This window comes from Amblyomma mixtum, unplaced genomic scaffold (genome assembly GCF_055824585.1).
Source record: "Amblyomma mixtum isolate Tamu unplaced genomic scaffold, ASM5582458v1 scaffold_13, whole genome shotgun sequence".
Taxonomy (NCBI): Eukaryota; Metazoa; Arthropoda; class Arachnida; order Ixodida; family Ixodidae; genus Amblyomma; species Amblyomma mixtum.
Genome location: NW_028317662.1, coordinates 633,085 through 696,927, shown reverse-complemented (window position 1 = coordinate 696,927; position 63,843 = coordinate 633,085). Strand labels below are relative to the sequence as shown.

The following is a 63,843-nucleotide window of genomic DNA, read 5'->3' as shown; positions in this document are numbered from 1 at the left end:
AACACTAATGCTACTCCGTATAGTTGGTGGGTTAATTCCGATACATGCGGAATTGGTCATTTTCTACTTAACATTCATAGCTCCCTGGGAATCCTTGTACAGTGGTGCAGCGGTGAAGCGAACTACCAATGCCATGCCATGGCAGGTGCTGCCACTGGTGGGCTTTGTGCGACCCAGCTTGCTCTTGTTGAACAATCTCTCGCGACCAGCCATTTAAATGGCAGCTGCCACGATGGAGAGTTCGCTGACAATCCGGTAGGCACGGCGGGAGACGGCACAAGGTCACGTGACTTCGATGGCCAAGCAAAGGTGCTTTTTTGTGGATACTTTGCACAAGATTAACGGTGCCGACACCGACTACGATGCCGGCTTTCCTGCGACACGGGGCGCTTACTGCTATCACGTTCAAACACGGAAGAACAATCATAAGGCTGTTGGCTGGCAAGAGGGGATCTCTGTCGTGACACTGGCACATAGCAGAGATGAAGAAGAAAAAAATGAAGAGGAGAGAAAATTATTGTGTCTTTTAAAACCTTGACAACGGTTGCTGCTGTTGTAGTGTCATTTCAATAATGGAAGAATGTCAGGTTTTATTTCGAATTTCTTCAAACGTGGCGAATTTGTCTGTTTTAGCTATGCGGTGTGTACACAGAGGGCACCAACAAAGATAATCCCTGAAGGTGATATGTATGTCGCCGTCACTCTCTGCAACTTGTAATTTACGTAGACCATTATTACCGGGAAACAGAACTGTATCATTGCGAATGGTATATATACCAGGAACAGGAAAGAAATCGAGTGAAAACACAGTCAAAAGTGGTAATGAGAATGAGAAAACAGGAACTTGAGAACAATAAAAAAAAAACATTGCAACAACAACCTTGCATCTCCGCATACTGACTGCAAACTGTTCACCATCGATGCATATGTTGTTTGTACAGCAGTCCCGCTCTCTACATACGAAAATTTTGAGAACACCATGCTTAAGAGAACACTGTAAAGGAACGACTACCCGGCTTATTTCAGAAGAGATTTAGTGTTCCGTTTTTTGGCACGGCGTCAACTAACATAAATTATAAATCCATAGCTTTGGAATATATCGGTACTCAGACCTTTCCCAACATTCAGCTGTTGGCTCTACTTCACTCCCGCTATCCCGAGGAGGTTATGCCTTGCGATTGCTTCTTCAGTGGCGGTATGGATCATCGCTTCGCAGTATTTTATTTTTCTTTTCCAGCGTTTCATGCTGCGCTATGACTTGTGCGAATGTTGTAGCTTGCGCAGTGCCCTTTATCCATTCGCTACAATTCTTTAGTAAAGTTGCTAACTGGCTTAATCAGTCAGTCCTAACATCCCGGCATCTAAGCTAGTGTCACGTAGCTGCTGATTGCTCAAACACCCCAATGAACTTCCTTCAGTTGGACATTCGCTCATGAACGGCCTATGCACGAAAGGCTGAAGGGAGTGAGAAGAGAAAGATGAGTGTAGAAGGAAGGACACTGCGAAGGACATATAAATTGAAGGTATGCAAAGCGTTAAGAAAGAGATTCACACAGCGTTACGGAACGAGGACAAGAAGGAACAAGAACAAGAATAAACGTTCCGTAGCGCTTTCTAAATCTGTTTCTTAAAACATGAACCAACTAGCCCACACCAGAATCCTCTTATGAAAAGCGGGAGAGATACAACTTCAGGTTGTGCGCCGCAGCATTGTGCGGCAAGATCTATACTTATATAGAAAACTTTCAAGGAGCAGCGCAGCGGCTGAGGGCCTGCGCTACTGCAGCTGTTCGCAGATAGAGTCAGTACATTTCCCCTCTAAGGGTTTCAGATTAACCCGATTGTTTCAAGTATGGCTGTATTATGTACGCAAGTTCTGCAGAAAAGCCGCCGCTACGGAAATGGTTGGTTGGTTTATGGGGTTTAACGTCCCAAAGCAACTGAGGCTATGAGAGACGCCGTAGTGGAGGGCTCCGGAAATTTCGACCACCTGGGGTTCCTTAACGTGCACTGACATCGCACAGTACACGGGCCTCGAATTTCTCCTCCAAAGAAATTCAACCGCCGCGGTCGGGATCGAACCCGCGTCTTTCGGGCCAGCAGCCGAGCACCATAGCCACTGAGCCACTGCAGCGGTTCGGAAATAAAAGTTCTTAGTTGACACAGCGCTTAAAACGTTTCATCGCTCAATTCGCTCATTTACTACTTCTGCACTCAGTATATTTTGAAAATGTATAATTAAAGTCGGGAAAACACTCTTCCAAACACTGCCGTTCAATCAGCACAAAACTATAACAACATGCTTCTAAAGTTACTTATCTTTTCGTTTGATGGGTGGAGATATTTAATTTAAACGCAGAACTCCCGAACACTGTCTTTTGGAGGATTAGAAGAAACAATCATAGTAGTGATTGTTTTGCAGACAAGAACTTTATAACTTAAAATGCATTTTGGGCCAATCAAATACATTTTGGGCCAATCAATACAACACGTGCACTACAAGGTTTCGGTCCTACGCGAAGGCCCAAGCTCGGCCCATTTGGCTAGCCGTAATGGCACAGAAACATGACCTTTCGCTGGGCATGGGTCTGGTTTCGAACACAACCTTACTGTCTTTGCAATTTCAAATTATTTCAAGTTTAGATTGACAGTATGCTGCCATGTTGCATTTTTGATAGCTTGAATGCACAGCGGAGTGCATGTCAACATTTTATGTACAGCTTGTCGAGCCGGATTGCATTGCGGGTACTATATCTGCATCCTTCAGTTGTCAAGTTTGTGAGCCGTCTGTTTGCGAAGTATTGTTGAACAATATTCTTCAAAGGAAAAGCAGTGCAAATTGGCGTACATTTAGAAAGCCGGCACCAAGGAAGAATAACCGCTCCACGCATGTCATCGTGCGCACAGCTTCGTCAAATCCCAGTTTGAAGACGCCAGAGGTGTTAGTGCGTTCTTCTAATAGGTTGTTCGTTCGACACGGTCAGGCATCGAAGCATAGTGGCACAGGCGTGGAGGCATCTATAGATGGTGCTTCTCGTGACATGTCACTTCGCTTTGATGCACATATGGAACGGACACATTGCCACTCTGAAGAGCGTGGCCAGGCTACTCGCTTTTTCTAACTGTAAGTGATCAACCCTGTATGACAGTGGCGAAAAAAAATTCCTGGGACGTACAGGTGCCGCCAGGATAATACGGAGCGCAGGAACGGTCGCATAACTACGGAGAACTACTTATGAGCATGACATGTTTACGCAAAAGGCGTACTGGCGCTAAAAAACGGAGACAACACACACAACAAGACAGGCAATCACATTCCGGTATGCGGTATGGAATAATACAGGTCGGTAACATCGATCGAAAAAGCAGACTGTGCTCCAGGCAACCCAATCCTAAGTTCTTGAACAACCTCATCGGAGCTGCGGATAAGAAAGGGGTCGTCTAGCGGAAGGCACTTTAAGTGTCGCTGAAGAAAACGGCCGACGCACAGCTGCCAGGACCCTTTCTTTCAAACAATCGTGCGTAGGGGGCACTCAGGCTTGTGAGATTTGCCCGTAAAGAAAAGATCCAGGAACTCCCTGTCAGCACCCTTCACCAGTTCCTTCAGCGGATCCAAATTCATGTCATTTGACAGCTTTACTGCGGTGTTCTTAGCATTGGCGGGATTGAACTTCACTGCGACGAAGTGCTTCCGCAGAGCTTCAGCTGCTTTCTCTGGCGCCAGTCCTGTCTTTTTGTGTGTGTTGTATCCGTTTTTTATCGCCAGTACGCCTTTTGCGTAAACATGTCATGCTACAACCAACTAGCTCAAATCAAAGTATTGCTTATGAGCGCTACCTAGCTTTGCCGTCTTGAACTATCTGTGGTTGGACACGCAGAGAAGGCGCCGGTGGCACGGACCCACATTTTGGCTCAGGCCTACCAGCCTCCTTGCTTAACTGACATTCGGCTGACAGCACTGGCCATTCTTCGCGTCCATCTAGGAGCGGCTCGCGCTCGGCACTGGCGAAAGACAGCCGTCTGGCACTGCGAGTTATCTAACCCGCTCACGGCCGTGCGGCCGTTCCTTCGACGACGTTAACCTCACCCGACGCTAAACTCCATCCTCTTGGAAGAAGGCAACTACTGGTCGTGTTGTCCGAAACAGCTCAGCATCTTTCGAACATCGATAACGCCAGAGTTGGAGCAAAGAGGGCGGCACAGCGGCGGGCACTCTCCCTGCGCGCGGAGAGCCAGACGCCTTACTCTGGCGTTTAAGGGTAGCGCTTATACGCAGTTTCTCCTCGTTCCGCCGTCTTCCGCGTGCACCCTATTATTCTGGCCGAACCTGTAGTTGGGAGATTGCATAGCTTTGGGTGCACAAGTAGTGGGGCGCTACGGCTCCTTGTTAGCCATTTAAACTACGCGCGCTTTCTTCCAATCATCTTGGTGCCGATCAGTGGAGCGCAAATGAGCGTGACCGAACTGTTGCTCGCGAGATGGGGCATGCGATTCCTGCTGGAGATGACTAGATAAAGAAGCGAAAGCAGCACGCGGGGCAGATTGCGACAGCAGCACAGCGGTGATGAAGTGGCGCTTTCGGCTGCGAGCACGAGCCGTCGGGATGTACAGTCGCGATGAAAAAAAGATTAGCTCTTGTGACGTGCCACCAGAGCGGCAGATAGCAACGCTCGGCACTGCGGTTATGAGCAAGCCGATAACAAAAGTGCCACGCATTTTCGCAAAGGACGGCGCTGCGCCAGCCGTGCCGTGAAATTTTTGCCGCTCTGATGACATCCTTGTGGTAATGTATTTTTCGTTTCAATTAAACGTATACATGGACGGCGGGTCTGCACACCAGTATTAAGGCAGAAGACGGAAGTGGCATCTCCGAAAATGGAATAGCTGTTTGGGGTGAGTAGCTGCGTGCTACGCGAGCAACCAGGTTTCATGTACTGCTTCGAGCTCTTACCTGTGCCGCTTTGTGCCATTTGCGTCTCGGAATGGCCGCCGCGGTGGCTCAGTGGCTATGGTGCTCGGCTGCTGTCCCGAAAGACGCGGGTTCGATCCCGGCCGCGGCGGCTGAATTTCTTTGGAGGAGAAATTCGAGGCCCGTGTACTGTGCGATGTCAGTGCACGTTAAAGAACCCCAGGTGGTCGAAATTTCCGGAGCCCTCCACTACGGCGTCTCTCATAGCCTTAGTCGCCTTGGGACGTTAAACCCCATAAACCAACCAACCGGCTCGGAATGTTTTTGCCTGCCGCGCTCGGGTGGTTGCGCCTGTTTTGCTGTAGCTATTCCATTCTGCTGGCGAGGGCCCTTATGCATGCTCTGCTCCGCCGCTACATTCTGTTCGTGTCCAATGGGGATCGTTGGTTTGGTTAGAGATAAAACGATATCTTTTATGCTGACTGTGGGTGCGCCACCGGTCAGGCGAGACCAAGGCTCATGAATCCCGTTCCCTAGAAGGCGAGCGCTTCAAAGTGATGTTCATTCTGCTCAGCTTTGAAGCGGCCGCGTTCAGCAGGGAAAAAAAATAGCTGGCGCCTTATTTCTTCCTCCTCCTCTGCCCTGGCGGAAGACTGACAGGACGTTTGAAATGTGGAAATTAGTTTGTGCGTGTGCCGCGCCTTTGCGCAAATACAACATTAGAGGTGGTGCGCTGATAAAAGGAAGCCGCTTAGCATTACCGGGTAGTCGTTGTTGTAGCCGCCGTTATTGAAAGAATGCGGTTAAGCAGGACTCCTGCTCCTCTCAACGTCAATTACGCACAGTCCGGGCACCGGTGAAGGAACGACGGCCGTCGTCAAATAGGCACCGCAATGATCAACTGGGCGTTGGTCTGACGCAATGCCCGTGAACGTTTTTATTTTTATTGTGTGTAGCTCACGTGTATTAGTAAGTTTGTGTTTCAAGATCTCTCTATGTAAAAGTCGAGAGAGAAGAATGGATAATTTGGAGGGTTTCTGGCGAGCAGAATATATTTGACGATAGAAAGGAACACATAATCCCAAGAGGAAGGTCGCAGAGCGCACTATAGATTCGTTAGTCGTTTTTTCGAAGCGGTTCCAGTGGTTTTTATGCAAAGTAAATTTGCATTGAGAAGGAACTTGTCAGCAAAGTAATGGTTTTAGTAGAGAACTGGGTACGCAATACGGTTTTGCAGCAACCTTACAACCAGTGCTCAGCATTGGGGAAATTTTTGCGCTAAGCGTGGAGTCGGCTAGGTGCCTTCAGATTCTTTTCAGCCAAGTTATGGCCTCTAGTAAGGCTCCTTGGTAGTTGCACTGCTTTAAAGTACGGCAGAAAATGTGCCACTAATGGACACCCTTTCCCAATCTTGTCGCGAGGAGACAGGAGCGTATTTACCGGAATTTATTTTAGCGTGATGCAACTGCACCTCTGCGCCTGGACTGACTAGGAAATTTTACGTTGCAGCAATTTGGCTCGCTACAAAGATGGGGCGCAAACTTCTGAAGACAACTTTTACTCCGCTAGACTCCTGCAGGCTCTGCGGAGCGTTCACATATTGCGATATCTCAGTGGATCGTGGGATATTGCGGTCGGAGCACTTACACTCGTAGTCGTGACGCTGAAAAAGAGGCAGTATGTAATACGCTATGCTAGTGCCAAATGTAAAAGCCGTACCACAGATATGTTCTGCATATTGAGGAACATTGCTTGTATATGGCACGCCATCATTCTGATCGAAAGGCAGAGAAACTATAGAAATGCTGATGTCTGCTAACAATAAATTGGGCGGATACGCGTGTATCTCTTATTGCCAGCAACCGTTCAATATCACTGTATGTGATAAGTCGGCCGGTCGGAGAAATTTGCAATTCGGCCTCTATTCCACAATATAGCCAAAAAGCATTTCAGAATTTTATGCTTGAAATCTACAGGCGACATGACAGAACGCAATGATCTATTTCATTGAAATGCTTACCACTGGAAGGGTTTGTCCTTTACTGATTTATGTGGGTACCATGCCGGCGCATCCGCACTATTCGCAACTTTAAGGGCAGGCTACAGCACTGAAGCAAGCATCCAGCATAGGCCACACGTAAATATTCGATGTTTGCCTTATTTTGGTTTTAGTGAAACAGCACTAATCCTGAGGTTGGGCCTATCAGAATGCCGCCTTTGCGATTGCATGTATTCGAGAAGTGCGAGCGCTCCGTCCTGCGGCACTGCACTCTCCTCTTCGTCTTCAACGTGGCACTAATTCGGAGGCTCTCATCCGAGCAAAATCATCCCTTGCCGACTGTAGTCCAAGAAGCGCGAGAACAGCGTTCCGCGGCACTGCCCATTCTTCGTCTCCTACGTCACACAAAAGTCGTCACACAAATGAGTTTTACAACAAAACTCGGGCGCAGTTCTGTGCTCTCGACAGTCACGATAGCGGCCTTCTAGAGAGGGTGAGAACTTGATACTGTGGCGGCAGTAATCACCAGCACTGAAAACGTGCAAGAAACTGTTTATATTGCCGGAACTGTCATATTTGTGCAGCGAATGATGCTTGTGCAACGCACGCCTTTATTTATTTATTTATTTGACCCTTCAAGATGTGTGTGCCGCCGCGGTGGCTCAGTGCTTTGGTGCTCGGCTGCTGACCCAAAAGACGCGGGTTCGATCCTGGCCGCAGCGGTTGAATTTCTATGAAGGAGAAATTCTAGAGGCCCGTGTACTGTGCGATGTCAGTGCACGTTAAAGAACCCCAGGTGGTCGAAATTTCCGGAGCCCTTCATTACGGCGTCTCTCGTAGCCTCAGTCGCTTTGGGACGTCAAACCCCATAAACCAAACCATCAAGATGTGAGACCTTTCAGATGAGTGGTATAAAAGGCAAACAAAAATGCAAGCCTCGTGTTTCTCCTCAAACATCTCGATCTGAAGTATCAAGCATACAATTGTAAGCCAAAGGGAAAAGAACAGAGAAAGTTAAGAACAATACAGACATTTGTTATGAGCTTGAGTTCCGAATGTTAGCTGAATAAAATTTTGTTGTTGGTGAATTTTGTACTTTGTATGAATATTATGCTGGCTTGAGCTGTAGGGGCGCAGCGGTTGTGCCAAGCATCTTGCCTTTACCTCTGCCCCTGCACGGAGAGAATCCGTGATACAATAAACAAGTGGTACGAAAGCTAAGGTTGTCTTGAATACAGGCTGCCGATCCGGGCAGATGGTTCCTACCTTCTGATGTACGAGCAATGAACGACTGTAAGCCAATTTTTTTATTTTTTTTTTTTTTTGGGGGGGGGGGCACTCAATGCCTACTTTGTGAGCATGATCAATCCGGGGTGAAATGAAAAGCGGAAAAGGTATAATTTCATCATTTCGCAGAATGGGGCAATGCAAAATAATTGTGAAATAACATAACCATGACTATTTTCGAGAGGCGGCTAAAGGTGGTTTTTTTGCGTTTTTCATAGAGGTGACACTTACCATACGATTGAAGATAAGGATGAAATGGGCTGAGTTGTTATGCATGATCTCGAGCATATTAAACACTTTTAGTTGGGCATACGCAGTAAGCTTGCGCACGCGTCGCTTATCACGTTGCGTACGTGGTAAATAGTGTAAAAACGAAACCTTTAGTTGGCCGTGCCGTAGCGTCCCTCAGGGGCACGCGTAAACGGTAGCGCCATCTAGTGAAAAGATGCCAAAACACATCAACGCTCCTTTGAAGAATTTCTCATCCATAATTACTGATAACTACGGTGGGTGTATTGCGAGCATTTTTTTTCGTTCCAAGAAGAAAAACTATGCAAATAGAAGAAACTGTAGCAAGTGACTAAAAGCTAGAACACTGCTTCGCCAAGTGCAGTTCTTGCGTGGTAAACACGTTGCATTTAGTTAGGCCTAAGAGCTTGAAAATCACCAAGTTATTTGAAAAATAGGGGCTAGTTATCGCTTATACCTCTACGCGGAGGCGAGAGGGTGCGAAATAACAGCGAACCGCTACCATTTGAGCGAGCTACCGTGATGCCTCCAGGCGTCATTTAGGTGACTTCGAAAGCGGAAGCGACCGCTCACAGTAGCTGGAGGTGAATGTTGATGGGTTCATCTAGACGAGCGCTTATAGCTGTTTGTTCGGTAGATATCATAGTTAGAAAGGTGTTAATTGAAAGGCAGTGAGTCGCTTGCTTATGCCAAATCAATCAGCAAAAAGTGCCTTCAGCTCGATGATCTCACTCTTCTGATTACATTTTCCGGTTTTTCCATGCTTTTTTAAATGGCTCAAATGCGGAAACTCATGTTGTATATATTTTAGTAAGTTTAGACAGTTTAAAGCTTATATCCAGCTATCCCCAATAAGCCTCTGACATATCAATTATTAAACGCCAATTGCTCAAACAGCAATTCGAGGCTAGCCTTATTAGCAAAGGTACTACTGGAGTTAAACGTGGCGGGGACTAATTTTTAATGGCTGCCGGTCCAGAGCCAGAGAGTCTAATTAGCATCATCCGCTTCGTCACAGGTCTTAGCGTTGTTCTGGTCGGTTGCTCCGCGCTGCTGGAGACTCATTTGTTCATATAGGAGGATTCTGCCGTGCTGTCATGTGCTCTACTAGGCAGAAACGTCTGTGACACGAATGAATCAAAAGCTGGATAACTTCACTGATCCCTGTTATTTCTCCCGTTATACATATTAAGACGAACTAATACTGTTTTATATGAGAGAGAAGAGCTGTCTTCCATAAAACATAGCCTTGCGCATCTTGGTAAGGCCTGAATTTGAGGGTCTACGTCATCCTGAAGCTCACGTTCATGGCGGACCCACCATGTCCAGTTGAGCTTGGCGGATACCTTTGGGCTGTTCTGTACTGCGCCTTAAATCTTGAGTTGTATGAGTCGGAAATGGCTCTCTCTTTCTCCCTCTTATCCAGTGCCTGCCACGTCTCATTCGCATGGACGACTGTTTAGCTCACTACAGCTTGCGTTTTGAGCCAAAGCGGTGGCTAGAACTCTAACTTGCTTCTTATTTCTGAACAAAACAACTGACAGGAAAGGCCCAGACGCGGAGGCTCAGTGGTTGCGGCGCTCGGCTGCTGATCCGAAAAACGCGGGTTCGATCCTGGCCGCGGCGGCCGAATTTCGATGAAGGAGAAACTCTAGAGGTCCGTGTGCTGTGCGATGTCACTGGACGTTAAAGAACCCCAGGTGGTCGAAATTTCCGGAGCCCTTCACTACGGCGTCCCTCATAGCCTGAATCGCTTTGGGACGTTAAACCCCAATAAACCAACCAATAAACCAACCAGATCACAAGAAAGCGTTAATGTATCATGGGGTTATATTTAGAATTTTTATGTATATCACTGGTGTCGGCGTGTTTTAGGCCGCGCTTTATTCAAAAATTCACACAGTTTCAACATAAGCATTTTGCTTTCCAGAGAGTAATTTCTCATTTAAACAGACGTAGTGTAAACGAAAAACTATTTTCTGGTTATGATGATTATGGCGAACTGTCATGCAAAAAGGCCTCTCTTTGCAAAGAAAGCGGTCCCACAGTGGTGCTTTCGTGCTCTCAAGGAGGAGCAAAAACCAATTTCCCAAGCATTTCCCCTCTCATGAAGCTAATCGCATGGCCAGTGGAACACTTGCACCCATTGTATCACCAGTGGGTCGACGGGGGCACTAGCTATGGAGCCCGGCACATCCTATATTTCAGATCTTTGCTCAAACCGTTAGGGCACCGCTGCGATGCCGAGGTATCGATATGACGTCGCTGCCTCCAGGCGTTATTTAGGTGACGTTGAAAGCGGAAGCGACGACTCACATTAGCTAGAAGTGAATGTTCATGTGATTGTCTTGGCGAGCGCTTCTAGCTGTTTGTTCGGTAGATATCATAGTTAGAAAGGTGTTAACTTAAGGGTTGTGAGTCACTTGCTCATACCAAATCAGTATGCGAAAAGTGTCGTCAGCTCGGTGATCTGACTGTGTTGTTTTAATTTGTAGGATTTTCCACGCGGAAACTTATATTGTATATCTTTAGGAAGTTTATATAGTTTTATATGAATATGTTGTGAAAATTATGATAGCAGACATACAAAAAATGTGGTATTTTTACGAGAAAGGGTTTATTCAGACCATGACGGGCGACTGAAGCCAGCTGGGTCCACTTGCCGAGCACGAGACGCATCTGTCTTGTTCTCGCCATGTTATGCGGTGGCGGCGATACCGACCGCGCAAAATAGGCATCACCTCTTCATGGGCGCGCCATACTTCCCCCCACGCAGCCGCAGTCCACAGGGTGAATTAAAAAACGCTGCGTGAATAGTAGGGCTTCACATGGGTAATATGAGTCATTTCAGTTCGTGCACATGAGCTGCGCGCTAGTTGAACTTGCGCAATGATGGCATAAGGTCCATAGTAGTGGTACAGCAGCTTCTGGAGGAATCTTCATTTTACGCCAGGCCCCCAAAAGACCAAATCATGAGGGCTGCATGTGACTGAGCGCGGTGGGCATCATAGAGCGCTTTAGATCGATTTTGGGACGGGAGAGAGAGGGAGAAAGGAATTTTAATGAGAGGAAAAGAGGACAGTTTTGAAGAGAGAACTCGAAGGGCAAGGCTCCTGTCTTCTTCGGAGAGCCAGAGTGCCTTGGCCACGAAGGGATCGTCATGATGCTCGGCAGAAAATCAGTGTGGCGTCTAGGGTATAAAGTAGGCAACGAACAAAAAGTAAGCCTGTAGTCTTGTGGCTATCAGTATTGAACGTGTAAATGATGAAAGGCAGGACGCTGTTCCAGTTCTGGTGGATTCAATCAACGTACATTGAGAGCATGTCAGTTATCGTTCGGTCCGTGCGCCCAGTTAGCCCATTCGGTTCGGAATGGTAAGGAGATGAATGGCGAAAATGCAAAGTACAGGAACGGAGAAGCTGTTCCACCACTTCGGTAGTGAACCGCTAACCACGGTCACTGATGATAGCTTTCGGAGGTCCAAGGCTGCGAAGTATGAATCCCAGTATAAAAGACGACACATCATACGCTGCAGCCGAGAATAAGGATGCCGTTTCGCAATACGGAGTAAGGTAATCAACTCAAACTTCTATCCAGCGGTTCCTATTATACAATCTCGGAAATGGGGCGAGGAGATCTACGTCCACTTGCCCGAATGGTGCTGCAAGTGTTGTCGCAGAGTGAAGCCGGCCGGATGCAACGCTTGTTCATCGCTTGTACCATTGACATTGAGTGCAGGTGGCAAGTACCGATAAGTCGTGGACCTCATTTTTGGCCAATAGAAGCACGCTGTGTACGGTGGAGCGTTCGCGCAGAACCCAGATGTCTATATGTAAGGTCATCTTGCATAGACTGTAATACGGAGATGTCATGCTCTTTGGAACTACCAGAGGAAGAGGCGACCCATAGAGGAACAGTTTTTCTTCCATAGCAGATCATCTCTCACGCAAAAATGGTTTGCACCTGAGGGATCTTCAACCGCCATAAGGAGAGACCGAAAGGTTTAATCTTTCCGCTGTTCCTCTTTGAACGTGATGATATCAGAAAAAGCGGATTGCGTCGTGACGCGACGCAGTGGTTGAAATTATAGAGATCAGACGCCATCTCAGGAAGGGGCATGCACGAAAACGAGTCCGCGTGAGCGTGTCGGCAACCACTCTTGTAGGCGACTATGTAGTCGTACTCTTGTAGCCGGAGAGCCCACCGTGCAATTCGACGGAACGGGACACGAAGGTTAACGAGCCAGCAGAGGGCATGGTAGTAGGTTACAACTGTGAGGCATTCCTGCCCTGTGGTCGCATAATTGCGCTCAGACTTACAGAGGGGCGACTCACAAACCCAACGACTTGCTGTTTGTTTTCGCAGCGCTGGACGAGAGCAGCTCCAACTCCAGCATCGCTTGCGTCGGTATTAATATCTGTGGAGGCCGATGGATCGATGTTGCAAAGTACAGTGTGTGACGTGTGAAGGAATTTTATTTGGAGGAATAGGGAGTCTCAAACAGGGGTCCACTTGAAAGCCACTTCGTTGTGAAGGAGACCTGTCAGGGGGGCTGGCGGAGGAGTACGCGTCGAATACTCGGGAGGGAGCGCTGAGGAGTTCCAAGAGAGTCCCAGCAACCTGGCCAATTCTTCGTGAGCGATCTGACAATCATGGATTTCAGATGACATTACATTGTTGTTTCTACACTTGCCACTGTCTTCACCCCGGCCTAACGTCTGAATTTCGCTGTGATGCGACGCATTGCCAATATCTCAAACGTGCGGCTGTGCTAGATGACGTCAGCCAACAACTCGGTACTTTCATCGCCGATAAAAAAATTGCTTGTCTTCGGCACCTGCCATATTCTTAATGCAAGATAACTCTAACCCTTTTTTTGTTTGGTGTCTTTTATTATAAGACTGATCTGTAGTAAACCTTTAGCCTAATAGTGTCTTCAAGTCATGCTTTTACCCGGGTTGCGACGACGATCCTTCTTCCTGATCAACATGATGCTTGGAGTTTACAAAATCTTTCTTTGTTTCATTACTGAGTGATGGCTTGTGATAGAAATGTCGTAAAAAGTCACGTATATCTTTTTGCATTGAATGCAGACTTAAGTGACAAAATTTCAAGGAATAAAATCAGAATTATGCATACATTTCTTAGCGATTTATTTTAACAGCGAGTGCACAAATCAATTTCGGTGCTTGCTGGGTCTCTGAAAAGAAACCACAACATTGTGGGTCAAAAAATGGCAGAAAAATAGTTCATGATAATTTTTTAAAATTTGTACTTCTGCTGTGCTTGCTTTGCGAGGGCTTCGGTTTTGGTGCCCACCATTGCGAAAGGCATTACGAAAATAAAAGTCATGAAATTTCATTATTTAATTTTTTTTGTGAAATCAGTCGGCAGAATATATAACTCCCACACTACCAATGGCTGTTCTGTCCATTCAATCGGTGAGATGCTTCCGTTCTATGCGGGACGAAAAGAATTCCGGAAGATTGAGCTCCACTTCATGAGCAAAGAATATTTGCGCTTGTCCTTTTTCTCAAAACATTTAACGAAATACTCACATTTGCCCCTGTATTAAGTATTCCGCGAGCTCATACAGAGTGTTTCACGTAACATGGATCAAGGATTCAAAAAAAGTGGCTCACTGGATTTGGGCGAAACCAAGGACATATTGTTTCCCTTCGTGCGGCGCTGCACAAGCATTTTTTTAAATTTTGTGTAATTAGCTAGCTAAATTAATTGCGAAAATTTTTCTATTACTCACTTTCGGGTCACGTGCGTTCCTTTGAAGTTGTAGAGGGCATTAATAACGAACCGATCCAATTTTTCGTAGCAACGTACCTCCTATGTGGTCCTTTTTTTTCAGTGAAGAACGCCAGTGAAATGTGAGAAAAGAAAACCATGTCACTGCGCTCATGCGCTACCGTATTCCAGCTTTTCTAGCCGTGTTTTGAACGAAAAAAATGTGCGCGCTGGCTATGCCCGAGTGAGATGTCGCTGCTCAGTTCAACGGACTAGAAAATGACAAAAAAAAAAAAACTTAGTCTACCTTGAAATACGCGACTTCCCTGCTTTCCCTTCCGTTTTGTTTTGTTTATGTGATAGCTCAGTAGATGTTCCGTCCGAATTGGCTATCGATGACCTGCTTATCACTTATCGGAGACCACGGCTCTTTCCACGTTCAGGACGAATAGGCTAACTCACTTTCAGGTCTATGTTGAGACCGGCTTCGGTGCTCACTTCCGAGGCGGGGAGCGCGGTCGTTCAGTTCACTTAGCACGCGCTTGCCAGCGCTACAATACGGTAGCGCAAGAGTGTAATCAGGTGATTTTTTTTGCTTAATTCGTGGACTTTCTTTAAGTGTTGGAGAAAAGAATCATGTGCAAGATACGTGGATACAAAAAGTGGATCGGTTCTTTCGTAAACCCCCATATCCATATCCATGACAACATAACCATAACCGTACCCATAACAACATAAGCACGTGACTTTAAAGTGTATAGAAAAATGTGAGCATAATTAACCTAAGATACTTATCTCATTAAGCGAAATTTCAAACATACTCTGAGGAGCTCCACGTGACGAGAAACATTATGCCTTTTGTTTCACCCAGCTACGATGGGCCATATTTTTAATCATTGATTCAAGTTTCGTGAAAAACACTCTGCATATACTTTTATTGGGCTTGACCTATGCCAATTCTTGATGTTATTTTATCTAACGAAAGAGGATTTAGAGGCTCTTGAAGGAAGTGAACATCGGATCAACATCTTCCTGCTACCGAAAAGTACCCTTGTTACCCCTCGCTTAGCGAATATCCCTGACACCGACCTATATTACTCCAAGATACATTTTTTTTGGTTCAGGACGTTGTGCTCAGTGTGATTTTTTTCTTTTTTCGAGCGTAACTTCATTCAGCTGTAAAGACAACGGGTTTCCAAGAGAGCATTTCTTTCAGGAGCCTGACTTGTTCAAACATCATTTGACAGATCTGCTGCCCTAAATGTTGCATGACACATCACCGTCACTTGACCATATTCTGTGATAAAACGCTCTTCAAACATTGTTAAAGCAATACGTTTTGAGCTGTTTCCGAATCAAGATTTAAAATGATAATGACACCGCATACCGCGTTTCAATTTCAGACTAGTATTATGGATATCACCTAAAATAAACGGTCCAAAAACATAATAGCCACTGCATTGCAATGGAGCAATTTACCTTTGTCCGATTATTACTAGGTTTTATCGGTTTGATGAGTTGTCTGCAGGTGGTAACACATTCGTTTTTGTCTGGAAAATTGTTGCAGTCGTCACTTTCACCGCCAAGAAATTTTTGGCACCTGTTTTTAGTCGTGCTGAAGTAGTAACGGCCTTCTCGAATGGATGCATTCATAGGCGGTGGCGGGCAGAGGCAATCTGCAAGAGTATCAGGAAGTCGAAACTGCCCTTTTGTAGTAGTCATGGGAACGTAGAGGACCATGTTCGGGTTCATTTTGAAAATTACATTTGTAAGTGCTAGTGTTCGGATATCGGAGCCGCTGGCATGAGCACGCCAATCACTATTGCATAAAAGCGAAACACTTTAACTTATGAGAGCACTCTATGAGCATAGAAATATTTCACACAGGAGGCATTTCCCACATCTGCCACTTTGAAGCAATGCAAGAAGACGCTGCTGGCGAACTGAGAGCTTCTTTTTGAACAACTTATGCGCAATCGGGAACAACTGCGCCCAACTGTTTTCACTAAAAACGGCGGTAACAAATAATTGCATTAATCAGGGTAGACGAAAACTTCGAAAAAACTGATATTGTTTTTTTAATATTTTGAATTCCCAATCTTTTCTCCACGCGTCCCAATGAGTCACTTGTCTGTGCACAAATTATTTACCCTGAACCTTCGCCTTTTCTGAAACCTGGATGGTGACCAACCACGCCTCCTTTCACACCTATGCGAGATCAGTACGTCTCCTACATTGAAAAAAAAAAATGGCAAAGAACGCCTGTTTTTTTTTTGTTTGCCAGAATAGTTATTGCTCGTCTTGCGATAGCAATAAATACCTAGCGTTCTGTTTTTAGCCAGAACAATCCTCAGACACTGCCGGTATCTCTCGCGACGCGCAGTTTTGGTTCTCTTTCGGCTTGCTTTCACGGCTAAAATCAATTTTTTATTGCTTTGAGGCTACATTCTAATCGTTCATGATATGGCGAAGACGAAGAAGGTATTTCAAAAGCGTCCCTGAGGACATCATCATCATCGTCGTTGCTTTCACGGGAATCAGCATCAGTTCGTTCTTCACGGCACCAAGTCCTCGCAACGCATTCCGACGCTGGATGAAGCGGCCGCCACGTGCGCGTCTTCATCAAAGCTGCCGCACTTGGCAGCACGGATGGAGGACCTAAACGCCAGTTTTTGTGACCATGGCTATGCTGTGACCGGCATTGACATGCTGTGGTGTGCCATCGCTGAAAGCTGTACAGGCGCGGCCATAAGTAAACGGAGCACGTTATTGCGTTCGAAGTGCAAGCACGCTTTCTCCATCGGCAATGAAGAAGCGTTGTTTGTCTACAAGAAAGCCCACCAACCTCCGCTACCAGCATGTGCGCACCACTGCTGGAAATTTCAATTAGGTGATGCGTGAGAAATATTCGAAGACAGTTGCGTGCTTCGTTTACTTTTGTCCGCGCCTGTACAGTGGTGAGCAGCCTTGTCTAGAGCGCTTGAGCAGTGCGCACTTGGTAACAAAAACCGAAATTAGAGAGCAGCCCCTCATTACAGGGCAAAGTTTTCGTGCCTGCTTTGTTTACGAGGCTATCTGGCGCTACTTGCGTGCAAGCGTTGCAGCTGGACCCTAGAGGCTGCCACAAAATCTGGATTTGTTTGCAAGGAAGTGCACCGCCCGAGCGCTCTAGACAAGGCTGCTCACCACTGTACGTGCAAAGTGTGCGGTGAGGACTTGCAGCTGCTCGAAAACGCAGCACGAAGAGCTGGCGTTGCTTGCCCCTACTCTCTAAACTGCGGAAGGTGCTCTTCACATCAATTCCAGACGTCAAAAAAGACATCGTCGGGCCTCCATGAAGTAAACGTGAGGATTGTGTATGCTTCACGATGCATAGGAAAAGGTGCAGCTGCTGGGAGCGACGACTCTACTTTGCATACAGGGCTGCACAGTTGGGTACAAAAGAGGCCCGAAAAACAAGGCAGGAAACAAAAAAGAGAAAGATTGACCCAGGAGGTGACTACGAGGCTGGTGGTTATTGATCTGATACATCCGCATGCATTTATAGCATGCGTGCAGGGTTGGAATAAAGTGCTTTTGTTTACTTCAAAGCTACTTATCTCTAAATGTCTATTTTCGCAACGTTTGCGCCATTTTCTCTAGAACTGCAGCAGCTAGAAACATAATTTTTTGCCAAAATTATTGCAGCGTAAGGGACAGTCTACTGAACCAGAATTATAAAATCAATGCAAGGGATTTTGTTTCACAATCTATTTATTTGCCAGTGTGGCCTGAAAAATTAGTAGGCATACTAAAAAACAAGAACAAAAAAGCCTGTCCTTATTACATAAAACTTCTGGTTTAGTAAAGGAACTCGGAGAGCTATTTTCAAGGATACCAGTATGATTGTTCTAACGTTAACAGATTCTGAGGAAACGGGTCACAAACATGGGCTAAAATACATGAGAGGTATACGACCTACCCTGTCCCCTTAAACAACAAGTAGTATGTTTACCGGTTAAAAAAAAGACTAAAGATACACTACACGTTCACTGGTGAAGCTGGAAGCAATGACAGCGCGTAGATGAGAAAAACGTTATTTTAGAAACTTACATTTGCATCCATAGCCTATTAGAAACTTTGATTTGCACAAACATTATTCTAGCGATCGGCACTGAGTAGTGACGGAATATATCTGCGCTTGCTAGCGGCCACAGACTAATGGCGGCAGCCAGAGAAAGAGAACCCTCTGATGCATGAGGGTCATGTAGAGGACTCCTTCAGAGAGCACAAGCACAAGGGTCATGTTTTATTTACGGAGATTGAAATATGTTTTCTTTCTACAGTCAATCCAGCTTAAGGCTGAGTTGAAATAAGTATAACAGGATACAAAATAGACAGCGCGCACATGTTTTCTGAGTATAATCTAGGAAGTGTCAAGCTTTGCTCTCTAGATAAAAAATTTCATTCTTATTTCTACTAGACGTCAACGTATTTGTGCAACGTTCACAAGCCAAAAGAATGCCGAAAGTGTTTAGTCTGTAGTCAACTTTGTTGAAACATGAAATCATAATAAGCGCATTGACGACATTCTGTGCAGTGATTTAAAAGTTAATTCCAGGGCGTAGGGCGATGGCCCTGATTTCTATGACAGCCAGTCGTGTTACCGCTGGAACGGCTCTCATATTCAATCTAAACCAGGTGTCTTTTAGTTGCAAGGTTTGTATGTTAGGATGGTAATATAGCTATGAAAAAAAAACATACCAAGTTTTTGCCTGTCCGTAATGTAACTAAATGAGAGCAGTACTCATTACGTCCCGTTCCTAAAATGTAACCTTTCCCATAACAACATGAACGAATGCCTCCTGGCGGTGAAGGTACAGAGGGTGACATACCTTCTGTGGGTGAAGTAACAAGCTCTTTCTCTGAAGCCTTCTAAAGCGAATCGACTGGTGGGGTAGTTGGCTCACGATTAGCTGAAAACAAGGCTAACGAGAGGGACATACGACGAAGAAAGAAATGTACCCAGATAAACCGCTACTGCGACTATGAGCTTCATTAGTCGAGGTTGTACAAAAAAAACCACAAGTTTCAGTAGCGCCATGTCCGTGTACGCCTCTTTTTTCGTCTGGTGTGTCTCTCGTGTGCTGTGTTTTCAAGTAGAACTTCTTGGATAGTTTAACTGTAATTTTTAAGCGTACATGTTGAAATGTTTCTATAGTGACGCCGACGGCTGCTGCGGCTGTAATTCAAACGCTAACTACGTTCATTACAAGGCAACTTCTAGGATGTTCCGTAATTTACATGAAGTCTAAGCATTAACAATCCCCTCTCCTAATTCATCGGGGGACAATGCGTCGGACAGTTTGCACACATCTTGGCTAAATCCAGTTACGCGTAAGCAGAACTTTGTAGGAAGTGTGCTTTTGTTACAGCAAAAATGGTGCTCGAAGAAATGAGATGTTTCGTGGCCTTGCATTGTGGTAAATGTCAAAATTTTCTGTTTTGCTAATATCAACGGGGAAAGAAAGAAACGAAGTCAGCTAAGCAAGCATCTGAAAGGTTCTCGGCTTAACAATATTATTTTGCCGGAGAAAGGTTGGCAACCCTACACTGCATTTGGCACGATCCTTGAGGTGGGTATGCATGTAGGCATGCCCTCCACTACTGCGTCCGTCATAGCCTGAGTCGCTTTGGGACGTTAAATCCCATAAACCAACCAGCCATGTCATCTAAGCACGACTTCCTTGATCAGCACTTCAGCTCCTACTACCTTAAGAGGCAATTTATTCCACATCATTGGCGTTCTGATGCTGTCACTCCAGCTGTGATTTCTGCGCATAATTTGTGATCTAAGATGGCGTCATGATATATTGCAAGATATTGCTGTCCGGAAAAATTGAAAGTAATTCATGTCTAATGCAAAATTCCTTGCCTCAGTTTGTCTTTCTTAAAAACTAATAAATTTGATAATATACATTAGAACAATATTTCAAGTTGATTTCTCGAATTTTTCACGCTTAGTAACAATATTTATATCTAAACATATTAGGAAATAGAGTTGGGAACAAAACAGAAGGGAAATAATGTTATTACATTTGGCATTTCACTGACATCAAAAGTGCTTCAGTCGCGATGTGTAGTCGCGACTGATATATCCGATATCAGTCGCGATGTATTTTAACTCTGCCCCCCCCCCCCCCTTTTTCACATCCTCTGTCTGTCCACTAGTTCGAATTGTTCGCTTGTTGCGATCTTCCTTATCAAGAAAAATGAGAACTTTGGTGTTCAGAGAGAGAAACGACGCTACTGCTGTTTCCGTTCTTTTCCGCTTGTATTTTCTTTAGGACTGAATACATCCTGCTACATTCGGCTAGTTCAGATTGGTTATGCTACTGAACCTTTTAGATGCGGAAGAAAAATGCCCAGTACTCACTTTTAGGGAAGGTGCACATATCTACAGTTTCGTTTCCACACTCTGTAAAGGATGAAACAAGGAAGAAGAACTGTTTATGCATTTCTAAGAGCGCAGGTTATCTAAAAAGAGTAGAAGTGCAGAACAACGAGAATATTCTTTTCTCAAGTTATCTGCGAGCTTTTTGCCTTTCGTATATAGACTGCAAATTTTAGTGATTAGAAAAAATAACAGGACGATAGTGGAGTTGAAAAATTGCTCTAGTAGGTTTTGCTATCAATGCAATAATTAGGATATCTTTGGTTTATCATCTTCAATCACTTTGCACTTATAGGAACGTCTTTCAGTTGTAGATAAGCTTTCGCCTAATTGCCAGTCGTCAAGTTTAACGCTCATATCTTTTGACAGGGTCCATTATTGTGTTATCGAGTGTGGAGAGCGGTAGAGTTATGTGCCCCTTACTCTAGATCAAAGCCAAAGCCCGACTTTAACTGCCAAGCAAGCGAAACATGGCCCGGTAATGCTTTTTACTGCTTTTCTGAAAACCTGGGAGACTCGCGCCTGTCGTTTTAGCAACACAGGTGAGGCCATTTGTAAATGAAAACGTACGTGTATGTGAAGATCAGCTTATACCGGGTGTTTTTTTAGAAGGTCCAAAATTTTTAAAGAAAGGTAAATTCCTTTAGATTTATTTTAACCCTGGGGCTATACTGATGGCTACGGCGGACGCCAGGTAAGAGGAAAACTACTTTAATTAGTTCGCTGATTAACTGAATAAGTTAATTAACTCTTATCATTTATATTTTAGGGTATATGTTGTATTAGCAGGATTGGAGATCGTCTTCCAAACAGACCAGGCAAGAAAAAAAAATTTCATGAAAAAATTTTTCCGCGCGTTACGAAGCGATAAAAAGTCACCCTGCTAGGCAGCTTCACACTGTAACACAGCGTCTGTGAGCGCCTGTGACGTAGTTCGCTCCGCCCTGCGCTTCGTGCCAGTGCGTTTTTGTTCCAACGCGGCATTCTGTGAGGCCGCGGAGCGAAGCGAGATAAGCAGCGATAGCGCAGGCCGCCAGTCCGGGACGCCTGACGCAAAGCGCAGGGCGGAGTGAACTACGCCAGAGGAGCTTCTGCCGCTGAGTTAAGTGTGAAGATGCCTACCAGGATGACTTTTTCGCGCCTCGTAATGTGCGTGAAAAATTTTTAATTGAAATTGTTTTTTCTCGGTTGGACTGTTTAGAGGACGATCTCCAATTCTGCGAATACAACATGCCCCCTAAAACAAAAATTAGAAAAGTTTATTAACATATTTAGTTAATCAGCCAACTAATTAAAGCAGTTTTCCTCTTTCCTGGCGCCCACCGTAGCCTCCAGTATAGCCCCAGTGCTAAAATAAATCTAAAGCAATTTACCTTTTTTTTTAATTTTGGACCTTCTAAAAAAAACACCCGGTATAATTATGGGAGGAATGCAACCCGGAATAAAATAGCAGTAATACTCAGCAGACAATGGTCTCTGAATGAAGGCTTAACTATGGCATACACGCAATGAAGGAAGCAAGTAAAGGACTTGTTTTGGTGTTTAAATTAGTAATTTTTCTAGTGGCAAACTAGTACTGTAATAACTTTTTGGCTGAAAGATTATTGCTTAAAACGCAAAATAACAATCAGCAACAACATACAGCCTTGATCCGAACCCAATGAGCAATGGCGGAGGCTGACAAACTTTTAATTCTCAAAGATTTTTATCTTTGTATGAGCTATTCTGCACAGCCTACATCAGAGAGGCACACGTCCATAATGTCGGACGCAAAACGAACTTTATTACCGCAAGTACTGCGGGAAACGTCCCAAGCAGCACATGACATCGGTCCAATGTAGGATCTGAGTTGGCAAACGACAGCCCTGTGAAGGCCCCGCGTTGCCTCTGTTCTCCCAGCCTTGGCTAAGCCATTTTTAGAAGTTGGTAGTATTGGACCAATTTCTCGGACGTTTTCCCCGCCTTGGCTCAGCCATTTTTAGAAGTTGGTAGTATTGGACCAATTTCTCGGACGTTTTCCCCGCCTTGGCTCAGCCATTTTTAGAAGTTGGTAGTATTGGACCAATTTCTCGGACGTTTCACCCGCCTTGGCTGAGCCATTTTTAGAAGTTGGCAGTATTGGACCACTTTCTCGAATGTTTCCCCTGCATTGACTTTGCCATATTTAGAAGCTGGCCAATTCCTGCAATAGGCAACGCAACTTTGAAGTGCCGACTGCTATGGAGCATCATGCAGTTGCTATTGTGACTTCTTAGTTTTCTCAATTGCGGCGATAGGCGCGATATATATATATATATATATATATAATAGCTCGCACATTGTTAATTATTTATTAGCATATATAGTCCGGGGCGTAGATAATGATATCTTCGTAAAAACCCGCATAACCTCCTGTGAGATTTTTTAAATCTCAGTTTTTTAAACTAAAATATGCAAAGTTGCATGCATGCATGCGATTATTTCCCCCACCGATTTTCAGGCCTGAATTTCAAAAACTATAAATAGCATTTTATAAAAATAACTTCTCGACTCTAACGTTAAATACGCTGTACCTTCATGTGCTTGGGCGTCGCAGTTAATGCGGTATACCTGCAGAACAGCACCAAAACATATATGCATGGCGCAACGTGTCGAGCACTCCATTAAAGCAGGAATGGGTAAACAGTAACGTGCGTTTGCTCCATGATAGGACAGCGCTGACCATGCGCTTATATAAGAGATACATATAGCTTAAGAAAAAAACGTTACATCGTCTGCGGGAACTCGAATTGGAAGAATGCGAAGGCATTGCACCTCCACGGTACTCGTTCTCTCCCTTTGCCTCGTATGCAGCCCATATGAGTTATATGTGTCAGTATATGTGCCTCATATGAACACATATAGGCTTCATACGAGTTCATATGTGCCTCGTTTGACTCATATGGGCACCATATGAGCCATGTGTCGACAAATGCGCCTCGTATCAGCACATATACTTCATACGAGTTCATGTGTGTCACAAATTAATGTGTCTCGTATGAACGCGTATAGGCTGCTTACGAGCTCATACGCGTCACAAATGTCACAGATGAACACATCTGCTGCATATATAGTAGTTCACGCGCTACGGAAAGGTGACTTGTATGGATTACATATGTGGCATACCTTAACTGACACGCGACACTCGTGCGTACACAAGAGCTCCGATATGCACCGTATCAGCTTACATCAATCTCGTGCGAAACACATAGCCGCTGATGAGTGCCTCTCATAGAGTGGGCCTTGCTGTTTGAAACACGCGGAAAAGAAGGGATGAACAAGCGATTAACAAGTGCCCAACCAATGCATAAAAAAAACTCTTGGCCTGTTTCAAATATTTTTCTCCTTGATTCTCTGCTTGTGCCCTCCTGTTGTAAACCGCGCCTATCCAAACAGTATGACGTTAGGCGTTTCCAATGTGCTTGGACAAACGTTCAGCCAGAAGGCAAATGTTGCCTTCTGGGCTTAGTTGAGCTAATAACGCCAGGTATTTTCATGCAAGGGCTCCGACTGTAGTTAACAATATGTGCGCAATGAGAGTACTACGATCAATGGTGCAGGCGCTGTGAAAATTAAAATACATACAAATATCAGATCTTTCAGTGCTTATTACAGAGCACATCAAGATCCACAAAATCAGTGGAAGTGCAATCGGCTGTAGTTCAGCTCCTTATACCTTAAAAATAAACATTTGTCCTCGCACCTAACCGTCGAATTCTAGTGGGAAGCATAGCATAAGTCTTGTCATCGAAATGTAAAGCAGTTTTTGCCATGCCAGCAGTGGTGTAGTGGGTAGTGTAGTGAGCTGTAGATCTCTAGGTCGGTGGTTCGAATCCGGAACGGCGCGTAGTTTTTTTTTTCGCGTCCGAATTTTTTTTTTACTTTCTTTAGTTTACTAACTTCAATGGAAGCTATTTTAATGTTAATTGCCTTATAATTCCACCCCAGCCCTTCCCTTTCCTTTCCCAAAAATTGCAAACCAGACACATATGACACATTATGTGTCATATGTGTCATATGACACATACGAGATATTCCATAATCTCGTATGAACCAGACACATATGACACATATATACGAGATTTTTCGATAGGGACGTATTAATCGCTATCGGTTAATCGTCTTCATATTGATTACGGTCATAGATTTCAATCACGCGTCTTCAGCGCGCACTTCGTTTCTGCGTCGCGTGGTTGCTTCGGACGGTAGCAAGAGTTGGGGGGTGCGTACGTCGACTGATGTTTCGGAGTGCGATCGTTTCCTGCCGCCTTGATCCAAGCTTGAAGACGTAGATGCGACCGGCCGTTGTGAAATACCGAGATCTTGCAAGATCTCACGGTATTCTTTTTCAACGATACGGTACTTGCGTTGCTTTGCATTCATGGCGAAATGCAGAAGCTTTGCGGTGAAAGACGAGGACCGCAACAGCCGCACAAAGGGACAGCAGACAGGCAGTACGACCAACACCTCCACACCACAAAAGAAAAACAAGCGCGAGCACTCGCGGCATGACTCGCGGGCAGGGTTGCCGTTGGGAACATTTTAAAAGGAGCCAAAACTTGAGCTGAAAGTAGTCAAAAGTAGCCATGCCATTCCATCTTAGCTGTCGCGTAAAATAAGATGTTTTGCTCATTAATAAATTGAAGTATAAAAAAATTGATAAAAATTATTCTTGGCGGTGTTGTCAACACTAAGCTTCAAAGAAATTTTTCGAAACTAAACACCGCTTTACGCATAAACGTAGGCATCCGCTCTCGCTCCCACGTACGTTCCAAGCCAATCCCAATCCATAGCTTGTGGTCATTTCGTTTGGACGTTTGGCAGCAAAACGCGCGCTTGTGAATTTTTATTTCTTCAAGCTTTTTGAAGTTTGGTGGCGGCACGCGTGAGTCACCGAGGGGAACCAGGAGGCACTGCTTGCGTAAGTATACATTCTGTCCTTTTTTCCCTTTCATGTTAGTTGTCAGCTAATATTTACTTGTGAACTTGTCAAGAGTGAGGACAATGAGCACGCCTCGTGTGTCGCCCCTTTATCTAACTTGTCTGTAGGCATCTGTCAGCAGTTGTCTTTTGATTAACTCAGCGGCGCATTGCAAGGTGTAACTGCGTGTAAGGGTTGGGGTAATATGAAGTAACACACACGTACACGAAGGGAAGCGCTTCTAAATGTCGTGTGTGTTTGTGTGTTCCTTCATCAGGGTGAACGCACTATCCCGGCAAATCTTGTTGGCGCATTGCTTCTGAGAGGGTTTGTTTCTCACGGCACATCGTACATTTATGTACGTGTATAGATATTATGATCATGATCGCAATGACAGTCGTCACGTGGTTACGGCGCTCGGCTGCTGACTCGAAATACGCGGGTTCGATCCCGGCTGCGGCGGTCGAATTTCGATGGAGGCGAAATTCTAGAGGCCCGTGTACTGTGCGCGATATCGGTGCACTCTAAAGAACCCCAGGTGGTCGAAATTTCCGGAGCCGTTCTCTGCGGCGCCCCCCATGACCAACCAGTTGCCACGTGCGATGCAATTGAGTGTTTTTCATCGCCAATTTTTGCTTTTGTGAGGCTAATCGCTTGGTTCAGGCATGCATGTCAGACGTCATAGAGTCGCAGCCTGCATGCCTTGTGCTTGATTGACAAATGCTTCCATGGCAGTGTTGACATTGTTGCGTTGCGAGTCTCCGTGCGATGAGAGAAATGTGACAAGAACAGGATGAAAGAACACAATTCTTCTGTACTGCCAGAAGTAATGCTGCTCCTGCCAGTGATCGGTTACAGAAAAAAAATTGAGAGTACTTTTTATTTATGTGTGTCCCTTCCCGCTACTCAGAGCCTTGTATTACAAAGTCTAGATCAGTGTGACTCTACATATAGCGAGTGCTAGTTTCGAGCTCGCTAATTGAACGCGCTTGTTTTCTCTCTTCCTCATTTGGTCAATCTTGCGGTTTACTGGTTTCTTTTTTCATCACTATGCTCCTGGTAGACTGCACTCAGTTTGATGTTCAATGCAGTGAAGTTGCACGCCACTATTGCTGGCTGTTATTTGGTTCACATGACAGCAGGCACAGAAATATTGTTTAAATTAGTCCCAAATTGCAGGCGCTCGTGACACTTGTAACTCTCAACTCATGAAAGTTCAGAAGTGCGTTGCGAAGTAGAACGAGATGGTTGTAAGAGTACCTGTCAGTTGTCATGGTAGTGTGAAGTTTTCGGCACCCAAACAGGCAAGTGCCAGTAGAGTATGGCACAGACAGTGTCTGGTAAAAATCCTTGTTTTCCCATTAATCTTTTGTTGTGTTTCCTCTGTGCAGCATGTCAAAACCATTCGCTGTGGTGAAGTTTCCTCTTGAGGACGACTGCCTTGCATTCATTCCTGTCGGATGGCTCACAGAGACAAAAGAAGAGTGCTACTGGCCTGTGGCCAGGAGCTCGGAGGTGACGCGGCTCGCAAAAGCTGAGGCCGAGCCAGCTCTCGGAGGGGAGTGGATGCGTTGCCCAGTGGTCGTCGTTACCACTTGCCATAAGTAGTCTTATTGCAGACATATTGATGGTAGCTTCATCAGCGATTGTAAAGGCCTCTTTGCTAGATTCTGTGAGTCTGCACCTCTGCATGGCTAAATTACGACTAAGAAGTCATGTTGATAGCCACCGCTTAGCCAGCTGTCAAAAAGAGGAGCAGAATGAACTGTTAGCTATTGCACTTGTAAGCTGATGAACTACATCTGAAACTCATTAGTGCCTTGTTTTTGAAGACCTGTAGTTCCCAGAATTAGTGCTGCACTCAGTATGCTTAATAATATTTAGTACAGAAAGGTTTAGTATGGTAATTTTTTTTTTTGCATTATGAAACATTTTTTGGCACACAAAAAGCACAGACAAGGAAAGAGCACACAATACAAATGCCAGACATCAATTGATGCTTTGCGTTGTGTGCTCTTTCCTCATCCATGTTTGTTGTGCACTGAGACAGTGTTTCATAATGCAAATTCAGAACCAACTCATCCAGCTGTTTACATTTAGTTCAGTTTGAATTGTTAGCCTGTCGCAGTAGCTGAGTGGTCCATGCTGCTGAGCCGAGGGCCCAGGTTACATCCTGTCTGTGGTGAAATGGAGCAGTGCAGAATGCGCTTGTGCTCTGTAATATCAGTGCATGTTAAACAACCCCATGTGGTCTAAATTAATCTGGAGTCTTCTGCTACGTCATTCTTCATAGCTTAAAGCTGTTAAATCCTAGAAACCAGAATCACACTTTTAATTGTAAATAAAACAATGCCTCTGCCACATGAGTGTTTCACAGGCTTTCAAACTGATAGTCTGTTGGCCTGAGTGTTGCTATACAGGCAGCTGAACGGGCATCAAGTCAGCAAAGCAGCCCTCGGACATATTTTGTAGCGACAATTCTGTTAAGTATGGATACGTGTTTAATTATGAGGAATTATGTGAGTTAGTTTTTGGAACCCATAGTTTGTACGAGATTTTGGTGCATGGTATTGAGGGTGCCTAAGACTGTATGCTGTTTGGACAATTAAATATGTGCTCTCGAAAGTCTGCCAGTTTCCTTTCATAAGGTTTCTGATATAAACAGCAAGCTTCTTGTGGTAAGCGGCCGTGATGGTTAGCAGTCTATGGTTGAGGAAGGAAGGACCCGTGCTCTCACTGTAATGTAAGTTATCAATCGCTCGTACAGCTCTTTTTTGTAAAGTAAGTACTTTCACAAAATTGGTTGAGGTAGTCGTTCCCCAGATCAACAAACAATATTGTACATGCGAAAAGACTAGAGAGAAATAAATTTGTAGTTTGAATTTTCGAGGCAGTATTGTGCGAAATTTATTTAGGATACCAACAGAGCGAGCCATTTTAGTGCAAACGTAGTTTACACGATCTGTCCAGAGTAAATGTTCTTCAAAAATGACTCCAAGGAACATTGTAGAGCTGACACGAGTTATAGGAGCTTGCTCGAAGTGAATTTGGAAGTTGTTCGGAACTTCCTTATTTTTGGCTCTAAACAGTATGTACTTTGTTTTCCTGACATTAAGTTCTAACCTATTTGATTTTAACCAAACAGACAATTGGGATAACCAACTATTGGAGGCTGCTTGCAAAATATTACTATCTTGCCCTGAAAAAAATATGTTAGTATCGTCTGCATAGATTATAATGTTGTCTGCTGGATGAAGGTTGACGATATCATTAATATATAATAAGAACAACGTTGGTCCTAGAACGGAGCCCTGTGGCGCACCAGACACAATCTGACCGATCCCAGATGAAATACCGTTAATGATAGTTGTTTGAGATCGGTTGTCAAGGTAGCTAGCAAATAAGGTTAAAGGAATGCCGCATCTTCCATAACACTGCATTTTTTCAAGCAATATCTTATGGTTAACCGAGTCAAACGCTTTCCTCATATCAAGGAATATGCCAACTGTTAGCAGTTTATTTTCTATGTTTTCAATTAGCTTTTCTTTGATTTCCAGTAAGGCGGCCTCAGTTGTTTTGTTTTTTTGAAATCCGTACTGTTGCTTGGAGATGACATGGTTTTTGTCGAGATATTGAGAATGTTTGCAGGATCCTACAAGAGCGCCGAAAAAAAGGTGCGGCGCTACGAGTTCACTTCAGCCCTAGAAAGCTCGGCAGTTTCTGGTAATTGAAATTCTCATATTTCTTTATTGATAAGAAATTATTTTGCATACTCAACAAGACGTTCATGTGCAATTCTTTTTTAGGAAATGAGGGCCACAACGATGTTGTACAGCTGCCGTCACCACGTAAGACATGAATTCTCATTTGTTAAGCCGCCGCGGTGGCTCAGTGGTTACGGCGCTCGGCTGCTGACCCGAAAGACGCGGGTACGATCCCGGCCAAGGCGGTCGAATTTTGATGGAGGCGAAATTCTAGAGGCCCGTGTGCTGTGCGATGTCAGTGCACGTTGAAGAACCCCAGGTGGTCGAAATTTCCGGAGCCCTTCACTACGGCGTCCCTCATAGCCTGAGTCGCCTTTGGATGTTAACCGCCTTAAAACTAAAACACCATTTCTCATTTCTATTTAATGTAAGGTCGACATTGTGTTAGTTTTGATTGGGGATTTATGGTAGTATGCTTGCAAAATCTGGGAAAAAAACTCCACCGTAGCTAATTGCACTTGCAGAGAAATGGAACGTGCTCAGACTTGGCATCAGCTTTTTACATTTGCCATGCTCTCAGATCAGCAGTGATTCTGCCAGTAACCATTTCGTGGCAAACTCTCTTACCCACGTTAACAGTACTGCGAACAGGTTTCTATTCACATGACATATATTCCGCTCTCTGTGTTTGGTTTCGCCATGACAGTTTCTTTTGTGTCCTTAAATGTACCGTATTTTCCAGTGTATAAGACGCACCCGCCATATATGCAGGCTGTAATTGAAAAAGTTGCTATATAAGACGCACCCCAGTTTTCCCAGTTGGGCTAGTGAGGATCAATTAAACACGCTTGCGCGACCATCACGAAATTCACCGTACTTGTGAGAAATTCTTAAGCAACGCTAAGTGGTCGAAAAAGGCAACACTCACGCCATTCCTGCCCATGTTTTGGAAAAAAAGAAAGAAAAACGAAAAAACTCTCCCACATGTCCATAAGAACATTTTATTTCTACTTAAAACCTTGGAAGTCTTCACCTTCGGATGCGCTATCAAAAAGTTCGCCCATTTCTGGTGGCAACGCGACTGAAATATTCTCTTCGCACTACGTACATGGAGCAAACAAAGTGGCAAAGGGTGGCTGAAAAAAGAACGCCGGCTTGTCCTGGCTTGTCTTGACAATGGCGAGAAGCGTGATTGTCGTCATCTTTTGGCATTTCACATTACTTTTGCTTGGGGCCTCCGAAACGGTGGTGTGTTTGTGATCCCGGAAGTAGTCATCCCCGTCGTTTCATGATAAAGTTCACCTAAAAAAAGTTGCGCACGGTGGTCCCCGTATTGAAGTATTAACCGTGTTACAACCGCTTCATTGCTAGTGATATTTTTTCGGTAAAAAAGGCTTGAACATGAACCTGAGTAATTTCTGAACTCTCTAAAAAAAAACGAAAAATTCGCATATAAGACGCACCCTTGTATAGGACGCACCAGCAAGATTTTTGAAAAAAGTCGCGTCTTATACACCGGAAAATACGGTACCAATGCACCATGCTGGTGCATGAGAAATGTAATTATTGAAGTACTATAGACACATATTTAAAAAATTGAAAACTGATTTTTCAGGAAAGAAAGTGGTGCAGTAATTCTCTCGCATTTCAGTGGACATTCATAAGAGAAGGGATAAAGGAGGGAGTGTGAGAAGAAAGGAAGAAGGAGGTGCCGTAGCGCCCTGGGATAATTTCAGCCGACTGGGGATCTTTAACGTGCACTGACATCGCACAGCACACGGGTACCTCTTGCGTTTCGCCTCCATCGAAACGCGCCGCCGCAGTCGGATCACAACGTTCTTTTATGTGTCATAGGTATCTGCATGATGTGACATTGTTTGTCACGTCAACTACTTGTCATGGAGGTGTCGGTTTTGATGGGTTTTGAATTATGAAGTCTTTGTACAGCCTGTGATTGAAACCAAATTAAAATATCTTTTCGGCCAAAGGAAGTGTTACTATTGCCTGGGGGGCATCTCTATATAACCAGGAATTTGTTTCTGAACTTCGTAATTTTGTGTCTATTGTGTTTTAAAAAGATCACCTGTATGAAAAACAGCCTGGCCATGCAACTGTTCTGTCCCTTCTCCAAAAATATCCTGAAGTAGCATTTCTGCTTTTCAATTAGGATAGAAATGTGACATTGTGGTTGTACACAGTAGTGTGTTCTGTACTTCCTGGATTGCCATCAATGACGCATGTTCATCTCCAGCCCCACTGAATCACGCTGGGGAGAGCGTGAACGAAAACAGTGCGCCACCCAGCAAGCTGGAGGGGTCGACAGCTGGGACTGTTGATGGTGAGATTTTCACTTTGTTTACTTTTGTGCAAAAAGAGAAATGCAAGCCAAACATGGGGACACAGTGAGAGGACAGAACAAATGCTGCTTGTCCCGTCTTTTCACTGTGTTCCTTTCTTTTAATTACACTCCTATTTTGTCTAGTATCAAGTGACACAACAAAATATAGAAGCTAGATCTGCTTTGCCTTAAAGAAAAACAGAGCAAATTTTAAATTTCTCATTGTACCTGCTGCTGCCGAGCAGCAGTCAACAGGCCCATCAAAGACCTAGAGAATATACTTATTCAGGAAGATATTTGCACGGAGTTCTCCTCAGTGGCTCTTGAAACGGTGCTAGGAGCACATTTCTAGTTTCAAACTATGTGCTTTGAAAGGGGTCACTCTGAAAATCATCACATGTATTTCTCAAAAACCATTGTATTGAACTGAAGTGGTACTGGAATTTACAACCTAGTACTTCCATTGCTTTCTCCTCTTGTGATTCATAGTGGAGTGGTTGTTGTGTGCCCTTCCCAAGAGCTGTATGTTGTGCTTTTGTTGGGTTCTTTTGGATCCTGGCATTTCTGTTGCCTCTCTCGGCCTACATCACCACCAGGAAGCCACTCCTACGAATTGCACTCTACACAGTAGTCCCATGTTTTGTGCATTTGTTTCCTTACCAGCATAATTTGGTCGCTTGGTCGCGGTTGGTCAGCAAGGCCCATATTGTAATTTTTCATTGTCTTTCAAAGTATTTTAAAAGTTTACTGGTTGGAAGTCAATGCAGTGCCTTGGATGCAGCGAAATGTGCTGAAAAAAAATTAATTGCGCTATCACAAAGCTCCCATAAAGGGTGCTGAAGGAGATAAGCAGCCAATAATAGTGGCATGCTCTGAAGGAGGACCTCTTGCTTAGGAAAGAACTGAACAGCCTAACTGCCTTGTGAGCACATCAGCTGGCTCCTAGTCTTGTCTTGCCTGCAGAAAATGGATGCGTGGTAAGAGATAAATGTGACCTTGTTTTATTTCTCAACGGTTTGGGACCTCCTGTGCCTAGCAAGAAACATTTGGTCCACCTCTTTGTTGCATTTCGCTTGTCAGCTAAGGGCTATAATTCCATAAGGGCTATCTTTGTTGCAGTTTTAATGCATTGATCCCTGCCAGCACTTGCAGTTAAAACAGATGCCTACCTCCAGCATTTTGGCCAATGTGGGTTTTGCCGTGAGCAATACTTTCCAAATGGTGCAATGCTATATTAAGGGCACAGGCCTGCTCTGCTTTCTCGCTTCTATTAGCACATGCTTCTCATGACACTGGAAGAATCCATTTGCGACTAACTGCTGCCATCTCTGCCATGGTGCAATAGCAGTGGAAATGCCCATGAAGCAATGTAAAAATTGGCGAAGCTCATAGACTGAGAAGTCCTTTACACAACAAGGCTGCAGGTTCTGTGCTAGCTATCACACATAGAGCAGCTCCATTTCACCTAGGTGTTTGTCAGTGCATGGTGACATTTATGGCATTTAAATTAGGCTAGCAAGGAATAGAACATGAATTAGAAGTGTCCTGGAGGATAAAAACTGGGGGAAGTTTAGGAGCATAGTACAGAGTGTGTTGCTGCCTACTGTTAGCCTCATACTGTTCTTTATTGTACCTCAATGCGCAAATGATATTATTGCGCCCAGGTTAACCCTGCTCTCACTGAAATTGTTGATTGCTTCAGTTTCAGCTACCCTGCTGAAGCTGATGTGCCTGGTGCTGGAGGTCCGACAGCAGCAGCGCGACTTAATGCAGCGGTTACAAAGGCTGGAGGATCATGTGCTGCTGCGGTCGGACCGGCAGCTGGAGCAGAGGACTCGGCCAGTGTCCCCCTCGCCACCGCCTCCCACCCTTGCACTGCCCGCATTCTCCCCCGAGGAGTTGGACACTGTGGAAGCTGCCGTCCAGGACGACAGCGTGGCTGCTGGACTGGTGATTTAATGTTTCTGATAATTCGTGTCTGGAAAAAATGAATGCCTACTAACGAATTGCATGCATAATGTAATTCCGAGGTTTGTGAAGAAATCTTGAGCTCCAAGAGTATTTGCATGCCGTGCTCTGTGAATAACATGCTCTTCATAGATATAATTCCTACTGTTGTGCTGGAGTGTGCTGTCGCAGTGTGTTTTGTTAATGTAAATGTCTTGTTCATGAAAGTTGCTTGCTGATATACACACTGGCTGTTTCAGTGAACATTTTCAGGAATTCCTAAGAATAGGGAGTTCAAAATAGAAGAAATATTTGCAGGTACACACGCACAGTTATGCAGTAAATTATGTCCACCACTGCTGAGAGATCGTTCCTCCAAAAAAAAAATTGTTTTCCCATATCGAACTTGCGCTTCTTTAGGAATTTTTGAGAGTGTTCACTGGAACGCCCTGTCGATTCCTTGTGTGGTGAGATTTACTGTTGGAAGCAAAAGTGGTACGCAATGCCCAGCCGGTAGCAGAGCTTGCAAAAACTGCATCACGTGTCGGGACAGCTGTTAGGGGACTCTCTTTATCTGCTCTTTGGCTCCTATCAATTTGTTGGGCTCAGTAGCAGTGCTGAACATGTGGCGCTCGCAATATTGCTTACGGCAAGTGCCAGTTGTCACATCATGTTTCAGCCACGCAATGCAAAGAAAATGCCACCTGCGAGACTGCTGTCGCATCAGAGCGTTTAGGCGAGAAGGAGCGCTAAACAGCAAACCAAGCTACTGATGCTGGTTCTGTGCGAAGCATTGCACCTATCACATCTTGTAGTAGCTTGGTATTTGGCGGTGCAGTCACAGGCTTTTTTGGGGCAGTTGCTCTCAGATGGTGTCACTCAATGTCATTCGATGTAGTTTTCCAGAGCTCTGCCGGTGGCCGGTCGTTGCATAACAGACTTGGTTCCAACAAATTTTTTTTCTCAGTCAAATATTTCTGTGATTACATTATTGTTTTACATCGATCAACAGCAAAAAAAATCCCCTATGCTTTTGTTGCCTGTGGCTGCCTTTCTTCGTATGTGTCTCATAACGAGCCCCTCATTTTCCTTACATTTGTCATTTATTGTTGTGCTGTTTTAATTTAGTTCAGCAGTGGACTTTGTAGCTAACATTAAGGATGTTGTAAGGTCTGTTTTACAGGAAGCTGAGCTTTCGGTTAATATACTGTTGCATGAACTGCTGTGAACACAGCTGGAAGTTGGTCCTCTCTCAGCGCGTCTTTAATTTCGGCTAGGTTTCCCAAATAATGGGGCAGCTTTAACCCACCTCTTCCCTGTCTTTTGCTCACATTATGCACATTTCATTACTTAATCTGCTGCCAAAAACAAGCAACATCGTTTAATTAAATGTGGTTGCTAAGCACGCAGCTTTACTCAGGTGCTTGGGGATTTAAATAAGCGCCCTTTGTATAGCATTAATTAGACTGCTCAATTTCAGGGTAGTGAGCCCCGCCATGGTGGCTCAGTGGTTAGGGCACTCGACTGCTGAACCCAAAGACTCAGGTTCAAACCGAGCCGTGATGGCCAGTTTTCCATGGAGGCGAAAAGCAAGGCGCCCGTGTGCAGTGTGATGTCAGTGGCGCATGTTAAAGACCCCACGTGGTCGAAACTTCCGGAGCCCTCCACTATGGTGTCCCTCATCATAGCCTGAGTCACTTTGGAACTTTAAGTTCTACAAACCAAATCAATTTTAGCGTAACGGCTGTGCAGAGAAAACACATCCAGCACATAGATATCTGCAAAAAGCATTATAGTTATAATATAATAATGTCCAAGATGCAAAGCATAATGGGTAGGAGTTGGCCACCTTTGCTTAATCGCTAAAGTTTCCCTGCTCTTAGTAAACTGAGAAAAAAAAGAATGTCCATATTGGTGGTGGTGCTTTCTGCTGGTAGCAACTAGTCAAGCTATTGTATCATACAGAAATTATGCATTATGATTGTAGGTACTCGCATGGGCTGTTGACAGGTAGTCACACAATTGTCTTAGCTATTCGATTCTGCTAAACTAAATGAAATTATAATTGATGTTTGTGCCTAATAGCTTGTGCACCTGTGGTGTTTCTTTTCAGCGAAAGCAGCTGGTCCGCCTGGGGGGCAAGGGCCTGAGGGAGGTGGGCTCCAGCATAATGACCGCCATCATGGGGGTGGCTGTACAGAGGATGTACAGCCTCCATGGCCGCAAGGGCAAGTGGTCATTTATTGCCCTGAAGTTATGCAAGGTGGCAACAGGTATGTTGTTGCAGTAGCTTTTAACTGAATTTTAGAAGATGAGTGGAAGAACATGCACCAGGTTCTGCTGCGCTTTGTTTTCTTTTCTTCTTTTCAGTTGATACTTTACCAGTTTTCTTTTTCATTACAGGTGAATATTTTGTTACTGTTTTTATGGGGGTAGTCATCTGCAGTTTTCTTCCATGTGCATCTGAAGATATATGAGTCAGCAGATGCCTTTCAAAGAAAGCCCTCTCATCAGTCACATCCATCTCTTGTCATGGATCGTAGTCGTGCCTTGTATCTGCCAGCCATTTGTGCTCCCATATGTTAGTAGTGCAAAGTGGTCGACCGTGATGTCGCAGCAGCTTTATACAGTTGGTTAGAAGAGCTTTCAGGTGGATTTTCTCCTCAAGTTGTATTTGGATACTGTAGTCCTTTCATTTTGGCACGCACTTTGAGTTAACATGTACTTGTGGCCTTTTCTGTTTTCTCTGTTGCTGAAATAATCTTGATTTCTGTTAACGAGCAAACTTTTTCTGCTGGCCTAAAATGAACGCTTATCTTATGCAGATGCCATCTGTGAGAAGACGGGGGCGGATGTGGTGGAAGCGCAGGGGTTTATTAGGAAGTGGTTGCCAGGTTCGGTGGACCGTGGCGGCGGACGCAAAAGGCGTTTTGCCGAAGCGTTTCTGCCAAGTACCGCTGCCGGCCTGGCAACCACTGCGAGCCCCTGTGCTTCAGCCCCCAGCACAGTGCCCTCCCTTCCCCAAGCGGCCCCCACCTCCCAGAAATCCTCCTCCCGCGCGGCCCTGGCTCCTTCCCAAGGTCCCGCCTCCTGCGCGGCCCTCGCTGCCTCGCAGGACTCGCGCAACCGCGCGTCCCCAGCCACGGTGCCTAATTATTTAATAAATAGTTTCTCAGTTGGATTCTTTCGTTGCCTCATTTTGTTGTGCATGTGTATAGAAGAGATGATTGCAGCTTTGCAATGCCAAAACCCATGGCTTTCCCAATGCGAACATTAACTGGAATATGAATATTCGCTGAACTGGAAATGCAATGGCATAAACTTCGGGCAAGCGTTAGCAGAAAGGCTGAACAGTGGCCTAATTGTGGTATGTCAAGCCGGTGTTGGTAGAGCAGCTGAAAGTGGGTACAATAGCGGCATGAATGTCGGTTCAGTGTTGGTAGAGCGGCTGAACAGTGGTCTGATAGTGGCATGAATGTCGGTTCAGTGTTGGTAGAGCGGCTGAACAGTGGTCTGAGAGTGGCATGAATGTCGGTTCAGTGTTGGTAGAGCGGCTGAACAGTGGTCTGAGAGTGGCATGAATGTCGGTTCAGTGTTGGTAGAGCGGCTGAACAGTGGTCTGATAGTGGCATGAATGTCGGTTCAGTGTTGGTCCGAACATCAGGCCAAGGTTGGAAAAAGTAACTTTTTGCCCCAATGCCGACGTCGGTACGACTTTCGAGCCGGTTTTGACCAGCATTATGCCAGCGTCGGTCCATTGTTGGTGTGCTGCTTGGGGTGGTGTAATGTTTAGGGAACAGCAGTGAGAAAACGCTCTTACGCTATCTATGGCAACAAGACAGCGAGAACTGAGGTTCTCCTTAAGCTCTTATCAGACCAGGCGAGCGAAATTAAGGGCTCCGACGTTCACTTAGCGTGAAGGTGAGCTCTCGGTTATGCTGTGAAATCTCTTCGTTTCGATCAACGAAGCGAAAATGTGTACGAAATTTTTTGCTACAAAACGAACCGAACGGACAGATAACGTACGCGTTCCTGAAAGTTTCTGCTCACGGACTCCCAGTCAACGCCTCACAGCTGGAGAGAAGTGCCTCACGATGCCAGAAGATCTTATGCGTGTTGTTTCTGCAGAATACGCTGAACTATGTGTGTGTCTCCAAAGTTCATAGTTCTTACGGGAAACAAATTTAATTTTCTTCGAAATATTTTTATCATGGAGAAATTTATACTAGATTCAGAAAACCCTATGAGAGATATCTCGGTTATAGTAACCATATTTACCCTCCCTGCTGTTAAATCAACATGACCCTTCTAAGAAAACAGATATCGAGGTATGCATCCTGAGCGGCTGCATTGCCGGCATCCCAACAGGTGAAAAGTTGGTAACAAAAATTACAAAAAGCGCTGCAAGTAATCCCTTTACAGCTACCCGCCATCTAGCTTTTCAGGATATACTGAGAATAAATAAAAGGATGTAACTGCATTTTTTTACTTTCCATTTTGGAGTGTTTTGAAACTAAATTGCTCATATTGAAAAGAACGTATCATGATGCCTCAGAGAAACTTTTTCGAACTCCAAATCAAGTGCCTAGGAAAATGCAACGTCACTTCCTGAAGTGAAATGTTTAACAGTGCATGAAAGAGCAATTACTTACTCCATTGAAAGTCTTCTTCACTGTAGTCGTCAGCTTTCAAGAGAGAAAAAAAGACAAATTCACAGTCGGCGTCATAACAGTTGAGCGTGACATGATCTGTGGTGCGGCGCACCACAAAATGTGGAGCACTTTTTACATATCGCTCAACACCGAAAGATTGCAAGCAGAAAATAACACAATGATATTTATCGTTTGTTCTGCAATGGTCACAGCGGAACTTCGTTACTAAAACTGTTTCTTTACACCTGAGCATTCAGAAGCAACTTCGTACCGGCGTTTCGCATCGGCATTTCATGCTTAAACGCTGGGAAATTGAGATATTTATTTGCCTGCTTTGCTGGGTGGGTAACATCGGCGGCGTAACGAGCTAGCCTTCTTTCATGGCAAAAATCTCAATACTCTTTTCTTAACACTGACGACAACAAAATATCACTGGAAAATTCTTTGAGTGGGGGCTGGGCACTGGGCCTTTCGTGAGGGTAATAACAGCTGTTTAATGTTTGGAGGAAAGGCAAAGACGTCACAAGATTTCTTTGCATTATACAAATGAAACGATTATCCGGCTCTTATTTTTAGCTTACACAATGCTTGTTAGCCCGAGCATTTAGATATAGATACACACGGCGTCAGTTGAGAACAGCCAAAAAAACACAGAAGGGGTGAGCAGATACGTTAAGCTAGGAATGCCTGGTTGCTTGCTGCAGAAGTGGAGAGGGTGATAATGTTTTAGGAATGAAAGTTCAGTTCGGTTTGTTGTGTGAAAGCCGCATGTCGATGCGTTCCTCCTTCGTGGTATAAACCAGCAGACGCCCACAATACAGCACGACCCTAAACCCTGTGACCTTTGTCTCTGAAAGCACCACTGCTCCATTTGCACTCACGTGTCTTTGAACGAAGCTAAAGTTCTGTGATCATGGCCTCAGCTTTCACTAGCTCAGGACACTCTCATTGAACGTTTTCGATTATACGACACATTAAGTAGACATACGCTTGTTAAAAACCCTCACTGGCTGGCAGTACGCAGCAACTATGATGTTTATTTTTTTCATATTTTGAAGAAAAATAAATATTATATATTATAGTATTGGTATTCTCAACCAGATATAACTAGTAACGTCTTCAAAAGCGGTGCATTCTCGAAAAAGGTTAACGCTTTCAGACAAACAAACGTGATCTCCTGAAGTTTCGTGTAGCCTTTCAAGAAGCTGCACAAAGTGTTCAAAGAAAACTAGAAGTGGTTGAAATAAAATGCCCCCCCCCCCCCCCAGCTTTTTTCCTCCCCAATATCTTGCTATGAAAAGCCCCCGTATTAAGATGATTTCGCTCTGAAAATCGCAACAAAAACCATCCTTTAGCAGATGCCGCCCTCGATTATTTTTAGATCGGTCACGAAATACTATTGACACCAGCAGTCAGGTGAAGTACTACCCCGTGGTTCAGTTTTTAAGTGCAAGCAATTTTCAGGTTTTGTACTCAATGTCTCCATTCTCTCAATTCCTTTTTTACGTAGGTTGCATTCGAGAAACAATAGTAACTCTAATTTAGGAAAGTCACAGAAATGAAGTTCCAATAGTCAGAATAAAAATACCACACGAAAAGTCGCAATATATTCTAAGCACTGAAAATACTTTCCAGAAACGCATACCTTGTTGAGTGCCCTCAGAGCGCATCAGCTCGCCCGAAAGGAGAAGAAAAGCAGCGCAGCTAAACAGAATGCGTATCATTTTGTTGGAATGAGTCCCAGGCGCCTACTAACGCTCGCATGGTTGTTTATATACCAGAGAATATTCCATTATTCCAAGGAAAATCTAAATAAACAGCCTCATTTGGGAGGCTTGGGTAATGGCCGCGAAAATTTTTTACGGTTTCTTTGACGTAAATCACTTTTTTCTTTTTTTCTGAGGCACCATTTTATGCATTTTAATTGTTGAAACATGAACGTTCTTGAAGTGCCCAAGAGGTTAGAGACTCGACTGCGAAAGATATGCGGGTAAATATGTGCTGTTGTCACAAGGAGGAATTTTAAATACAGAGAGAATTCTTGTCCTCACCATGAAAATGTCGCAGCAAAACAGAATTCATGTTCAAGGAGTTGGTTTTTAGAGGTCAAATACAGGGAATGTTTTCGAATTCGAAATATTAGGCAGGTCAAGGTTCGTCGCACTTTGTTCTAGGAACATGTACTTGTTTTCGACTAATAAGCCTCCAATAAAGCCGGGTTGTTGAACTGCCACATAATTTCGATCCTTCGGAAAGCATTGACCACAGTCAAGCCACGGAGTTAGACTAAACTCGGAAATTCTTAGTAAATTTTCGTAGCGGCCGCATCGATTCCGGTAAAATGAAATGGGAGCGAAGGTGGCCGCGTTCTTAATACACCTTTGGAGGTTCGCGTATATATTTCCCGAGTACTGCAGGGCAAGGGTCCGCTATAAAAAAATGACGAACATTTCGCACATAGCCCCAATCAAGCAGACACGACACAACGCGGAGGATCTTGTGCGGCTATCGCAAGATGAAGATAATTCGGATCCTATACGATGCAAGGGCTACCTTCCTTTCGTGTTAAACCTCGGGACCACACCGCAGAGGGAAATAAAGCTGAAGCATCGAAAATTTGGTCTACCACATACGTATGTAAAAAAAGGTTTTTTTGGGACTGCAAATAATACATTTCCATCCTATAATCTTTTCTGTTGTGGAATACTTCCTTTCACATGTGACTGCTCAACACAAACTGAGTGTTTCAAAACTGTTCTTATATAGCGCGGGATACTATTTCTGCACGAGACTAGCCAGGACCAAGCACAGCTGTGAGGACTCTGTGAGATTGCAGGTCTTATTTTTAAATAAACACAAAAGTATAAACAATAAACGAGGCGGCTTTTAACGGAAAGGAAACCAATTACAATACGAGCGAGAAGAAAGGAAAGGAACAAGAGAACAACGCAACAATACACGGGAAAAACACACGGGGGAACAGAACAAAGTGCTTATGATAAATGCAGGAAAAAGAGTCAAAGAGGAAAGTTCACACTACTTGTCTTATTTGAGCAACGAGCGGCGAGGACTGGCTGCGTGTCGGGTAGTCAAGGAGTCTCTTGGCGTTCCAAAGTTGATGCGACGCTACCGCAGCGTCAGCGTTCGTGGGCTCCCGGCACGGTTCCCAGGTCTGGTATCCCGGAAAAAGGTCACGTAGGCGCCCGAAGCGGCCTATGTAGAGCAGCTGACGGATGGACGGAGAAGAGTGGCGCCTGGGCCTGGTGGTTGAGGCTCTCGACGATGGATGTCCAGGTCTGGTGGCCCGGACGTCTGCGGCTAAGGCCCAAGCCCGGAACTCGGGGAGCCAGCAGAACTCGTCCACGTCCGTCGCCCACCGCGCTCTTCTCTTCTCTGCCACGTAATCCTGTTCGACTTGCCCCGCGTTCCCCTCCGCACGCGCTCCTCGTGCTTTTTCTTCTTTTTTTCACGAACGCCGCTGGGTGGCGCTATCTCCTTACAGAAGGCCCCCTCTTCGGAAGTTTTTTCCAAGGGAAAGAACTCGACTTCAGGAGAGCGACACCAGACGCGTTCGACGATCGCAACACAGAACACCGCACCACAGCGCGCACACTACACACCACACACAATACGACGGGCGTCAATGTTCGAAGCGTTCACAGACCTTCGCACACACAGCACAGAGAGCACATGGAAAGACAACGTAAAGCGTCCATAGAGGGCGAAGAAACACGGAAAGCATAAAAAGTAGATAGCCGACATTCAAAAACAAGCATGAACAAACAAAAACAATTCCAACCATAGGTATGGGCTACATTCTTCCGTATTCCATTGTTCACATCAAATCACATCACCGTCGCGAGAACTTTTTCGGCTAGTACTTCCGTTTTCCTTTGTGAAACCGTTTTCTCCAAACCGACCTCGGTTTCCACCATGATTTTACATGTTCCCGTCCTACGATGTTATACACTCTGTTCTCCCTTGCCTTCGACACAGTCTGCTGACACATATCACACGATCTGACATAACTCTTAATGTCAGCCTGTACACCGGGCCAGTAAAACTCACTGAGCACCCTAGCTATTGTTTGCCGTATTCCATGATGGCCGGATAATGCACTCTTATGTGCCAACTTAAGAACTTGCGTGCGTAAGCCCTTCGGTACCACCGCTTGCTCAACGACCTGGCCGGGACACACTTGGTACGACCGGAAAAGAACACCGTCATCTGTATCAAAGGAGTGGGCGGTCTGTCCCTTGCCATGAAATATTTGCCTCAACTTCCTGCGACACACCTCTAAGGTCGGGTCTTCTTCCTGTTTGAGGCGAAACTCCGGCCGTGACAAGTGGAGTGTGTTCAGAGTGGGGCTTTTACTACTCTCTGAAACCTTTGCTGTCACCATAAGGGAAGGAACATCGACCGCACCCGTCATGGCAAGGGAAACTGCCTGATCAGTGAGAACTGGCGGGTCAACCGGGAATGGAGGTTTAGCCCCGGGGACATTGCCTATTATAATGTCGTATAAGGGTGTAGACAAGCAGCGCGCGATGGCCTTACCCGAGAAGTATGGAGAAGAAATCACCACCTCCGCTTCCGGAACTTCTACACGGGTCCCATTGGCCAAGAATAATGTAGCCTTTTTCCCTGTTAGTGCCGCTGGCGGTACAAGAGACTCACGTACAACAATACCGGTGCTGCCCGTATCCCGTAATACCGAACCATGCTGGCCGAACACCTCACCGTGCGCCACTGGCATAGCCGTTTCCACCGGGTTGGAAGGACAGACCATCTCCCCCAACTGGCCCTCTACGCGCGTTACCTCTGCAGGGTTATCGGGATGTGAGTATCGAGGTGTCATGCAACAGGAGGACTCCTCACGGTCTCCTGGCCTCTTAGCTTTGCACGACTGGGCATCATGTCCTACCTCGCGGCACCAGGTGCAATACGATTGCTTCGGCTTCGTCCGACAATCCGACGCCTTGTGCCCAGTCTTGTCACAAAGAAAACACCGAAGGCGAGACTGTGGACCTGAAACCTCGTCCTTGGCTTTATTCACCGTATGCTCCCCCTGTTCTTTGAAGAACAACAAGTTATTTTGCCGCTGTGCTTCAAGAAAATGATCGGCAGCCTCCGCCAGCTTGGCAACTGTCTTGCCCTCCCGCTCACGTAAGAAAAGGGCTAAACGAGAATGACAGTTGTTCAGAAATTGTTCGCTCACAACCATCTCGCGAACCACCTCAAAAGTGCGGCCTTCACCTCGCATCTCGACCCAACGGTCAAAGAAGCTAAACAACCTGGCAGCATATTGCGAGGCCGTTTCTCCATCCTGGGGCTTGCTCTGGCGAAACTTCTCTCGGTAACCTTCCGCGGTGAACCTAAACCTCTGAAGCAAGGCAAGCTTCGCTTTGTCATAATCCACGGAATCCTCAGGCGAGAGCCGACCGAAGACCCTAAGTGCTTCGCCGCCAAGGCACAAGCTCAACGCCGTTGCCCACTTTTCTTTTGGCCAACCCTGCCCCGTGGCCACATGCTCAAACCTCTTTAAGTAGGCATCGAGGTCATCCCGCGCTTCATTGAACTGTGGTATGAGGCTGTGCGGGTTAATGGAGCTGGTCGATGAGACGCTACGCTCTCCACGGTCACTCGGAGGATTTGCGCCACCCTCCATGAGCCTTATTTGTAGCTGCAAGTTCCGCGCCTCTAACTCCAAGCGTTCCTTCGCAGCCTCTCGCTCAGCCTCTACATTCCGTGCCTCTAATTCCAATTTCTGCTTCGTAACTTCTCGCTCTAACTCCAATTTCTGCTTCGCAGCTTCACGCTCAGCGGCTCTCTCTTCCCGTGCCTTACGAAGCTCGTCCTCCACCCACGCTCGTAACTCCGCGCCGCACAAGCCCATGCGCTCGCCTAAGGCAACCAAATCTGAAGCGCTCATATTGTTCCTAAATTAACACAACAGGCAAATAAATAAAAACCGACCTCGTCCTGTCGTAGTGGACGCCAAATTTGTGAGGACTCTGTGAGATTGCAGGTCTTATTTTTAAATAAACACAAAAGTATAAACAATAAACGAGGCGGCTTTTAACGGAAAGGAAACCAATTACAATACGAGCGAGAAGAAAGGAAAGGAACAAGAGAACAACGCAACAATACACGGGAAAAACACACGGGGGAACAGAACAAAGTGCTTATGATAAATGCAGGAAAAAGAGTCAAAGAGGAAAGTTCACACTACTTGTCTTATTTGAGCAACGAGCGGCGAGGACTGGCTGCGTGTCGGGTAGTCAAGGAGTCTCTTGGCGTTCCAAAGTTGATGCGACGCTACCGCAGCGTCAGCGTTCGTGGGCTCCCGGCACGGTTCCCAGGTCTGGTATCCCGGAAAAAGGTCACGTAGGCGCCCGAAGCGGCCTATGTAGAGCAGCTGACGGATGGACGGAGAAGAGTGGCGCCTGGGCCTGGTGGTTGAGGCTCTCGACGATGGATGTCCAGGTCTGGTGGCCCGGACGTCTGCGGCTAAGGCCCAAGCCCGGAACTCGGGGAGCCAGCAGAACTCGTCCACGTCCGTCGCCCACCGCGCTCTTCTCTTCTCTGCCACGTAATCCTGTTCGACTTGTCCCGGCGTACCCCTCATCACGCGCTCCTCGTGCTTTTTCTTCTTTTTTTCACGAACGCCGCTGGGTGGCGCTATCTCCTTACAACAGCAAAAGAAAGTGCTCTAAAGAACATACACAGAAAAGAAGCCAACGGTGTAGAAACAACGATAAGCACAAGGACAAATTTGTGCAGTGTTGATCTCATTTCGTTGTTGAATAATTTATGATAGGAGATAACAGTAGAGAGCTCTTATGAAAACGACAGACAGGGTGGTAAGGTTTAAAGCCAAGATTGTGGAATCCTAGGAGGCTAATTGCAGACTACATACCAGTCCGTACGCCACTTGCGGAGCGCGTGTGTTCGAATATAGCAGAAGGTATGTGGTAGTGATTTCTAAATTCTTTGTAGCATCCTAAATAACCACGTAAGAGTTTACCTATAATCAAAACATTCCTGCAAGCTTCTCTTGATTTCAGTGGCTCTTGGTCTCGGACAACAAATAGGCTCCTGGTAGTTCACTATTTTTGAAATGCCTAAAGGAAATTTCCAGTTGTGAATGTGGAGCGAGTATATTTTGTATGCAGTAGGTGTAACATGAGAATGAATTGATAACCTTAATATTTAACTTCATTAGTGCCCTACTAATGCAAATGATCAATACTGGACGCAAAACCATGTACATAGACAGGGTGCCCTTTTTGTGTGTGTGGTATTTTGGATCCAATATGGTTCGTTCCCATCATTAGGGCACTAATGAAGTTAAATATGAACCAACCAGGGCGATTTGCAGGTTTCCCTTATTGAAAACCAATTTAACGTTAGGGTAATACTCTCTGGCTAATGCATTACGGAACGATGGCTATTACAAAATAGCAAAACAGCCATTGTGATACTCAAAAATAAAAGTAGTAAAGATCAGAGATGCCAAAAAAATGTTTATATGTTTATTAAGTCGACCCAATGTGCAAACAGATCAGCGTTCCAAATTTAAGGCTATAGTTAGGCGCAAATATGTCTTTTGTACTTATTACGCAGTAAATATTTGGTTCATTTAATTGCAAATCTTCTTTCACAAGCGCAATTAGCACAAAAGAAAATTCTGCATGCAAGCAGCTTGTAGAGCTTTCGATCTCATGGTTCAACGATCAAGAAGCGAATGCATGAGCACGTATGGTCTGCGGCGATTTCGCACAGTTCAGTATGGTTACTGCTGTAATCAAAATGCATGGGCGTCAACGCAGTAGTCATTGTGATCTCAAACATTCAGAATATAAAAAAAAAACAAATTGGTCAACTTTTTCAGTTGCAACGAAATTTGAGCTACGTGCGAGTGAGATATTAAATTTCTATACCTCTAGAGCAAAAATAATTTCTATGCTTGCGTACACGACCCAAACGTTTTCAGGCCTTCATTTGCTCCGCAGCGATGTTTTGCACATTTTTCGCACCCAGTATATCGTTGAATTTCAGATCGTTTCAAGTTTGCGGTTTAAAAGAATGCTGTGCGCAAAAATAACACGCAGAAAACCGAAGTACTTTTCAACAATCTCCATAAGAGAACAAAAGTTTGTAATTTGGAGCGAGGAGCTTTAAAGGGCCACTGACCAGGGTCCGGACATTTTTGAAAAACAAGCCCACTGCATAGATGAGGCATCGAATGTAACCTCTGCAAAATACTAGAGCCACGCGCGCCCCGAAAAGCTGCGAAAATTCAAATCAAAGCCCGCTCGTTCTTTCCTTCAAAAAAACGGCCCCGCCCCACTACTCTGGACCCCGTTGACGTCATGGGGTTACTTTCGCTAAAGGCACTCTATTGGTGCATCGTTCTGACTGACGGGAGCAGGTTGGGCGTAGCCTTAGCGTCGCGTCGTCTGCACAACGCTTTCCGCAGCGCCTTCTGTTTTGGCCCATGCCTACAAACCCGCATGAAGGAACAACAACAAAAAAAAAAACTGCGGAGGGAGCGTACGGCGACAGCCTTGAACCCTAGCCATAAAAAGTAAAAAATAGTAAAACTGAGTGAGTTGGTTCGCTCCCCCGCCGTGATTACGTCACGAGACGCTCTGCGTGCGCGCTCCCTTCTCAGTTTTTTTTCCTTGTATGCAAGCCACCCAAAACAAGGTTTTAATTGCTAGTGCAGCAGAGCCTTTCCCTCGCTCGCCCACTTGACCGCTCCGCACAAACACCGCTTATCATTCGTGCATCTTGCGTACACCTTGACTCAAATGAATGGCATGGGCTTTGAAGCTGAGAAAAGACACAAACACACAGAACACAAAGGCACACGGAGAAAAGCAAACGGGCGGTTGCCGGGCCCGCGCTTTGCCGTGTGTTTCGAACACAACCGACTTCCGCCCCTCCGCTCGTGAAACGGTGGGGAGGCCTAAAAAAAATTAAAAGGTGGCTCGCTATCTGGGAATGACAAACAGATGTATGAAAGGATGCGCTCGCTAACAAGTCTAGGTGGTCGAGCCAATCGCGCCTCTCGATCGTTCAGTGTGCGGAGAAAATGCAAAAACCAAGAAAAGAATTCTATTGAAGGCGGGGCCATGACGTAGACGTGTGACGCACTCCACAGACACCACGCCTCCGGCTAACATCGGAGAACGAAGGGGTGATTTTGCCTTGCCGAGCCTACTCGACGAGGAGCGGGAGAGAAAAATCTCGAGGAGGGAAAGGAAGAAGAGGAGTTTTGCTCCAAGAGCGGTAGAGAGTGTTTGCGACCCGAGGGTGGTCAGTGGCCCTTTAAGTCGTAAAGAAATATATCTGCTTAGGGTAGGTAGCAAACCCGGACCTGGACCAGAGAAGTGAATAAACTAGATCAATAAGAATGAGATGGAGTGCATTTGGCAGTTTCACTTAGATCGTGAATGGAAGTTTGCCAATATACTCCATGAAAACCAGTATAGAAAAGCTGTATCGGACAGATACTCACCTATGGGACAGAAACAATAGGCTAACGAAACGAGTTCAACTTACGTTAAGGACAATGCAGTGAGCTATGGAAAGGAAAATAATAGGTGTAACACTAAGAGACAGGAAAAGGGCAGAGTCGGTCAGCGAAAGAGAGCTGATTTATTACATCCTGGTCGATATCATCAGTAACGGGCTTGGGCGGGGCATGGAATGAGAAGGTGAGGCAACCAACCGATGGTCATTAAGGTTAACGGACTGTGTTCCAAGAAAAAGCATGCGTACCGGGGGGTTGGCAGAAAGATAGGTGGGCGGATGATATTAAGTTTGCGCGTATAGGGTGGACATCACTGTCATAGGACACAGTAAATTACAGAGATATCGGAGAGGCCTTTGCCGTACAGTGGGCGTAGTCAGGCTGACTATGGTGTTGGTTTAAAAATTGGCTTGTACTATCTTCGATGCCTGATGAGAAACTGATCAACTCGCCTTTTAAAATAAAATTGTATTTGCGCGAAACTGTGTGACCCCTGTTTCCGTATTCTCAGAACCTCAGGCATGCAGATTGACCACTTTTTCGTTGCCGCGTGATCAGACCAGATTTATTTCTTCTTATCGCAGTTAAATGCTCCTGCTTATATCTTGACCGAGTTTACCGTATACGCTAGTCTACCCTTATCTTGAAAGGTGTTTGCCAGCTGTACTGAGCGGGGTGGAAAGCAGGTATGCTTCTCCGACGACCTCCGTCCCCACGTTGCCGTCGCTTCCTGCGCCTAGTGCAGTTCTCTTAGGGCACCAGCCAAACACAGTTTTTATTCAGTGCGAAGTTAATCTACACGTTTGTTATCTAAAGCGGCTTCAACCCGTTGTATTGAACACTACTTCAATGTAGTGATAATACGCTAACTTGTCCATACTACGCAAGATTTTTCTTTTCAACATTGCCGGCTTGTAATTTAAGATTGAAGAATCTAAGGTCAGAAATCGAGCTGCACCAAGGAGGATGCTTTATGGGGATCTAACCTTCTAAAGCCGACTCCGGCTATGAGGGAAGCCGTAGTGGGGGGCTCCGGAAAATTTCGACCACCTGGGTTTCCTTAACGTGCACTAGCATCGCGCAATACACGGACCTCTCGCATTTGTCTTCCATCGAAATGCAACCGTCGTGGCCAGGATTGAAGCCGTGTCGTTTGGGTTAGCAGCTGAGCACTGTAACCACTCAGCTACCCCAGGCGTTGAGGAGCAATTTCTCTCGCTGCTGCAAGAGTCGGGATGCATTGACTGGACGTTCGCTGACATCTTCCTGTACTCTATGGCTCTACTACACCCGACCGTGCCTCTGTGGCATCAAACAGTGATGAACAGAAAAGGCTTGCGTGCGAAGTAACGACGGCATTTGATTATCGTGAAACTCCGTTCTATAATTTAGTGCCTCATTTTGTAGAAAAGTATCTGCAACAGCCGATGCCTTAATGTAGTGCAGGAGTCGTGGAGCTCGTTCCGCTCTGAGAGTGCAATTGCTTATGCTCTTTGTCTTGTTGTCATCTTTATGATAATTATCTATTTTGGGCCAGCTGTGGAGCTGCAGACGGGGGATTTGTCTGTCACGTTCCAGGGAATGATCAGGCTTCAAGCCTCCCGCCTATGTGAAGTTTTCAGCGACTGCCGGCCACTTCTCCTGTGGCGAGCTTTGTGATTATTCAACTTGCTGACAAGGCGAAGAAGAAATTGACCCGCGATGAATTGAAGGGGCGCAACGAAGCTGCTACACCTATATGTAGCACTTGCTCCAAACACCTGCTCCAAAGCCGACAGCCCCTAGTTCGACCAAGGGACGTAGAAGACTGGTTCTTTGGGCCGCACCACCAGATCTTCCTGGAGTTTACTTCGAGAATCCGGCGTGTGTCTAAGTGCAAGTCGAGAATGTATCCACTAACTGACTAACACATTTTAAACACACAATAACTCATTTTAAAGTATATGACCTCACAGCATGAAAGGTAGCAGCCGGCTCTCCGTTATCTGTCTCCAAATGCTGTGCTCGAGATTAGACGCAAAAAAGAAAGACCATTTTTCGCAGTCGTACGAGAAAAATAATGTCGCATTCTGTCGTTTTTACTAGATCATCCTTTCTTTAGGATATATTTTACTTTTAGGACGTATAGGCTTTCTCCTTGCAATATCGGACACTAACCCGGGGCTTCTAATTATCAAAGACATGACTAAAAGGGCCGATTAAGAAAATTGGCTATAAAAGCTGCAAAGACATATCGATTTATTGTGGGCGTTATAACTAGGCTTTAAGCCTGAAAGTAACCGAAGTGCGTGCGATAGTGAACGAAGGACAGTTTAGTAAGCTTTCTTTTGCAGTTGGCAATTGGCAGTCGCAAGAGAACCGCAGAAATGATCACAATGGGTAAACGTTATTGACATATTTCATTCCGAGCACCCGGTTATGGCCATCGTTTCTTTTAAAAGAGATGCAGTATTCTATGTTATACCGACACACAATGGGCTTCACGTGAACAACGGAAGACGACGGGTTTGGAGGGTGTTCTGTATTCTTCGCAAGAAAGCTTGCGAACACGTGTTCGGCCTATCGCGTAGCTAACAGCGGGGGGTGAAATTCTGAGGCGACTTCTGAATTTGATTTAGTAAAGGTTGATTTGACATAAACAAGAAGATATGTCTCTAGTTCGGTAAGTTCAAAAACCATCTGGAATCTACCCGGAGTTGTATTTCAGCAGGTGACATTTTCAAAATGCGCCTAAGAAGATTCTGATTCTGAAACTATACTGGTACTTTTAAAAGATACAGAAAAACTTCCACGCTTTATGAAGGGCTAGACTGTTTTTGGTTTAAAGAGTAATTTTATAGGTATAAATTGAAAGGGTTGCTAACCTAAAAACAAAAATTTTTCCGTTTCCGGTTTAGTAGCATTTCTTTATGCTCGGCGCCTGTGCCTAGGAGTGATATTAGCGTATTTTCTTAGTGAACATGAGCATGTATTCCTGTTTCAAAATCATCTTTGAATCATGTTCTTGTTTCTGACATTTTTTCTCAGAAGTACGGTTTCTGCTGCTTTTGTGATATACGAATCACTCATGAACGTTGAGGCTCCGCTTTCACATTTCGATTAGTATAGATAATAGAGGGACGTCTTAAATCCTCTTTAGCTTCTTTAGCATTAACGGCCTGTGCACGTAGAACCTCGCAACCATCAATTATGGGTTTAAAAACAAAAAAAACTTCCGATGAAACCAAAGCGTGCGAGCTTTTGCAACCACATGGCAATAGAGCAAGTATTTATTCCGCATTTAAATTCTCTGAAACTCCCGCAGGCTATAAAGACAAGCGCTAGTGATCGACTGCAATGGCATTCATAACAAGAATCGAATAGTACCGTAGTGGCGTTAGGCACGCCCTCAGTTTTTGAAGAACAAAATGCAAAGCGGGAACTTCACGAAGGCACGAAATGGACAGATAAAATCCAACACGCCCAGCGTTCTCCTAGGCTGATCTATAAATCTTTGGTGCTTCTCTACGCCCGCAGGGCTTCTTCACGCTTATTCTTGATTAAAATATCTTCTTGGTTTTAAAACTAAAGAGAGCCAATGTACTTGAGCAACGAACGGAATCTACAGCGCTCATAACTAGTGTGCTATATAATGGGTGCATCAGCGAATAATTTTAATACTTGTAACTTTAGAGCGGTGGAATCAAAAGAACGCCTTGTAACAAGCTGCAAGCGACGTCCGCGTCAATATTTGCAGAGCAGCCTATGCGGTTAAAATCAACTTATGGACATTTAAATTAACGCATTCTGAAGGTTATAGACATTGACAATTTGTTAGGCGCGGACAGTTGTTGCTAAATACGTCACGGAAAGGCAGACCGCATCTTTTACAAATCGCAGTCGCGGGAGGGCATTTAGTTCTCTAAAGAGCTGAAGTTAATCTGGAAGGCTACTCGCTAGTTTTTCAAGCACGGCCTCATCTACCGAGTTGAACACGTTGCAACCACAGGCACTGGTGCAGCACACTTAGCGATATGGACATGGGGCGACGCCGCGGACGTTGATAATGGAGTTGCAGACCGAGTGTGGGTGGAGCCAAAACTAGGTCGTGGAGAGGAGGATAGCACAAAGAACTAGGTGATGGAGTCAGTCAAAACCCGCTCCCCAGAAACTGCAGAGGAAGCGGCGATAGCACTAGCTATAACTACTAGTAATGCTGACCTAATCTTCAGCGATTCAAAAACAGCCATCCGAAATTTGGCGAGGGGCAGAATATGTGTCACAGCGGCGCGATTGCTGAATCGGGCCACGGAGCGAGGGATTACGCAGGCGGAAATTGTCTGGGTACCTGCCCATTCTGGGAACCCTGGGAACGAGACGGCTCACATGAATGCTCGAGGTTTCGTCAGCCGAGTAGGTGAGCCGGACATCCCGGGAAGGTCCACGAGAGATGGGCTGGTGTCCTTTCATGACATTACTAATCATTTCAGACTTGAGCGGAGGATTTACCCACCCCGGACAAGCAATTGGTGAAGGCGCAGGAATGCGTCTGGCGACGATTGCCGACTAGATGTTTCTTCAACCTATACGTGTTGAGCAAAATCTACCCGGACATTCAGCCGGAGTGCAAATGGTGTCACGAATTGGCAACATATGACCACATATTATGAAGCTGTAGCATAGCACCGCCACCGGCGCACATTATGCGTGATACTTCCCTCGAGCAGTGGGAGGCCGTGCTGGCCAGCTCAGACCCGGTCGTCCAGACCAGGGCCGTGGAGTGGGCCACCCAGGTCGCCGTCAGCCATGGGTTGATGGCCATCTAACACGGAATCGTCCACACATGCTCTCTGACGAAAATAAAGTTTTTCCATCCAACCATAGGTGATGGAGTTAGCGCCAGGATTCTATTGCGCAGGCTGCGCTTGGAGGTGTATGATTCGCAGAGTGCATGTCCTAGCGCCCTGAGTGCCAATTAACCTTCCACTGATCTTGGCGTTAAAGCGATGTCACATCTTGAAACGGATGATGTGAAGAGGTTTCATGTGCGCGTGTGTAGACGCAAGGAAGGGTGCACGAGCCAAAGGAAAAAGTGAAAGCATGACGGAATGGTGAAGTTACGACACAGCTTTTATTAATTGATGGAACCAGGGTACGTTGTAAGTTAGATTAATCTCCATAAGTATTTATGAAGCGTAGCCTGTATATTTCCGAATATTTCTGTGCTCAGAAACCCCAAAGACTGAATGATGCAGTAAGAAAATTATTTGCAAAAGGAATATTAGCTGATGTCGTATGAAGTGTCCAAGGCGTTCAATTAGCACTCCATACGCTAAAGTACCAAACCATTTAGTCTGTTTCAGAACTCGGTGCAGTCAAAAGGGTAGTCGTCGCGAGTGCACAGCTGCACTTGTTGAGAGCTGTGCAACTTGTTTTTTCGTGTTTCAGCAAAAAGGAACATCAGCGAACCACATGCTAGCATTACGAAATAATCACACTAGTCTGAACATCAACGTGATTTTACCTCCGTGATTTCAGTGTTATTTTTTTTTCAAGAAAAAGGGGGTACATGACACTGTATACCAAAAGAGGACTTTCCTTCGAGCTTGTCATCTCCTCGTCGTTAATAATTATAACAATCCTTTTTGAAATCGAAAGCTTCCCAACGCTTCGCTTTGTTACAGAGCAAGAACCAGGCCTGCAGAGGCACGGATAGGCGGTATGGTGGTTTAGGATTTAAAACATTACGCGAGCAGACATCGTGGCAGTGGAAATATTGTAGCATATGGCCGCAAAGAACAAAATTTCTAATCTACAGAATGTCCCTTTTTGACTCTCATTTTGTTGTTCATTGCCATGAAGAGATGCACACAACATCTTCGGGAAACGCAGCATACCCATCCTTCACTTTGGCTATTGCAATTTTCCGCCAATAATTGGTGCAGGCTGGCTCTCACTACATAAAGTATTTTGTGTGAACAACCGCATTACCTTCGACTTCGAACTTGTTTCCATCCTTACATTAGAAACAGGATATTATAATATATTTTTTAACTCGTACTAACATCTCATACCGCTAATTTTTATCGCTTGTGCACCTAGCCCGCATCAGTGACCACATTATTATTCACATCACTTTTTAGTCTCGAATTCCGAAATGCTATCGAAAACAGTAATCGGCAAAAAAAAGGTTACTAAAAAAACATTAAGAAGGAAGTTCCCGCCTTTAAAAACTCATTCTGTGCAATCTTTTTGAAATGTTATGTTCAACTGAACTGGTCGCTTTAAAAACACATTAGCCGCCGCGGTACCTTAGTGGTTATAGCGTTTGGCTGCTGACCCGAAATACCCGGGTTCAATCCCTGCCACGGCGGCCGAATTTCGATGGAGGCGAAATTCTAAAGGCCCGGGTGCTTTGCGATGTCATTGCAGGTTAAAGAACCGCAGGTGGTCTAGATTTCCGGAGCTCTTCACTACGGCGTCTGTCATAGCCTAAGTCACTTTGGGACGCTAAACGTCCCTAAACTAAAGTTTAAAATTTGGAGGGGTTCAACGCTGTTCAACAGAATGTCCCGCGATAGCTCCTGTGATATAAGACACAACGCTAGTTTAATGTTTATCGTTACCTTGCCCGGCAGGTAGAGAGAGAGAGAGAGAGAGAATAAACTTTATTTATAGTCTTTGAACAGGAAGGCTCCATTCTGGCGCAGATAGGCTACTGCCGCTTAGTGACCTTGATCTCCTGGATCTCGGCGACCTGGTCAGCTCTCTAAGTGAGCAACTTTCTCTGCCACAGGTCCAAGTTGCGCAGCGCGGTAGGGAGTTTTGACTGTGGGCGGGCCGGGCGTTGCATCGAACACAACCAGCGTTCCATTGATCGCATAAGAGTGAACCTGCGTTCTATGCAGAACCCACTTTCGTGCCTTGCCCATGCGATGATGCCGGCAGATGCTTTCCCGCTTCATTAGCCCGCTGCGGTGGCGCAGTGGATATGGCGCTTGGCTGCTGACCCAAAAGACGCGGTTCGATCCTGGCCGCGGCAGTCTAATTTCGCTGGAGGCGATATTCTAGGAGCCCGTGCGCTATGCGATGTCAGTGCACGTTAAAGAACCCCAGGTGGTCGAAATTTCTAGAGTCCTTCACTACGGCGTCTCTCATAGCCTGAGTCGCTTTGGGAATTTAAACCCCCATAAACCAAACCAAATTTTTCCCGCTCCACTCGATCAAGGTGTGTGACGTCACGGAGGGAGTACGTAGAACACCTTAGATGTCACCTTTCCCCCTCTCCGCAACGTGGTGACAGCGATAGTGCACACATCTGCTGGAGCTCGCAGGGGCGGCGCGCGCTTGCGCAGCGCGGGAACTACCATCATCCTCCTCCTTTCCACGGCAGTGGGCGCCTCTGCTGGTATGCCGCTACCCACCTTCTCTTCTCTGCGAGCGTGCGCGGTGGGCGTGACTACCCGCTTCACTCCTCCCCTCCACAGCAGGTGACACACGCAGCGTACGTAACTAGAAAGACGTTGCTCTTGAGAGGTGAAATTGCGGACGGAGGCAGAGGTCGTACGCTGAAACTCGCTGGAGGGAGGTTAAGATATGTGTCGAGCTATCGCACTAAAAACAACTAAAGTAACTACTTGAAATAAATACCCCTACATTTCAAGTTACCGAACGCATAAACAGCGATGATTAACTTTTGATCGTTCAGAAACTTGGCATTAGCAACGATGACAGCTGGACTCACGGACCACTTGACACACAATTATTTACCAATACTGGAACTTTTGTTTTCATTTTATCTACGGTTTTATTCTGCCTGTATTAAACAACATTATTGAAAACCGATTACAAACCACGGTTCGCAAAAAAACACAATACAAAAATACAACCTTTAGACGCGGGTTCGATCCCGGCCGCGGCGGCTGAATTTCGATGAAGGTGAAATCCTAGAGGCCCGTGTGCTGTGCGATGTCAGTGCACTTTAAAGAACCCCAGGTGGTTGAAATTTCCGAAGCCCTTCACTACGGCGCCTCTCTAGACTCAGTCGCTTTGGGACGTTAAACCCCAATAAACCAAACCAAACCTATAAATACACATGCTGATGTGGACTGATATTCCTTTTTTGCCGAAGTTATTGCAATATAGAATGTACTTCCAAATGATGTGAAGAGTACGGACGTGCAAAATATTTTGTTAGGTGTCAATATATTTTTATATATAAACCGCGTACAAATTTCAAATTTCCTGTCGCGATTCAACTTTGTAGTGTAAATGAAACGCATAGGTACTAGTTTCACTCTCTCTAACGACCCTCACGGCAGGGTTAGCAGCGTGGTTAAACTTATACATAATAAATTCGTGGCACCGGTCTCCGATGCACAGCTCAATCGCGCGTTGATTTCCTTCACCGCAACAATTTCTTACATCACCATCCTTTGCGGCTGTTCTCTTAGTTGCTTCCTACTTGCTCCTACCCACATCGCTAATATTTGGAAGGCATGAGCACTAGTAAGACAAACTGCCTTGAATTATCTAGCAGTAGCAACAAAGCGACTGACCATTGAGCGTAATTATGCCAAACACGAATTATGTGTGTTGGTACTTCGGTTTTCCATTCGGTTACAGTGTTGGAATCCTCTGCGCACCGAAGCAAGTTGATGAAGATGCTGCCATCCAAAGCACTGCGTGAGAGACTGCCCATCAACATGCGGGATGTTCGGCTGCGACAATCGGTACCTGACTGGCTCCTGTATATTAAAACCTTAAAGACACTTAAATAATTTTAGCCTTTCTACGTGAGACGCCGGTTGGGTGACGTTTGTTGTTTATGACTTTGAACTTATTGGCATTAAGAAAAGGCGGTCATGGCGTAGTGTACTAATGAAGGTGCCAGCGAAGCTAATTTGTTCGCTCCACTCCAAGTTTTAAGTGCTCTCGCGGTCATATGTGGTTTATTCTGGTCTCTTGCTAACAGCCATGCTTAGCCAGGCAGACAAAGGAGAAAATGGTGAGGGAGAAAATAATGCAGACACACTATAACTCTCTAGCTTCCAGGAAAGTAATTATACTTTGCAATAACTTCGCGCTTGTGTGACAGCACTACCGCTTCAAAACTATCAACTTAAAACAGGAGTACAACTTCCAAAGGGCGATTGGTCCAAACCCCCGGAAAATTGCTCCGCAGCACAAATCTCGCTGTTTTACATCCAACGAACCCTCACAACAGCATAAAAGATACTTATCAGCCCAAAATCTATTTATAGACATCGCTCTCATACGCATCCCGTCCACATGACTGCATGCCGACATATTTAGGTCGTCGAGTTGAGTTTCTTCTTAATTTATCGCCCTACCCTTTAGAATGCTTCAAAGTAACCCATTTTGATGTTGTGTAATTCACCACTGAGCCGTTAAATCTAGAGGAACCGTAAAATGCAATGTCTTATTCCGGGGACACCTAACTACTGTTTTCCTTGATCTGAGCCTCCTGCCATCAAACTGTTCATGCTGCCTGCAATTTCGCGATGTCACTTATTTGTAGTAACGAAATAAACTAAGGTCAGCGTACCACCACACACGCACAGATTATTTAGGAATACGTCTCAATGTTGACGTCTGAAAGGAGGCGGGTAAAAGTTACCACGAGATGCGCACGTATCCCTGGCAGCAAAGAGCTGCAGTAATTGACCAAACTTTTCTTGACCCACCACTCAGCAAGAAAGTATCCCTTCTTTTTCGAAGGTCGAAACACAATTATTGCTGAAGAATACACCTTTGCTGCCCAGCACATTGGTGCCAAATTTGTTCGCAAGGAATCTCTGCACTTCTGTCGCCATGGACTACAAAAAAAGAATAAGCTCATTCTCCAAATGCTACTCTGCCAGTAGCTATTAGAATCAATCTGCCGCTTAACAATTCCGATTAGCATCTAGGCGCCGAGAGGTGGACCCGCCGCGGTGGCTCAGTGGTTAAGGCGCTCGTCTATTGAGTCGGAGTACCGGGGTTCGAACCCGACAGCGGCGGCCGCGTTTCGATGGAAGCGGAACGTAAAAGGCGCCCGTGTTCAGTGCGATGTCACTGTACGTTAAAGATCACCAGGTGGACAAAATTATTCCGGAGACCTCCAGTCCGGCACCTCTTTCTCTCTTTCTTCTTTCACTCCAACCTTCCTTCCTTCCCTTACGGCTCGGTTGAGGTGTCCGCCGAGATACGTGAGAGATACTGCGCCATTTCGTTTCTTCAAAAACCAATTTACCAATGTCCTAGAGAAGTGACAAAGTAGGGGTTCAGATTTTTTTTGTGCTCGTTCGTAATGTTAAACGTCTACTGATATATTGAGCCTAGCGGAGGCGGCAGTACTGGAGTCAGGAAGACACCGCAAGGCTCCGAAAAACAACTAGAAAGGACACTTAGGCCCGGCGTTGAGGTTATTACGGGATATCAATAATAAATTAATGCTAAATTATGCAGAACTAATAATCCTCAACTTAAATTTCTTAGGACCCTGGGATTCCTCACAGCCATCCTTCCGCAATGGTGCAATGCACGTCGCGTAAACCTGTGGTGCTATTACAACTTGCCACCAGATTGTGAACAAACTGCTCCAGGTAGTAGTTAATCAATGATTGGTCGAGAGAGATTGCTCAGCAAGAGCAACCTGGGTCGCAAAAACCCCAACGTTGGGAGCGCCTGCCATCGCAGGGCAGTCACCCTTCACATAAAGACCGCATGACTAGGCCTGCAGGACCTCAATGGTCAAGAGAGTTTCATTAGCAAGCGGGAAATGTTACATCCGCCAAACAAGCCGATGTGTAAACGTTCGGCTTATTTTGCACAAGATTGTCTTATCGGCAATATCAGGATCTGGACACCTGGCAGCGCGTTGCAAAAGATGTGCACAAAATGAAACAGATTTTGTTCCTTTTTTTATGCACACACCTGTTATTTGTGTGGATGCGGAAAAGGAAAAGAGAGATTATTGGAAGACTATCTGATGCATATGGAAAGGCCCTCGTGCGTAAGCAAACTGGATGTTGATATTTCTGCCAAAGAAGTAAACTTCTTGAATAGCAAGATGCCGTTGCGTGTATGCTTTGGTTCAGGACACCTTGGAGGCATATCATTGTCCGTACATAAATATCTTGTTTTCTGGGAATAAAATCAGTTTGTACTAGCGTTTGTTTTCGCTTCTCTCTCTTCGTCCCTTTTCTTTAGTGCTGGGGCTTTGTCCCGTCTATACAAACACCAACCAGCCCAGGTTTCTGCCTTTGATTGTTGAAGTGTGTAAATCCATCAATAATTAAATCAATTGTGTTCTATTTATTTCATCTTCATTATGGTGAACACGTTCTCATGCATTCCTCAATTGTTGGAAAGTTGTTGCAGTTTCCACCAACAGTAGACCACGCGAACATTTCGCAGGTCCCGGTCTGTTTGTTGTAGAACCAGCGCTCTTGTCGTATGTAGTTGGGAGTACCTAAATCCTTCGGGCAGTTGCAACCTGCGAGTAGAGTGGAAACACATAGTAAAATAAGAAGTGATATATTTTGCATGTTTATAAAGGTTCAGACACGGATATGCAATAATGTTGTGTTTAAAAGTATATCCAAAAAGTCGTTTTTAGCAAGGAGAGTTTATTTATATATCTTTGCGTGCGCCCAATTTTCGTTGTCTTAACATCTGCCAAATTGCAAATAAACCTGTTTGATGGGCGTACTTCAAGCCGTAGGCAATCAGCCGACACAGAAAAACTGGTGCCTAAAGTTCCATTTAGTACTAAACGCTGGATGGGGATCACACAGGCTTTAAACCTAGAGTTCCAAAAATTAGCAACTAATAAGAATATGAAATATACTCCACATCCTTAATCTATTGCAACCATATGAAAAACAGATTTGTAAAAAATAGTCTTTAAAACGAATCACGGGTATTTTAGGAGGAGGGTTTTGATGTGCGGGCAAAGGGACCTGATGTACACAAGCTTGGTCTAAAATTACCACCGCTTTTAAATGAGTCAAGCTGGCCACTCAATATTTGGACCTCACGAGTGGCCGCCATTTCTATGTTGTTTTTGGCAGGCCAGACACACCAGGAAAATACATGGCTCGCAAATATGCACGGCTTCGGTTCAAAATAAGCAATCCGTGCTTGACGCCTTCTTTTGTTTTCGTTTTGACATCGGCCTGGATTTTGTTAATTTGAGTCTCCTGCTAATAAGTGCATAAGCCTACTTTATAAATGTCTGGTTATCAATATTCCAGCAACCAAGATCGAAGTCACTGTAACGGTACGGAAAAATCAGCATTGCTTTATAATGTGTAAGTAGCAAATGCTGTTTTTCGATGCCATATTCGGTGATAGGGTAATGCCCTGCAATATTTTAACGAACACCACAGACATGTTATTTCTTGTTGGGCTTTAAAGCCCATACAATATTGGTGTAGTGAATCGGTATAGTTAATCTGTTTTTTCCACAAAAATGACATTTCGACAGATTGATTCTGCACCTCAAAGAAATGTTTGCCATCACGTACTTCACAATAGGTTTGTGCGACTTCTTGGTGGTGTGCGTAGTTTTGCGCCCATTCTAGCACTTTTTCACGTTGGTGTCTGCAGCTTTGAGACAGATGCAAAACTGCGTCATAAAAAAACAGCTTTCTTCGTACAGTTGTTTTAGCTCTCGCATTGTGTAACCAATCTTTAGCAATAAATCATGACATGAAGAAATCTGTGAATGGCTGTCTGGCTATAGGCGTCAGCCCGTCCCCAAAGGGGCATGGGTACCGATCCCAGTTATTACTGACCTTTTATTCCGTGGATTTTATTCTCGCCTGTGTGTACGGATGGGCAAATGTTTCCAGCCAATCCAAGGTGAAAATGGAACCCTTCAAACCCCTTCAGCTATAATATCTTATCCGGGATGTATTCATTGCTACCAACACAGCAACCAAAGGATGTAAGCTTGAAGGCAGGAAAGCAGTCATTACGAAAATTTAGGCTGAGACCAAGACGTGCAAAGATCGTTTCCGTTATGTTTTTCCATGCTGAAATAAAATTGTCGTACGCATTTTTGTTTCCCTTTCGGCACATTATACTTTGTCGATGCGTCCATATCCAACACGGGCTAAATAAAAAATAAACCAGAAAGAACTGGAGCCATGAACGTTATTCGACCCACGTAGAGTGATGCTAGGCAACATAACGATATTGCCACGTATCATTGTAGTGTTTGTTCGTTCACGCTCAAGGCTGCAGGAAAGGGCTGTTGTCATTTTTTTTTTCTTGGAAACGTCGGTGGCTAGCCGTGGCCAATAGTACTTCTCCTGGATGCGGTGCAACGTGCGAGCAATCCCGAGATGTCCTGCAGTCGGCTCATCATGACATGCCTGCATAATTTCTTGCCTGAGATTTTTGGGCACGACAAGAAGATGCACTGTCCTGTTCGGCACGAAGTTCTTCTTCAGGAGGACATTATTGTGAAGGACGAAGGACGACAGTTGCCGCTTGAAACCTCGGGGAGGCGATGCGGTCTTGCCTTTCAAATAATCAACTAGGCTTTGCAAGTCAGGATCCGAGTGCTGCTGCTGCGCGAAACTGCTGGCGCTTACCGGTCCTAAGAAAGCGTCGTGATAACAGCCCTTTCCTGCAGCCTTGAGCGTGAACGAACAAACACTACAATGACTTTTTCCACAAGTCTCTTGTCGACGTGTCAGGGTAAATTTTTTTTCCCTATCGAACTCCTCTTTGACTGATAGGACATAGAATAGATGGTCACCTCTCTCAATTCAATGAAAAATAGTAAGTCCGAAGAAGCAATGAAAGGCTAAGGAAAAAACTAAGAGGGTTGTTACCACTCTTAGACGCAACATTTGGTTAGAGCTGTTTAGGTACATTCATTCAAAGATACATTCAGGTAAAAAATTTAATTGCCACTTTCATATATGTTTAGTTAAATGGCAAAATTTTAGTTTTCTACACAAGGTAGATCTTCGACGAGCCATCGCCTCCTGTCTTCCATTAAAAATTTGCGATGCCCCCGCTTTTGTGCCTCTCCTCGGGCGGGGCATTTTCCTATAGCAATCGCAGACAGACCCTGCTAAATTAATGCGTTCCTGCCATTGACCGTCTCATTATTCTACGGCAAACACACTCCCTTGCCAGGAAGGTCCCGGTTGCGCCTTCCTTGCTATTCCCATACCCTCCTTGTTCTATAGCAGCTAACTTTCACCTATGCATAGCTACGCTGTGGCCACACCGCCTTTCAACGGTACCTTCCGTTCCGATGTCACTCATAGGCTCCCTCCAGGCCCACCGCCTGGAACGCTCAACAACCCCTAGTGGTCGCGGTCGAAGCCATTCTATAGTTTTGCACTCCTTTACTGTTGTCTCATCCACCTCCTTTCAAGGCAAACATTCTCCGTGTGCCTAATGTCGCGACCATGCACGGTTACGCCACGTGCTGTCACGAGCACTACAACGACGCTAAACGCAGGGAATGGTTCCTGAACAGATTAATAGAAAGCAGGCTTATGCGAAGAAACATAGGGTTGAACTTATGCAGTGCTGCAGTACGCTATTCTAGGCATGACATGAATGAGACAATAAATTTATTGACCTTCACTTATATTTTAGCGGCTAAAAAATAGCTCTAATTCCGTCCTTGCACTTGTCTTGCCCTGCAGCACAGCTTTATTTTGAGTAAACAGAAATTGAAAAATATACGTACCCTTTTTGGGGAGTTTTGCACACATTTTGCTGTTGGGTTTAATGCTGCATGGTTTTATACCTGAAAGATAATGCGATGGAATACGTTTTTGCATGGTTATTGCTTATGCTATGTCAAACAGTGTTAGCGGCTTCTTTAGTGTCTCAGTCGGTTATTATTAAGTAGCGTCTACTGCCCTGTGTGTTCCATTTATTTCAGGAATATTTGCAACCAGGGTACTCAATTCTCTTTTTTTTTTTGCGGTTATCCGCCTCGTCAGGGGCAGATTCCGTTGTCACAAAATGCTGGCTTCTAAGGTATGCAGGCTGCATGTTGTAATAGGCTACATTTTTTTATGTTTTTAACATTTTTAGAGGTAGGTTTATTGCCCTAGTATGAATAGAGGCATGCTAGATTTTGCAGTTTCTACGACAGGATTTCGTCGGCACAAAAAGAAGACACAGGAAGACTAAAAAATATTAAGGACGGCAGAAGGTCACAGCTGCTTCTAAGGAAAGAAGCACCTAAGTTGACCAGGTTGTAAAATATTAGGAACTGAGTGACTACGTCATCATGTACAGGGCCAATCACAGTAAGCGTGAACAAGGATCTGCTTGGCTCCCCACACGAGGAGCACCATTGCGACTAAGCCAGTAGCCAATCCGCGCAAAGGGGCAGTTGACACGAAGCACCATGTCGAGGTCTGTTTTTGCGTACTTTCTTCTTGTTGTTTTCTCCTTTTATATCATGTCTTGTTTTCCTCTTACCTCTCTCTCTTCTGTACCTGTTTTATTTCCGCTCGCCGGTTGTGAAGCGTCCGCTAAATAGGTGGAAGCTTCTGGTGCTGTCTGTTCTCTGAACTTAAAGTACCTAACATGTTTTCCTTCTGCTTGGCGTCATTTTAATTCACTATCACCTTTAACAGAAAGCGCCAGGTTCACATTTAAACGCAATATGATCAGGAGGTTGGTTCTCTATCATAAAACACAGCCCCTTTAAGATTTATTGCAGAGATAATTGAGTGCATTGGAACAGAGATATTTCGAGGTACACGTGGCTGTGGTTTCCGCTACGCTTTTACATTGAGCGGAAATCGAAGGAGCACAAGTTCGAAATATTTCATATTTTTTATTCTCACTACATATATGAACTATTATAACGTAATTAGCAGGAGAAAACAAAATTACGGACAAATATTCTAAGCATCCCAACAACATTTAAATTGTCACCATGCCACAATTTCAAATGGATGTGCACTGAATGTGTATCTACATTTACTATTACATTTCTTGGTAATAGAGATGATATTAGTTAGAAACAGATATAAAAGCAGTAATAAAGACTCTGCTATCAGACCTTTCCTAGAATTGAAGATTTTACAGAATTGTACTCAGGGCTCACATTACCGCTACGAGTCTCGTTT

General features: G+C 45.1%; 2 protein-coding genes across 4 annotated transcripts; one reads left to right on the top strand and one right to left on the bottom strand.

Moving 5' to 3' along the window:
- Positions 1-13,580: 13,580 nt before the first annotated feature.
- Positions 13,581-44,791, bottom strand: LOC149324837 (uncharacterized). Of its 2 annotated transcripts, XM_089565226.1 has the most exons (5): positions 41,237-44,791; positions 38,197-38,229; positions 20,599-20,640; positions 15,663-15,859; positions 13,581-13,644 (listed from the first exon to the last, which is right to left on the bottom strand). In XM_089565226.1, exon 1 carries the CDS (start codon positions 44,126-44,128, stop codon positions 42,071-42,073), a length of 2,058 nt encoding a protein of 685 aa, XP_089421352.1. In that variant the 5' UTR covers positions 44,129-44,791; the 3' UTR covers positions 13,581-13,644; positions 15,663-15,859; positions 20,599-20,640; positions 38,197-38,229; positions 41,237-42,070. The 2 variants fall into 2 exon arrangements, with proteins under 2 accessions (XP_089421352.1, XP_089421353.1); XM_089565227.1 differs by lacking the exons at positions 13,581-13,644; positions 15,663-15,859; positions 20,599-20,640 and adding an exon at positions 32,269-32,387.
- LOC149324838 (uncharacterized) lies at positions 25,414-36,836 on the top strand. Of its 2 annotated transcripts, none has more exons than XM_089565229.1 (7): positions 25,414-25,555; positions 26,947-29,278; positions 29,362-29,403; positions 31,511-31,597; positions 33,300-33,547; positions 35,658-35,772; positions 36,370-36,836. In XM_089565229.1, the coding sequence occupies exons 2-7, from the start codon at positions 29,170-29,172 to the stop codon at positions 36,819-36,821; spliced, it is 1,053 nt and encodes a 350-aa protein (XP_089421355.1). In that variant the 5' UTR covers positions 25,414-25,555; positions 26,947-29,169; the 3' UTR covers positions 36,822-36,836. The 2 variants fall into 2 exon arrangements, with proteins under 2 accessions (XP_089421355.1, XP_089421354.1); XM_089565228.1 differs by having other exon boundaries at positions 35,658-35,817.
- Positions 44,792-63,843: the final 19,052 nt, after the last annotated feature.

Excerpts from the sequence above, each read along its gene's own strand:
- LOC149324838 (XM_089565228.1), top strand. The coding sequence starts at position 29,170 with ATGGTTTTTGTCGAGATATTGAGAATGTTTGCAGGATCCTACAAGAGC. Across the intron at positions 31,598-33,299 it reads GACAGCTGGGACTGTTGATG|TTTCAGCTACCCTGCTGAAG; the intron begins GTGAGATTTTCA and ends TGATTGCTTCAG. Across the intron at positions 33,548-35,657 it reads ACAGCGTGGCTGCTGGACTG|CGAAAGCAGCTGGTCCGCCT; the intron begins GTGATTTAATGT and ends GTTTCTTTTCAG.
- LOC149324837 (XM_089565226.1), bottom strand. The coding sequence starts at position 44,128 with ATGAGCGCTTCAGATTTGGTTGCCTTAGGCGAGCGCATGGGCTTGTGC.